Genomic DNA, 72,089 nt, shown 5'->3' on the forward strand with positions numbered 1-72,089 from the left:
GTAGGGGAGTCTAAAACTAGAGGGCATAGGTTCAAGGTGAGAGGGGAGAGATACAAAAGTGTCCAGAGGGCAATTTTTTCACACAGAAGGTGGTGAGTGTCTGGAACAAGCTGCCAGAGGTAGTAATAGAGGCGGGTACAATTTTATCTTTTAAAAAGCATTTAGATAGTTACATGGGTACGATGGGTATAGAGGGATATGGGCCAAATGCGGGCAATTGGGATTAGCTTAGCGGTTTAAAAAAAAATAAGGGCGGCATGAACAAGAACAAAGAACAAAGAACAATACAGCACAGGAACAGGCCCTTCGGCCCTCCAAGCCTGCGCCACTCATGAGCCCAACTAGACCATTCGTTTGTATCCCTCTATTCCCAGTCTGTTCATGTGGCTATCTAGATAAGTCTTAAACGATCCCAGCGTGTCCGCCTCAATCACCTTGCTTGGCAGTGCATTCCAGGCCCCCACCACCCTCTGTGTAAAATACGTCCCCCTGACATCTGTGTTGAACCTTGCCCCCCTCACCTTGAACCCGTGACCCCTTGTGTTCGTCACCTCCGACCTGGGAAAAAGCTTCCCACTGTTCACCCTATCTATGCCTTTCATAATTTTATACATCTCTATTAGGTCGCCCCTCATCCTCCGTCTTTCCAGGGAGAACAACCCCAGTTTACCCAATCTCTCCTCATAGCTAAGACCCTCCATACCAGACAACATCCTGGTAAACCTTTTCTATACTCTCTCCAAAGCCTCCACGTCCTTCTGGTAGTGTGGCGACCAGAACTGGACGCAGTATTCCAAATGTGGCCCAACCAACGTTTTATACAGCTGCAACATCATATGCCAACTTTTATATTCTATGCCCCGTCCAATGAAGGCAAGCATGCGATATGCCTTCTTCACCACCCTCTCTACCTGTGCTGCCACCTTTAAGGATCTGTGGACTTGTACACCCAGGTCACTCTGTGTGTCTATACTCCTGATGGTTCTGCCATTTATTGTATAGCTCCACCTTACATTAGATCTACCGAAATGCATCACTTCGCATTTATCTGGATTAAATTCCATCTGCCATTTCTCCGCCCAATTTTCCAGCCTATCTATATCCTGCTGTATTCTCTGACAATGTTCATCACGATCCGCAACTCCAGCAATCTTTGTGTCGTTCGCAAACTTACTGATCACACCAGCCACATCTTCCTCCAAATCATTTATATATATCACAAACAGCAGAGGTCCCAGTACAGAGCCCTGCGGAACACCACTCATCACAGACCTTCAACTGGAAAAAGACCCCTCCACTGCTACCCTCTGTCTTCTATGGCTAAGCCAGTTCTCCACCCATCTAGCTAGCTCACCTTTTATCCCGTGATATTTAACCTTTTGCACCAGCCTGCCATGAGGGACCTTGTCAAACGCTTTACTAAAATCCATATAGACGACATCCACGGCCCTTCCCTCGTCATCGTTTTTGTCACCTCCTCAAAAAACTCAACCAAATTTGTGAGGCATGTCCTCCCTTGTACAAAACCATGCTGTCTATTGCTAATGAGATTATTCAGTTCTAAATGTGCATATATCCTATCTCTAAGAATCTTCTCCAACAATTTCCCTACCACAGATGTCAAGCTCACCGGCCTATAATTACCCGGGTTATCCTTGCTACTCTTCTTAAATAACGGGACCACATTTGCTATCCTCCAATCCTCTGAGACCTCACCTGTGTCCAGCGAAGGGCCAAAGATTTCTGTTAGAGGCCCAGAAATTTCATCTCTTGCCTCCCTGAGGAGTCTAGGATAGATGCCATCTGGCCCTGGGGATTTGTCTGTCTTAATGTTTCCTAATAAACCTAACACTTCCTCCCTTGTAATTGAGATGTTTTCTAACGGGTCAACACATCTCTCTGAGACACTACCAGTCAACATGTCCCTCTCCTTTGTGAATACTGATGCAAAGTATTCGTTTAGGATCTCTCCTACTTCCTTTGGTTCTAAGCATAATTCCCCTCCTTTGTCCCTGAGAGGTCCGATTCTTTCCCTAACAACCCTCTTGTTCCTAACGTATGAATAAAATGTCTTAGGATTCGTCTTAATCCTGTCTGGCAAGGACATTTCGTGACCCCTTTGTGCCCTTCTAACTCCCTGTTTGAGTTATTTTCTACTTTCTCTGTATTCCTCCAGTGCTCCATCTGTTTTTAGCTGCCTGGGCCTCATGTATGCCTCTTTTTCCTTTTTTATTCTTTGTTTTCTTTCTTTTCGATTAGACAAGTTGGGCCAAAGGGCCTGTTTCCATGCTGTAAACCTCTATGACTCTATGACTCCATGACAAACAATAGTCTACATGGAATAATGATAGACAATGCGTTCAGGAAAATATTGCCAGGAATGGCAAAAGTAAAGACATTCATTTTGGGGAAAGCAAGCATTCAGCATTTCCTGCCTACCATCATTCCTAAATTTTACAATGTCCACAGTTGAATTGTCAACCTGTTGATCCTTCATATTGGTTATGTAGCTTGTTAATTATTTTAGGATTGTTGGAGGTATCCCTAAACTTGCTGATTTTTGACATCCCTTGAATTGCAATCTGCCTTGAAACAAGCCACTTTGCAAAATTCATCAATCAACTTGTTAACATGCCTGAGAAAAGGCATCTGTATGGAATGTGCTGCCAGAGAAAATGGTTGAGGCAGGTACAATAGCAACATTTAAAAAGCATTTGGATAAGTATATGGATGGGAAACAATGAGAGGGATATGGGCCAAACACGTGCAATTGGGATTAGCTGGGAGGGCACCATGGACTGGTTGGGCCAAAGGGCCTGTTTCCATGCTGTGTTACTCTCTGACTCTATGGGTGCAATTCTCCCGTCCCGCCCACCACGGGAATCGTAGTGGGCAGGACAAGGACCATGCAAAGGTCCATTGACTTTGGGCGAGATTTTCTGGTCTTGGGGCGAGTGCGTCTGGAAAATCCCGTCCTATGACTCTGAAAGCTGTTATAAACCTTAATTTATCATAAATTAAAATATATCTCCACACTACCTTATTGTAGCCCAATTGAATTTTATTTCCATGCACCTGTATTTTTTTCTTGTCTGATTGTTGTAATCATTGAATTTCCAGATTACAGACTAATGCTTATCTACCCTACATACGTTTCCTTACTATATGCTGACAGGAAAACCTTAAAATGTTTGAGCTTCATTGTACGCGATGTATTGACTTTGAACTGTAATTCCCGAGGGTGCAGTAAAATTAGTCAATCAAAGCAACATTGAAACCATATGATACCAGTTGCCTTCATTGTAATCCTGTATGTGCCTTTAATCACTTCAGTAAAACATCTGGTTTTAGGCTCCTGAATTCACACCTCAAATGCCTGTGTGAGCACATAATGAAATTAAGGTTGCCATGGTTACGTGTCTTTCCCCCAAAGGGAGCGTATTGTAACGTGAAATGGGAGATTAATCTAATAGTGCAAATAAGGATTATATCCCATTTAGAATCGACTTGACAAAACCCGTGCTTTGAAAGCATCTTGAGTTTTCACAAGATGCAGGTGAAACACTTTCGGGAATTCTTTGCATTTTGAGCAATGGCCATTATGTTTTGTCTACGGGCACATGTGAGTTATCTTCTTAAAAGGATCAATCTTGTTGGTTTTGGTTCGAGACAGATGCTTGTCTTAAATTACTACCATCAGGCTGAAGAAAATGATCGCGAGGCATGTCCAAGCAAGGCTTTCTCCTTTCACAATACCATCAACCAGCACCTGGGCAAAAGTTGCTTGCTCAATCCTGTTGCTAGGTTACTAAAGTGTGTTTCTCCTACATTCACAGAAAACGGTGTAAAGATAGATTAAAGCACTCCTGTGGTCTGGCAACTGTAGAAATAAAAGTCATAATTCCACAGTTGCCGTGACAACGGCCAGCCTACGAGCTCCAATTGCTCCACAAGGCAGCCTATCCAGTAATTGAAGATTCATGCAACTACTCTTCCATTTGTCTTCTCCGCGGTACAATTACGCTTGGTCTACAGTCCAAGCAGATTAACATCTTACAGGAGCCAATGACTGTTCACTGCAAACAATGGCCTTCAATGATACTTCATGACCCACCAGTGAACAAGCACTCTTTAGAGTCAAAGTGCCCCGTTGTGAATTCAATCCTCCTTCTCCATTTAAATGGCAGTCACTTTGAGAGCAGGTACCTGGAAGTGGATAGAGTATAACAAAGAATAATAACGAGTTCAGAAAACCAAGTTTAATAGGGGCCAAAGCAATCTTCAATTTGTTCCTCAGGACAGCTTCATGTAGCTTGTAGCCGTGACCAGGAGATGGAAAAGCAAGATGTGATTTGCCCACTCAGTTAAGTAATGATCCATTTAGACAAGGTGAGAATCTCGTCAAGAACAAGAATGCTGAAACTCTACATTCAGCAAATTAGTTGGACATCAGAACAGTTCTTGATCCTTGTTTGAGTAAGAAGCTTGAAACTCTGACAGATGAGCTGGACTGCAGTTGAGTTATATGGCAGTAGACTTTTGGCCCAATTCTCCTTTAACCAGCTTAGGCACTTCTCCAGTAGGAAGGGATTTCTGTTCACCCTGATATGCATTATTGGAGTCGTTTACAGCTGGGAGCGGGTTCCTTGGCTCTTACTGGAGTAACTCTGGCAGAATAGGGTGCAGATTGCTACAACAAGAAATAAAAGTGAAGAGCAAACTGCTTATTCAAATTAAAAATAAACTTTCTTAAATGGGGCTTATACGTAGCAATGCTCTGTTCAAATTTGAACAGGTCCCTCTTCAGTTATTGCTCTGCTGTTGCTGTAAGGGGCATGGACAGAGTGGATAGTCAGAAGCTTTTTTCCAGGGTGAAAGAATCAATTACCAGGGGGCACAGGTTTAATGTGTGAGGGGTAAGGTTTAAAGGAGATGTATGAGGCAGGTTTTTACACAGAGGGTGGTGGGTGCTGGGAACTTGCTGCCGGGGGAGGTTGTGGACGCAGATACGATAATGACTTTTAAGGGGTGTCTGGACAAATACATGAATAGGATGGGGATAGAGGGTACTAAAAGAGCTGGCGGGAGAAATAACAAATGCACTAGTGGTAATTTACCAAAATTCGCTGGACTCTGGGGTGGTTCCCGCAGATTGGAAAACAGCAAATGTGATGCCACTGTTTAAAAAAGGAAGTAGACAAAAGGCGGGTAATATATGCCAGTCAGCTTAACTTCTGTACGAGGGAAAATGCTTGAAACTATCTTCAAGGAAGAAATAGCGAGACATCTGGATATAAATTGTCCCATTGGTAAGACGCAGCATGGGTTCATGAAGGGAAGGTCATGTTTGACTAATTTGGTGGAATTCTTTGAGAACACGTGGTACGGTAGCACAGTGGTTAGCACTGCTGCTCCACAGCTCCAAGGACCTGGGTTCGATTCCCAGCTTGGGTCATTGTTTGTGTGGAGTTTGCACATTCTCCTCGTGTCTGCGTGGGTTTCCTCCAGGTGCTCCCGTTTCCTCCCACAGTCCAAAGATGTGCAGGTTAGGTTGACTGGCCATGCTAAAAATTATCCCTTAGTGTCCTGAGATGCGTAGGTTAGAGGGATTAGCGGGTAAATATGTAGGGATTTGGGGGTGGGATTGTGGTCATTGCAGACTCAATGGGCCAAATGGCCTCTTTCTGCACTGTAGGGTTTCTATGATTCTATGATTCTATGAACATTACATGTGCAGTGGACAATGGGGAACCTGTGGATGTGGTGTACCTGGATTTCCAGAAGGCATTTGACAAGGTGCTGCACCAAAGGCTGCTACAAAAAATAAAGGTGCACAGTGTTACAGGTATTAGCATGGATAGAGGATTGGTTAACAAACAGAAAGCAAAGAGTGGGGGTAAATGGGTGTTTTTCTGGTTGGCGATCAGTGACCAGTGGTGTGCCTCAGGGATCAGTATTGGGACTGCAATTGTTTACGATTTACATAAATGACTTGGAGTTGGGACCAAGTGTAATGTGTCAAAATTCGCAGATGACACTAAGATGGGTGGAAGAGCAAAGTGTGCAGAGGATGCTGAAAGTCTGCAAAGGGATATAGAAAGTCTAAGGGAGTGGAGGACGGTCTGGCAGATGGAGTACAATGTTGGTAAATGTGAGGTCATTCATTTTGATAGGAATAACAGCAAAATGGACGATTATTTAAATGGTAAAAAATTGCAGCATGCTGCTGTGCAGAGGGACCTGGGTGTCCTTGTGCAGGAATCTCAAGGAGTTGGTTTGCAGGTGCAGCAGGTAATTAAGAAGGCAAATGGAATTTTGTCCTTTATTGCAAGAGGGATGGAGTTTAAAAACAGCAAGGCTATGTTGCAGCTGTATAGGGTGTTGGTGAGGCCACACCTGGAGTACTGTGTACAGTTTTGGTCTCCTTACTTGAGAAAGGACTGGCACTGGAGGGGGTGCAGAGGAGATTCACTAGGTTGATTCCGGAGTTGAGAGGGTTGGCTTATGAGGAGAGACAGAGTCGACTGGGGCTATAGTCATTGGAATTCAGAAGAATGAGGGGAGATCTTATAGAAACATATAAGATTATGAAGGGAATAGATGAGATAGAAGCAGGGAAGTTGTTTCCACTGGCGGGTGAAACTAGAACTAGGGGGCATGGCCTAAAATAAGGGGAAGCAGATTTAGGACTGATTTGAGGAAGAACTTCTTCACACAAAGGGTTGTGAATCTGTGGCATTCCCTGCCCAGTGAAGCAGTTGAGGCTACCTCATTGAATGTTTTTAAGGCAAGGATAGATAAATTTTTGAACAGTAAAGGAATTAAGGGTTATGGTGAGCGGGCGGGTAAGTGGAGCTAAGTCCACAAAAAGATCAGCCATGATCTTATTGGATGGTGGAGCAGGCTCGAGGGGCCAGATGGCCTACTCCTGCTCCTAGTTCTTATGTTCTTATGATATGGTCCCCAGAAGGGTAGGGGTTTTTAGTTCAGACAGGCAGCATGGTCGGTGCAGGCTTGGAGGGCCGAAGGGCCGAATTACAGCAGGTTCCTCTGCTGTAATTTTCTTTGTTCTTGTTTTTTGTTCTCTGATGATTTCCCAGCATGCACTGGCTCCTGCGACTACCAATGAAGGAGTTCAACTGGTATCATAGAAACCCTACAGTGCAGAAGGAGGCCATTCGGCCCATCGAGTCTGCACCGACCACAATCCCACCCCCAACATATTTTACCCGCTAATCCCTCTCACCTACGCATCCCAGGACTCTAAGGGGCAATTTTTTTAACCTGGCCAATCAACCTAACCCGCACATCTTTGGACTGTGGGAGGAAACCGGAGCACCCGGAGGAAACCCACGCAGACACGAGAAGAATGTGCAAACTCCACACAGACAGTGACCCGAGCCGGGAATCGAACCCGGGACCTTGGAGCTGTGAAGCAACAGTGCTAACCACTGTGCTACCGTGCCGCCCGAAATACTGTTGTATTTCATACCGTGCCGGTATGAAATACAACAGTCGATGGAGAACAGCAGGAAGGTAAAGGTAGAGCAGAATGATGCTCACATGCGGCAGAAGACCTAAGCCCTGTCTACAAAAAAACATCCACAGCGTGACCTCTGAGGTGGCATATGGAATATCTCTGTGCAAATCAAATTTCTGCTCCGTCGTCCTTAAAGGGCAGGGCTAGGATAACCATGGTGGCGATAGGGTGGTATTGGGGAATGTGGCATCCTTCTGTTTGTCACAAACATGCCAAGGGCTGTAAGGTAATAGTGTGGGTTCTTCATTTGAGATAAGATTATATCCATATCATGGTACCTGGGAGGCTATGTCGACCTGTTTAAATGACAGGACTGCTGCTCTGTCCTGTCTACAAAGTGCATGGGATTATACATCTCATGGTGGCTAGTGATGGACTGCAGTTTAAGACCTGTACCCTTAAAGGTACATATACAGCACAACCGGAACAATCGGCAAGGTGGCAGATAATAAGTCAACGGTTGGCAATATTTTTGTGGAGGGTCAGAAAGAGCAATTATGCTCATTGTAGATCCCAGAAACATCCCAAAAACGATTCGGCAGCTGTTTTACAAACGGCCTCCAACAATCCCTTTATGGGAGCCAGGGCTGGCCACTTTCTGCCCTGTGTCAGTGGGGCAAGGCCGGTGCAATAGAACATAGAACATAGAAAGCCACAGCACAAACAGGCCCTTCGGCCCACAAGTTGCGCCGATCACATCCCCACCTCTAGGCCTATCTATAGCCCTCAATCCCATTAAATCCCATGTACTCATCCAGAAGTCTCTTAAAAGACCCCAACGAGTTTGCCTCCACCACCACCGACGTCAGCCGATTCCACTCACCCACCACCCTCTGAGTGAAAAACTTACCCCTGACATCCCCCCTGTACCTACCCCCCAGCACCTTAAACCTGTGTCCTCTCGTAGCAACCATTCACCCCCCCCCTCCCCTGACCCTCAGCAGGGCAGTTTCACCCCCCCCCCCCCCCCGACCCTCAGCAGGGCAGTTTCACCCCCCCCCGCCCCGACCCTCAGCAGGACAGTTTCACACCCCCCCACCCACTGCAATGTGGGTACTTCGCACTCTGCTGAAAAATGGCTTTGGAATCCTATCCGTGCTATAAGATCCCAGTTTGCAACTATGACTGAGCTTGTTCCCAGTGGCTGCCCATTCCAAGGTGACAGGCTGGACGGCAGCACGTCTTTTTAAAAACTATTTTTCTCTATTAACAGTGCAACTTCACCAGGAAGTGGAACAGAGGACAGACCGAAAAAAAACCCTCAGTGATTTGGAGCTTGCAGCTTAAACGGATTATCTGCTGATAACGGAAGACAAGTAGAAATACAAAAGCAGAAAATGCTGGAAAATCTCAGCAGGTCTGACAGCACCTGTGGAGAGAGAATAGAGCCAATGTTTTGAGTCTGAATGACACTTCATCCATAGAATTAATACCTATTTTCTGTTGTTTGTGTATATAAGAACACCCGAAAAAGAATTCATGTTAATTCTCATCTGTAACCTTGGAATAGGCAGCCACTGGTAACAAACTTGGTCATAGTTGCAAACTGGGATCATCTAGCACGGATAGGATTCCGAAGCCATTTTCAGTGAAATAAGAAATGCTCCATGTCTTCATTTGAATAGAATAACCACAGTGCAGAAGGAGGCCATTTGGCCCATCAAGCCTGCATTGACAACAATCCCATCCCATAATCCCACATATTTACCCTGCTGATCCCCCTGACACTATGGGCAATTTAGCATGGCCAATCCACCTAACCCACACATCTTTGGAGTGTGGGAGGAAACCGGAGCACCCGGATGAAACCCATGCAGATACGGGGAGAATGTGCAAACTCCTCACACTCACACAAGGCTGGAATTGAACTTAGGTCCCTGGCGCTGTGAGGCAGCAATGCTAACCATTGTGCCACCATGCCGCCCTAATTGGAACATTGGATTTGGCTGGTGGGATCGAAATGAGGCTAGATTGTTAAAATCTGCTGGATTCCATTCTCCTGCATGGGGGCAGGAAACTAATCCAGTGCGGGATTATCCCACTAGAAAGCTGTCAGCATTTAACATTCAGCTCATAGCCTCATCCGATCATTGAGTTATTCTAATTTAAGGGACCCATTTTATTCATTTCTGGAGATTCTATAATGAGCGTAGACCCAGGGGATCTGTGATGTAACAATAGGATGACTCGCACAAATATTTTCCTCTACATTTCGGTGAGAAAGTTAATGTGAGTGTAATGTCAAGACCACATGTCTGCTACCATTAGTAAAAAGGACAAAGCAACATCTTGCATCACTTGTGTCGTCCAGAAGTCCCAGAATACCTCATCGCCAATGAAGTGCTTTTAATGCGCAGTTACTGTCATGCAGACAAATGCAGGGCGGCACGGTGGCACAGTGGTTAGCACTGCTGCCTCAGAGCGTCAAGGACCTGGGTTCGATTCCGGCCTCGGGTCCCTATCTGTGTAGGGTTTACACATTCTCCCAGTGTCTGCATGGGTTTCCTCCGGGTGCTCCAGTTTCCTCCCACAGTCCAAGGATGTGCGGGTTAGGTTGATTGGCCATGCTAAATTGACAATAGTGTCAGGGGATTAACAGGGTAAATATGCGGGGTTACGGGAATAGGGCCTTGGTGGGATTGTGTTTGGTGCAGACTTGATGGGCTGAATGGCCTCCTTCTGTACTGTAGGGATCCTATGGAAATACAGCCAGGCCCAACAATCAGCTGTCCATAAACAACCAGATAATATAGTTTAATAGACTTGGATGTCCAATAAATCTTGGGGATAAGGACAAGTGGACTCTCCTGCTCTCTAGCTGATTATGTTATGCCCACCCGAGATTGTTCCACTAGGCCTTGGTTTTGCAGTTGATGCCTGCAACAGTGCATCATTCTCTCACTGCTGCACTGAAATGTCAGCCCAGGCATAGAAAGAAGTAGAAGCAGGAGTTGGCCATTCGGCCCTTCGAGTCTGCTCCACCATTCATTATGATCATGGCTGATCATCAAATTTAATATCCTTATTCCACCCCCCTTCCTGGTGTTTTCCTTGAATCCCTCCAGTACTGAAGGAGGTTATTCGGCCCATCGAGTCTGCACCAACCACTATCCCACCCAGGCTCTATTCCGTAACCCCACAGATTTACCCTGCTAATCCCCTGACACTAGGGTCAATTTAGCATGGCCAATCAACCCAACCCACACAGCTTTGGACTGTGGGAGGAAACTGGAGCAGCCGGAGGAAACCCACGCAGACGCGAGGAGAATGTGCAAAGTCCGCACAGACAGTGACCCGAGGCCGGAATTGAACCCGGGTCCCTGGCGCTGTGAGGCAGCAGTGCCAATCACTGTGCCGCCGTGCCACCCTTCATGGCCTCAACTGCTTTCTGTGGTAGTGAATTCCACCCATTCATCACTCTCTGGGTGAAGAAATTCTCCTCACCTCTGTTCTAAAAGGTTTACCTTTTATTCACAAACTATGACCCCTAGTTCTGGACTCCCCCACCACCAGGAACATCCTTTCTGAATCTATAAGTTTCTATGAGATCCTCTCTCACTCTTATAAACTCCAGTGAATACAATCCTAACCAGATTATGTGGTTAAGACTCTGGAACTTCTGGTGGCTTGACCCCATCACGATCTGACTCAGAGGTGGGAGTTCTGAATCAAGACTGACAGAAAATATAGTCCTTGGAAATTTGAAACTAAAAATAACACGAAACAGTTTGTGGCACAAAATTAAATGGTATTTTGGATTCTCTTCTTCATAATATGATTCCTTTGGGTTATGTAAAAGGAATTGCTCATAAGTCTAGGAACTAAATATTACAACTTTGGAATATTACCACCTTATGTTGAACTCAATGACCCATATTTCAAACCAGCAGTTTAGGCTGAATCTGCACTGGTTCAAATGTAATGGCCAGAATGTTACTGCCTTGCCCACCCCGGAACCAGGTGGGCAAGACTGCCAGAATGGCATTCTCCGCTGGCCTCGGGTGGGATCTTACAAGCCTCGGGTGGGTGAGATCGTAAAATACTGGGGAATAAGCTTCATCGATCTTTAGCTAGCAGGGAGAAGGGGTGTCATCGACTGATTTTATTTATTTATATTAATTTGTGAGACAGCATCATTGGTTGGCCAGCATTTATTGTCTATTCCTAGTTGCCCTTGTTCAGAGGGCAGTTGAGAGTCAACCACATTGCTGTGGCTCTGGAGTCACATGTAGGCCAGACCAGGTAAGGACGGCAGATTTCCTTCCCGAAAGGACATTCGTGAACTAGATGGGTTTTTCCGACAATGGTTTCATGGTCATCAGTAGATTCTTAACTACGGATATTTTTTATTGAATTCAAATTCCGCCATCTACCGTGGCGGGATTTGAACCCGGGTCCCCAGAACATTAACTGAATTTCTGGGTTTATAGTCTGGCGATAATACCATTAGGCCATCGCCTCCCCTGTGAAATCGTCATTTTACAGATTCATATTCTCCCATCTGGGTCTAAGTCTTGTGGCGGGGATGGGGAAAGGGAGTGTTTCCCACTGTGGAGGCCAAAGGGAAACCACGACACATCTTCCAGCCCTGACCTCTTTCATGGTTTATCTGGGGGTTTTAGCACCATGTTCCATGATGGGGGAGGCTTGATTGTACGTGTCCTGCTGTCATATCTGCGTGCCATATTGAAAAGGCACTCAACATCACTGACCCACCATTGAAGAAAGATGGACCTTTCGAGCAAGATGGATATCCAGGAAAAGCTCCGAGGTTGGAAGATGCTGCTCGATGACACTGAAGCTGGAAGATCCACCTGTAGCTCCTTCCACCCACTGCTGTGGTGTTCCAGGGTTGCTGGCAGCCGAACCCCGGAGGCAGCCCCAAGCATTCTTCAAGTAAGTGCTGCCTTCTGCATACCATGTTGTTCCAGCTGTGTCCTGCACAGGTGGACAGAATTCGCTGGCTGATCACCCCCGCCATCGCTGTCAGTGAGAATGGAGAATTTAGCTCTTAACCAAATCTCTGTTCGCTGCAGCGGGACCTGAGAATCTTGGCATGGGCGAGGTCGGAGAATTCCGGCCGATATGTTTTCCCACTGATGCCGCAGGGGATCGGCCATGGGGCGGGGGGGGGGGGGGGAGGGGCAGATTCTGGTTGGGTCCTCATCCGCATCCAGTTAGCGAGATGCGAATCAGTTTCACATCAGCTTTCAGCGGGTTTCCTGATCCACTCTGGCAAACACCGGCAGAAGATCCTGCGGGAAATTTGTGCCGGCGTAGAACTGATCTTGGGACTCCCGTTGAATTCTCCCCTTGGCGCCATCGAACCCGTTGAGGGGGACATGGGAAAATCCCTCAAATAGGGTTGAATTGGCAGGAATGTCTATGAACTTAATCATCTTGCCCTCTCAACCACACACTGAGCATGAGGTTACACTATAAGGACAGTAAGGAAAAGGGGGATTGAGGAAGTAATTAATTTAATATTACATTGAAATGAAACTTTCCAAATACATTAATGAGAGAGTTATTAACATTTTTAAATAAAACGATTGATTCAAAATGAGCAGGTGAAAGTTTTTGGAACCCCAAATGTATGCTTTAATTCACTGGTCTCCCAGTAAATAAAATGCTTGCATTTATTTACACGTCCAATTGTAAAAATGCAGAGTAACACTTTTTCACCTACCTTTAAGCTTACCTTATGGTTGGAAAAATTCCTTCCTTTCATCAATGGCAACTTGTTAAACTTGACTTGTTTTAATAAAATTCCTTGTTTCCTCTCACAGGGACTGTCCTTCAATGCTGGGTTTTCTTTGGCTAAAAGTGTAGTATCGTCTAGACTATGGATGCTGTATAGCTGATGCCAATTCTATTGTATATTTGGCTCACTGTCGGAGTGCTGTGGTAAGGCAAGAGATGCCATTTGGCTTTCCTATCCCCCAGGTTGGGTGTTCCACCTCCATATACAGTTAGCAGAGAAAGTTCAATTCAAATTCAGGTTTGGATTTGGGCTTCCGTCGCTTAGGCTCAAGTGATCCAAATCAGATTTGTTTTTTAAATCTTTCTTTTAAGAGCAAAAATATTTATTCTATGGATTTTATTATGCACCTTTTAAAAGATTATGGGGGAAGGGCCCTATTTTACCATTCTAATTCTAAGTGTTGGGCGGACTTGAATCTGGGAGTGTTTCAGATCCGACTTTTAGACCCATCCTCAGGCGCCCCCATACGCACTCTGCCTGAAAAAATAGCAGCGATTCTGAATCGTGCTGCAGAAGACTGTGGGCGGGGCATAATGCACCCGAAACGCTGCAGCTCCAATCAGAGCCTTCAACTGCGCACGTGCAGTAAAGAAAATTAAAAAATGCTCCTCTACCACATCGCTCCCGGGCTGAATAATGTCTCCCGCTGGCACCCACAGACCTTGCCCCACCCCCACAACATAACTGACCCTCTTACCCCCATTCCCCCCACTACCCAGACCGACCACAGCCCTTTTCCCCCCTTCCCCTCCACCAATTGCACGCAGAGTGGCAGCGGGCCCCCCTTCACTCCCACCGATCACACGCAGAGTGGCAGCAGACCCACTTCCCCCTCCCCACCGATCACCCGCAGAGTGACAGCGGTCCCCCCTGCCCCCTGCCCCCCACACCAGAGAGCCATCTGACCCGCCTCCCTCCCCTCACCAGAGAGCCATCTGACCTGCCTCCCTCCCCTCACCAGAGAGCCATCTGACCCACCTCCCTCCCCCCCACCACTGATCTGAGTCAGAGAGCTGCCAGAAGCTCAGAACTTACCTCCTCAGAAGCTGGAGTGTTCGAATCAGACTTTTGCGGACCATGTCTATTTCACGCCGAATCTGGATGGGTGAACGCAGTGGTAAAGGGGGAAGTGCCAGTAAGTTTGGGCGTGCAGCCCATTAAGTCAATTTAAATGCATGCAAATGCATTTAAATTGACGTCGTGCCTGTTTCGGGTGCGATCCCGACAGCGGCCATTTTCCGCCCTTGGAAAAGGGGGAATGGGCGCGGAGGTGGGCGTGGATCGCGCTATTCACCTCACGCCTGACTTTACCAGTTTTTGCGCCCAAAAACAGGCGCAAAATCGGTAAATCGATGGTAAGTTTTCTCACCCGTTTTGTCAGCGAAGAAGTAACATGAATTTATGACAATCTGTGCAATAGAGGAGCTGTCATGTGATTCCCGCCAGTTGGGGGGGTGGACCCTCTGCTCACCTGTGAAGTTGGCTGCTGAGCACTAGGGGCGCCATTACACAGGCATCCAGATCTCCCAGTGTACTGTGTTCACACGCTGCCCCCCACCCCTTCCATAGACATCACCCCCACGATTGCCCCCCGGCCGATCACCCCCCCTCGACCCACCCGATTGCCGCACCACCGATCAAATTCCCCCTTTACAGAGTTCTCTCCTTTGCTGCCCCTCCCGGGGAGCTCCTCCGCCTTCCCCACCCATCATGGCTCCTCTCCTCTCAGGCCCCACCCCTCAGGTCCCATCCTTCTTGTTCTGCCCCCTCATGCCCTGCCACCTTAGTACTGCCAGGGTGCCTGGTGGGCAGTGCCAGAGTACCAGGCTGGCAGTGCTAGGCTGGCACTGCCCCATGGGCACTACCCAACCCTGCCCCCAACCACCAGGGGCTTCAATTGCCTCTGGTTTCACCGGTGAGGCCATCACGTCTGGTCCGTCCTCACCATCCGTGATCTTCGCTGGTGAGGACCTCCACCAGTGAGAGGGTTAAGATAAATGAGTCCGGACGATAGCACCTGGGACTCATTAATGACATGTTAATCATGTCATTAATATTGAAATCAGCCTCGTGCCCTTTCTGGTGAGCCAGTAAGATTGCGCCCCTCGATAAGTGAATGAATAAATCTAAATCTGGTTTGACGGTTTGGGATCAATGCGGATCACACTCTTTGATTTTGTCGATTTTTATCCTCTCCAGGAACGCTCTATTTTCATAGAATGTTTGTTCCTTCCACAACATTCACAGAATATACTAAATATTTAAACTGAAAGCCATAGCTTCTCCTTTTCTCCCATGCATCATGCACTAAACAAGCACTCACGTAGTGATTGAAACGTTACCATAGATGCTGCAAGATTTTAATCGATTAGCACCTACATTGGTTTCCTGCCCTCTGGTTTGATGGGGGCACCAACCTATTCATTTAAAATGTTTAATTCTTCTGTTCAAATTGTGGAGAGAAAAATGAAAAGCAGCTCCCTCTTTCGAGCACCTTATGTCTCTCAGGAATAAGCCAAAGCTCTTTACATCAATTAATTACCGTTTTCTGAAGTGATTATTGCTGCACGAAGCAAACACGGCAATCATTGTGAACACACGATCTCGCAAGTAGCAGTTATGTGGATGGCCAATTAATCTACCTTTAGAGGCTTAAGCGACAAATGTTCATTTGGACACTGGGAAGATTCCTGGCTGTTCCTTGAATTGTGTCATGGTTTCACCGTGTTTTGTTTTGTAACACTCAGAAGCTTTCAGCTTAATGTCTCATCCTCAGGATGTATCTCTGACTGGGTAACATTTCCTCATTACTGCCCTGAGATGCAGTCCTGAATAATGACATTATCACACACACATGTAGGATGATTTCCAACCTGTTACCTGAAAACCAGCAACACGAAAATTCTTCAGCCAGAGGGTGGCGATTCTATGAAATTCATTGCCACAGAAGGCTGTGGAGGCCAGGCCATTGAGTATCATAGAATCATAGAATCCCTACAGTGCAGAAGAAGGCCATTCGGCCCATCGAGTCTGCACCGACTACAATCCCACCCAGGCCCTATTCCTGTAACCCCACATATTTACCTTTCTAACGAGGGTCAATTTAGCATGGCCAATCAACCTAACCCACACATCTTTGGACTGTGGGAGGAAACCGGAGCATCCGGAGAAAACTCATGCAGACACAGGGAGAACATGCAAACTCCACACAGACAGTGACCCAAGGCCGGAATTGAACCCCAATCCCTGGCACTGTGAGGCTACAGTGCTAACCACTGTGCCACCGTGCCACCATTTAAGACAGACATAGATAGGTTCTTAAGATAAAAGCAAAATACTGCGGATGCTGGAATCTGAAACAAAAACAAAAATGCTGGAAAATCTTAGCAGGTCTGACAGCATCTGTGGGGAGAGAATAGAGCCAACATTTTGAGTCAGGATGACCCTTTGTCAGAGCGATAGATAGGTTCTTGATTGGTAAGGGAATCAAAGGTTACAGGGAAAAGGCAGGAGAATGGGTGGCACGGTAGAATGGGTGGCACGGTAGCACAGTGGTCAGCACTGTTGCTTCACAGCTCCAGGGACCTGGGTTCGATTCCCGGCTTGGGTCACCGTCTGTGTGGAGTTTGCGCATTCTCCTCGTGTCTGCGTGGGTTTCCTCCGGGTGCTCTGGTTTCCTCCCACAGTCCAAAGATGTGCGGGTTAGGTTGATTGGCTATGCTAAAATTGCCCCTTAGTGTCCTGAGATGTGTAGGTTGGAGGGATTAGTGGGTAAATATGTAGAGATATGGGGATAGGGCCTGGGTGGGATTGTGGTCGGTGCAGACTCGATGGGCCAAATAGCCTCCTTCTGCACTGTAGGGTTTCCATGATGGTTCAACAGTGTTGAGAAACGTATCAGCCATGATTGATGGACCGAATGGCCTAACTCTGCTCCTAAATCTTATGGTCTTAGCACTGGAGTGGTCCAGCATGACATTCCCTGTGATTTCTGTCTCTTTCAGGTTGAGAAATTTAATAATAATTTTTATTCTGTTAGGCAAATTCGGAACAAGATTTCGTGTCATCTCGGCTTATTCACTCCTGCAATATTTCTAATCATGTGTATGTTTGGTTTATCAGCTGAATAAAGGGTTGGTCATTAGGATGAGGAGATGTCCTTTTATTCAGGTGGTTGTGAATCTTTGGAATTCTCTACCCCATTGGGATGTTCTCTATCCCACTGTGGATGTTCAGTGAGTGGCATTGAGACTGATGTTTCCGATTTTGTGGATGCTAAGGCAATAAAGGAATATGGAGATGGGGCTGAGGTATTGAATGGCAGAGCAAGCTCGAGGAGCTATGTGGGCCTCACTCGCTCCTGTAGGCCCTCGGCTATACAGGATTCCACCAAAAGCAACTGCCAAAACACACAATCCATGACAACAACTAGGGCGGAATCTTCCCTTCTCGCCATAAGTTCCTTGGTGAGATGGGAAAGTCGGAGTGATTCCCGCCACAGGAATGGGGTGGGTTTTTACGCACATCTGCGCACTCTCCTCCACCTTATCAGTTACGTATGCCTGTGTTCAGGTGTTGAGTCTCGTGGTGAGGCGGGCAGTAAGTTGGGTGCCCCATTGTTATGCCTGAGCGCCATTTTTAAAAGGTACCTGGATAGGCCTTCACTAATGCGAAGAAGAATCAGCAGGAGAAAGTCGCAAGCAACAGCTCCCGGCTACAGTGAGGTATCCCTCGAGCAAGTCCTGGAGGCAGTGCAAGAAGGGCAAGATGTCCTCTTCACCAGCAATGGCTGCAGGAGGCCATCTCAGATGACTAGTGCGACCCGGGAGGTAGGCAGGGCAATCAGCACTCATGAGGTGCAGGAGAGATCCGTCCCACAGTGCAGGAAAAGGGTCAACAATTTAATCTGCGCCATTATAGTAAGTGAACATTCTACTTTTTCAACCCACTTCACCACTTATTTGTGTTTTGGACCTGTACATTACCGGCAAGGCCAGCATTTCCCTTGCCCATCTCTGAATGCTCTTAACAGGGGTGATGGGCTGCTGTCTTATTGAACCACATTATTGTGGATCAGGACTTGATGTAGGCCAGACCAGGTAAGGATGACAGGTTTCCTTCCCTAAAAGGCCTTGACTGAACCAGATGGGGTTTAATGACAATTGGCAACAGTTTCACCAGCTTTCAATTATAAATTTTATTAATTAAATCTAACTTCCACCATCAGCTGTGGTAAAATTTGAATCTATGTCCCCAGAGCATTAGCCTAGGCCTCTGGCTTATGTTACCACTACCCCTACCCCAATGTCACCTCAAATAGTAACCACCTGAGATTCTGAGGAACAGAATTGCCCAGGAAATGTATGACAGTACGTCCCAGAGATTGGAGAATATTCAATGAAGTGAATATCCACAATGCAGTGGGTGCACATCTATAGCATAATCCATGTGATCTAGCACACAGGAATTATAGCATGGTCCACACATACACTGAGAAATACAACACAGTACACCAAGAAGATGGTACAGTGGTTAGCACTGCTGCCTCACAGCGCCAGGGACCCGGTTCAATTCCGGCCTTGGGTGACTGTGTGGAGTTTTCACATTCTTCCCATGTCTGCATGGGTTTCCTCCGGGTGCTCCGGTTCCCTCCCACAGTCCAAAGATGAGCAGGTTAGGTGGATTGACCATGCTAAATTATTCCTTAGTGTCAGGGGGACTACTAGTCTAAACACATGGGGTTACAGGGATAGGGCCTGGGTGGGATTGTTGTCGGTGTAGACTTTATGAACTCAATGGCCTCCTTCTGCACGGTTGGGATTCTATGATTCTACGATAAATTGCCCCTTGGTATTGCAGGATGTGTAGGTTGATGGATTAGCCAGGTGAATGTGTGGGGTTATGGGGATAGGGTGGAAGAGGGGTCCTGGGTACATAAGAACATAACATAAGAACATAGGAACTAGGAGCAGGAGTAGGCCATCTGGCCCCTTGAGCCTGCTCCGCCATTCAATAAGATCATGGCTGATCTTTTTGTGGATTCAGCTCCACTTACCCGCCCGCCCACCATAACCCTTAATTCCTTTACTGTTCAAAAATTTATCTATCCTTGCCTGAAAAACAGTCAATGAGGTAGCCTCAACTGCTTCACTGGGCAGGGAATTCCACAGATTCACAACCCTTTGTGTGAAGAAGTTCCTCCTCAAATCAGTCCTAAATCTGCTTCCCCTTATTTTGAGGCTATGCCCCCTAGTTTTAGTTTCACCCGCCAGTGGAAACAACTTCCCTGCTTCTATCTTATCTATTCCCTTCATAATCTTATATGTTTCTATAAGACCTCCCCTCATTCATCTGAATTCCAATGAGTATAGCCCCAATCAACTCTGTCTCTCCTCATAAGCCAACCCTCTCAACTCCAGAATCAATCGAGTGAATCTTCTCTGCACCCCCTCCAGTGCCAGTATATCCTTTCTCAAGTAAGGAGACCAAAACCGTGCACAGTACTCCAGTTGTGGCCTCACCAGCACCTTATACAGCCACAACATAACCTCACTGTTTTCAAACTCCATCCCTCTAGCAATAAAGGACAAAATTCCATTTGCCTTCTTAATTACCTGCTGCACCTGCAAACCAACTCCTTGAGATTCCTGCACAAGGACACCCAGGTCCCTCTGCACAGCAGCATGCTGCAATTTTTTACCATTTAAATAATTGTCCATTTTGCTATTATTCCTACCAAAATGGATGACCTCACATTTACCAACATTGTACTCCATCTGCCAGACCCTCGCCCACTCACTTAGACTATCTATATCCCTTTGCAGACTTTCAGCATCCTCTGCACACTTTGCTCTGCCACTCATCTTAGTGTCATCTGCGAATTTTGACATACTACACTTGGTCCCCAACTCAAATCATCTATGTAAATCGTAAACAATTGCAGTCCCAACACTGACCCCTGAGGCACACCACCAGTCACTGATCGCCAACCGGAAAAGTACCCATTTACCCCTCACTCTTTGCTTTCTGTTAGTTAACCAATCCTCTATCCATGCTAATACATTACTCGTAACACCGTGCACCTTTATCTTATGTAGCAGTCTTTGGTGCAGCACCTTTTCAAATGCCTTCTGGAAATCCAGATACACCAGATCCACAGGTTCACTGCACATGTAATGTTCTCAAAGAATTCCACCAAATTAGTCAAACATGACCTTCCCTTCATGAACCCATGCTGCGTCTTACCAATGGGACAATTTATATCCAGATTTCTTGCTATTTCTTCCTTGATGATAGATTCAAGCATTTTCCCTTCGACAGAAGTTAAGCTAACTGGCCTATAGTTATCCGCCTTTTGTCTGCCTCCTTTTTTAAACAGTGGCGTCACATTTGCAAACAGTGGCGTCACGATGCTCTGTCAGAGAGTTGGTGCAGTCTCCATGGGCCAAATGGCCTCCTTCAGCACAGTAGTGATCCTATGTTTCTAAGATGCAGACAAATAGTGCATTGAGCGCACAAGCCCAAAGCTAAGACACTGCTGACACAAACCTAAGTGCAAAGCATTATATTTAATCTACAGGGATTCGACAGCAAGCTCTCATATAGTTTATCTCAGCATCTTATTTCAGACAGATTTTAATATTTGATTTACCTGGATGGGAACCAAGCAACATTTGCCTCGTGAGAATGGGCTGTCACAGCAGAATCCCCGGGGACTCAGGATCCTAGCTGTGTGGTGGGGGACAAAGATGTTATCCATCATTAGAATGCTGATCCATAGCTATTAAAGCTGGGATGAGCATTTTAAAATGTCAGAAAAAGAGACGTGGCTTTTGCAGCAGAGGATGATTTATTCCCCATTAACAGGAAGGTAACAAGATATTCAGTCAACTATTAGCACAGAAAATCTATGGATAATTGATTCTTTGCACAAATGAAACCATCTAGATTTCTTTGAAGGCTAACTTCCGGTAGTCAGTCATCTGTGGAGTCTAAGATAACCATCACAAAGCCCCTAGTTACGGCGTTATGTGGGCGGATTATGAAATGCGATATTGCATCCATAATCAAACTGCTTGTTCAATCATTTTTAAAATTTCTCCTTGACAGAATCTTTGGGCTGTTTCTCGGTTCCTCGATCAGCTTACAGGCGCGGCCAAATAACGGTTTCCATGGAAAACTACAATTTATATTTACACTGTTCGCATTGAGATTCCTATCAACGTAGGATATCCTGTCTTGCCAAACAAACATTTGTCTACATGAAAGTATCCAACATGCAGCGTAGTTCCCAGGGAGAGGAATTATAGTGTCGGATTATTTCAGGGAAAGGAAGCATTATGTGATTCATACTTTTAATTCGTGGAATTAAAGTAATTCTGTTCAAGTTGTAATCTGTTAGTGTACTCCCAGCTTTACTTTCAAGTCGTCGTCTTCAATTCTTGGGTCATGGCTTAATGAAAATTATATTTAGCATCTTTTGTTCAAAATGAAGATATCAGCATTTAAGATATTTGGGTCATTTCTAATTTAGACAGAGCAAAAGCACTCGTTCTAATTGCCTTTCCCCAAGTGCCCTAACATTAAAATATATATGTCCAACTTGTAGCTATGTAAGTTTAGTTTATTTATTAGTGTCACAAGTAGGCTTACATTAACACTTCAATGAATTTACTGTGAAAATCCCCTAGTCACCACACTAGTGGCGCCTGTTCGGGTGCACTGAGGGAGAATTTAGCATGGCCAGTGCACCTAACCAGCATGTCTTTCAGACTGTGGGGGGAAACCGGAGCACCCGGAGGAAACCCACGCAGACACGAGGAGAGCATGCAGACTCCGCACAGGCAATGACCCAAGCCAGCAATCGAACCCAGGTCCCTGACGCTGTGAGACAGCAGTGCTAACCACTGTGCCACCACACCATAAGTTGGCAAAAGTACAAATCCCCTTTATTTTTCAGCTCAAGTCCCAATTTTTAAAAAAATGGTTTGTGTCATGTAAATGATAGCAACAAGATATTAAAAATAGCGCAGAACTGAAGAGCATTCTGCTGACATTGATTACTCGCTGGCAGTTGGCAGCACAGTGGCACAGTGGTTAGCAGTGCTGCCTCACAGCACCAGGAACTCGGGTTCGATTCCCTTGGGTCACCCTCTATGTGGAAGCTGCACATTCTCCCCATGTCTGGGTGGGTTTCCTCTGGGTAGGTTTCCTCCGGGTGCTCCAGTTTCCTCCCACAGTCTGAAAGATATGCTGGTTAGGTGCATTGGCTGGGCAAAGTTCTCCCTCAGTGTACCCGAACAGGCACCGGAGTGTGGCAGCGAGGGGATTTTCACAGTAACCCCACTGCAGTTTTAATGTAAGCTTACTTGTGACACTAATAAATAAACTTTAACATTAGTCTCTTAAAGAAAACTCAAGTTTTAGCTATACGGTTAAAAAAAATGTTTCTAACTGGGAAATTAAGAGCTGTGGAAATTCCTACTTATAAATAACTCACTTACAGATTTATTCTTCCTCCGCCCCCCCATCCCTCCCCCTCACGTCCCCATTCAAGACAATTCAGTGCCAAGTGATGATCTCCAGACCGTATAGCAGAGAAAGGTTAAATCTCAGTCAGAATATTTTCAATTTGTGTCAGAACATTTTACATATTCCCAAGAAGAACTGAATGAATTTTCACGGAACTAGGACTCAAGCAATGTCACTTCCTTTGGGATCGTGAAGAATGCACTGCTTGGAGTTAGTTTGTTCTGGGGGTTTTAAATGTCAAATGTCTGCAGACTTGTTCATGGCGTATCAGAGCTATTTACACTGATCACCCTCAGAAGACTTTTATTTCTCAAAGAATGGCAATTGTGTAGCCTTGCAGCTTTTATAGTGGCGGGGTTTTCATGCACAGCGCTGGCTAGTCTGAACAGGAATCCACGCAAGTTAAAAAAGATCTTTGTCTCGAAAATGCAGCTGGGGCGAAGGAAACATCTTTCTGTGGGTGGATTTGCTAACTGATCTGTCATGGTCTGATGTGGTTACAGTTAGTCTGTTGGATACAAGCTATAAGTCATTGCTGTTAAACAAAAGATAAGTGGTTGTACATTAAAGATACCGGCCCAATACTTGCTTTCTTGATCTACATCGGTTGAATTTTCAAACTGTCAGATATCAAACCTACACATAATTTGGTTCTTGACCTGATGGGTTAGAAGTCAGTTTGCATTCCTCCTTCTACTTGGTTATATCAGAAATTAAGCACTGCCTTCGTGCCTGTGAGTTTCTCAAACTCCATGCAAACTCTCCTGCATTCCCATTCCATGTATTTTCAATCCCCAGAGAGCTGTATAGTGATCACTGCACATTCCCATACAAATGATTGCATTCCTCAGTTGTGGAAACAATAAGCTGTCAGTTGGAGCATCTGGGATTCTGCATAGGAATTTTTCTCCTAATTCCTTTACGGGATGTGAGCTTCACTGGCTAGGTCAATATTTGTCGCTCATCCCAAGTTGCCCTTGAGAAGGTGGTGGTGAGCTGCTTTCTTGAACCGCTGCAGTGCCCACACACAGTGCTGTTTGGGAGGAAGTTCTGGGATTTTGTCCCAGCGACAGTGAACAAATGGAGGCCCCGTGCCCATCCAGGACAAAGCAGCCCACTCGATTACTACCCCTTCCACAAACATTCAATCCCTCCACCACTGACACACACCAAGTCAGGATGGTGAGTGACTTGGAGGAGAATCTCCAGGTGGTGGTGTTCCCAGGTATCAGCTACCCTTGTCCTTCCAGATGGGAGTAGTCGTGGTTTGGAAGGTGCTGCCTCAGGATCCTTGGTGAGTTCCTGCAGAGCATCTTCTAAAGAGAACACACTGCTGCCGGTGTGCGTCAGTGGTGGAGGGATTGAATGTTTGTGGAAGGGGTAGTAATCGAGTGGGCTGCTTTGTCCTGGATGATGCCAGGTTCTTGAGCGTTGTTGGAGCTGCACTTATCCAGGTCAGTGAAGAGTATTCCATCACACTCCTGACTTGTGCCTTGTAGATGGTGGGCAGGCTTTGGGGAACCGGGAGGTGAGTTACTCCCTGTTAAAGTAACCACAATGCAGAATAAAACCCTTTACATTGCCATAATATATCTAAACACAGTGGGGGTGATTCTCCTAGCCCGCTGCGCTCTGGGGGACTCAGGTGGAGGCCGTGTAGTGGGCTACCTGCTGGGTGCGTGGCCTCCGTGAGATTCCGGCCACCAGATCTCCGGCGCCAACAGCTCCACATCAGAAATTGGCGCGGAGCTGAATAAATTATGGAGAGGCTGATTTTAATATAATTTCAGCATCATTAGTGGACCCGGGACTGAGGTCTCACTGGAGTCTCCTCCTCCGCCAGGAATGTTTCACTCTAGCCTGGGTTACCATAGCTCCCCACTTTTGGGGAGCTGGCAGCCCGACCCTGCTGAAGTGAAGGGGGGGCCATGAAGGCTCCCCAAGAAGTCAGGGGTAAGGGGGGGGGGCTGCCCCCTGGGCATTGCCAGCTTGGTAGTGCCAAACTGGACTCCTGGCACTGCCCAAGGGACAAAGTGGCAATGCCCAAAGGGCACCTTGGCACTATCCACCAGGCATCGGGCACTGCCAAAGGGGCGGGACCTATGGGGGACAGGGCCTCTGTGGGGGTAGATCGGTGGGGATGGGGGGGTCCCACTGCCACTCTGCACTCAACCGTGAAAAGGGAGGGAGACCAGCGATTGGGGCTGACCATCGGCGTGGGGCATGGGGCGGGGGGGGCGGGGGGGGCGGGGGGGGGGGGGGGGGGGCGTGGGGGTTGTGAGGGGGGGGGGGCGGCCTGCCATGGGGAGGGGAGGTTAGGGCTGTGGTGGGTCAGAGCTGCCGGTTTGGGGGGGGGGGGTTGGGAACTGGGAGATCGAGACTGCAGGGGAGGGAGGGTGGAGATCACAGTGGGTCGGGGTAGGGGATGTCGAGGCTGGCCTGGGGGTGTGGGGAGGGGTTGGAGGGACAACAATGGGGGGTTGCTATGCTGGCCAGCAATCAAGTTGGCCAGCGATCGAGCACAGAGTGTGGGAGATTCATTTTGACAATCCCGCTGAAGAAACCAGCATGATTTACTCCAGTTGTTATGCAAATTTGGCACTTAGACTTTTTGGGGGAGAATCCCACCCAAATGCTGTGTGAAATATTTCCTCCATCAATGGGCGGCAATGAGTTAATTTTGGTTTGAGCAGGTTAGCATCCCAACTCCTTTAGTGTGGTGCAAAGCCTATTATTAAATGAACAAACCCAGGCAATGGCTGTTGACAATATTAGTGAACACATCACATTTATATGACCCTTCTCAATCCACCATTTTAACAGCGGCATTAATCCATTTGAAATAAACGGCTTAAAATAGCATTCAGAGGAATATTGCACCAGCGTTTCAATTGGTGATTGATTCCGAATAATTTCTGCTAAACATATCCTTCCAATTTTTTAGAAATACCAAGTGGTTTTCTTTAGAGATACTTCCTCTTTTCTCCGGGTTTTATTTTCCCTACTTACTTCCGTCCCATCATAAGTCACAGTTATTGTCCTTCAATTATTCTCCCCATGTCTACGTGGGTTTCCTCCGGGTGCTCCGGTTTCCTCCCACACTCCAAAGATGTGTGGGTTAGGTTGATTTGCCATGCTAAATTGACCCTCAGTGGCAGGGGGATTTGCAGGGTAAATATGTGGGGTTATGGGAATAGGACCTGGGTGGGATTGTGGTCGAATGGCCTCCTTCCGCAGTGTAGAGATTCTATGACAGTGAAACTGGGCTCATACCATAATAAGATAATAAGATAATACCATAATACCACATAGTCAAACAGATATCCACATGCTTGTGCTTACCTGTTAGGCTGCTGCACATTTTTATTCTGCAGTCGTGATACAGTATGAAAATGTACACCACTTGTACGGAAATTCTTAACAAGCAGCTTTCAGTGCATACAGAGTACAGATGAATTTGTGAGCATATTAATTGACAACTAATCTATTAATAATTATAATATTCCACCCATTTCTGTTTTCTCCAATGCAAGTGTCTGTTGGTAAAATAAAAAAATATTGCCATCAATTCTCAGAACATTCATGTGATGGCAGCTACAATGTGGTATCTTCTGAGAGGTGGTTGTGGAATTAAATGTGTGAACTTCCCTGCGGTGATTTAAGGACATGTTACGTCGATGGGCAAAAACATGATTTGACTCTGCTACAGAAGAATTTTATTTTCATAGAATCCCTACAGCGAAGAAGGCGGCCATTCGGCCCATCAGGTCTGCACCGATTCTCCAACAGAGTATCCTACCCAGGCCCTCGCCCCACCCCATCTCCGTAACCCTACACATTTCCCATCTAATGGGTAATTTACCATGGTCAATCCACCTAACCGGCACATCTGCGGATAGTTGGGAACCTGTCTCGGGGGCAGGGAATTCATATGGTGTTCGTGGAAGTGGAAATGACTAGGGTTGGGAAGCATTTTCCGATCAGGGCCATTGTGATCTCCTGGACTCGTTTCGATCGCCTCAGGGGGTCGGAGAGGAATTTCCCAGATTTTTTTTCCCCATATTGGCCCTGGGGTTTTTCACTCTGGGTTTTCGCCTCTCCCTGGAGATCACATGGTCTGGAATGGGGGGGTGGGGGTTAGTTAATAGGTTGTAATGAACAAAGCATCGTAGCTGTGAGGGACAGCTCGGTGGATAGGATATTGGTATGTAGATAGGCTGGAAAATTGGGCGGGGATCCTGGATTCAGGATTCAATCCTGGACCGGGGAGCGGCGCGGGCTTGGAGGGCCGAAGGGCCTGTTCCTGTGCTGTATTGTTCTTTGTTCTTTGTTCTATCTTTGGACTGCGTATAAGGATTAGCACAAGGCTTTCCACACATGTGCATTCCTGCATAGACCTCCTGGCCTTATGTTCTGGAATCTCAAACCCCTCCATCACATCCCTTGCATCATTGCCCCTTAATTTTCAGGCGCCAGTACAGATGCCTTCACCCGAGGGAACAAATAGATGGGATTAGCATGTTTGTGCCGCCAAAGGACAAGGGAATTGGAGGTATGGGTGGAAGTCTTTGCCTTCTCAGCTGAGCCTGAGGTGTAGGTTCTGAGTTTGGAGTAGTGGGATGTGGTCAGTAGCCAGAAACAAAGGATATTGGTGCAACATTAATCCTATGTGTAGGACGTGAGGACAATCTCAGAGGAATTGTCAAGTCTAGGGCTCTCATTCACAGCAACATCAGGAAAATTAACTTTCTCCTTACTACAGACAACAACAGAACGTGTGGTCGCTTGCTAAGAAGCCGAAGCAACTACAAACCAGTGATTAGCTGTTTCTCCGTCTCCATGGAAGCTCAGTCTCCAGCTCTCTGGCAACAAGGAGAGAATACAGAGGAACCTGTAATATGCCATCCACAACACGGCAGTTGTGATATGTGCTGCTGTCACTCAGTGTTCCCAAGATCCATCAGGAGGACTGAAAACTGCTGGTTGTCTTATTCTGCCAGGGACAGTAAGAAGCGAGTTGAGATGCCTGGAGGTGAAAGCTCTTATCTCCATATTCATCAGCCTCAGAAAAACCTCATGCTTGCTGAGCTACAACATATAATTCATTTCCTGAAGTACATTGCAAATGTAATTGCGGGAACTATCAGCACCACTGGGTCTTATCACCATATATTTAAATGAGGGCACTCATCATAAAGCAGCTAGGCTGCAGGAAGTTCCAATGTGAAGGATACGATGATACTGTACCTTTAAGAAATATATGTATATCATGTTTCTTGTCAGGGGTATGTTAAGAATTCAGATCTGCTTTGCAGGGTGCTGATTTGTCTAGCAAAACCTTTAAATTGATAGCTGGGAGCACAGGATAAGTCCTCATTTTAGATTTGGAGTGTGTTCGTTTTAAGCTGAGCTAATGCATTTGTGTTTACTTGGGTCTCCCCTGGGGGTTTCAGTGTAGAGTTTTGAATAAGATGATTGACAGAGACAGAGACATGTGCTTAATGGGAGGAGCTAAGCTTGCAGGGAAGAAATACTGTTTCAGTTTCATTTTTTAAAAATATAAGTAGTTGCTGCCTAGACTGCCAGAAGAATCAAGTGACTCTCTCTCTCTCTGAGGTATTCTGAAAGCTCTAGGAGTGTTAACCTGAGATAAGCAAGTATGCCTACGTTTTGCTGATGAATTTTAATGAGGGGGTTTGATTCTATAAGAGGAATATTGCTTGAATTGCACTTATAGTAAGATGTTAGCAGTTAAGAATTGTATCTTGTCTTGTTTCAATGCTGTTCAATTGTTAAACGTTAAGCTAATCATTTGTTATAGTTAAACTGTGATGTTAAATAAACTTTGTTTTGATAAAAACTTCCCAGTGTGTCAGTAGAATCGTGCTTGGAGTGAAACATCATATCCTCACATTAATGCTAAAATAGCAAATTGTTGGGGTCGAGTCTGACTTCATAATATACCTGGTGGTCTCTGACCTGATATCCTAACAGGGGACTTGCAAGTTAATGGCAGAATTACCTTGAGCCCAATTTTTCTGCCACAACAATTTTCTTACCCTGATTATGCATTGGAAATATATTGAAAAGAGTAAGGAAACTTATCCAGCAATTATAGCCAATTGCTCAGGCCAGCATTCATGTAAACACCAGAGTCACTCCCTGTGGCCTTTCAAACAGGAAGTTTGAAATAAATATTACTCAACTGCCCTCCAAGAGCAACTAGGGACGGGCAATAAATGCTGGCCAGCCAGCGGCGCCCAGGTCTCACGAATGAACAATGAAAAGAAAATTTTTTTTTTGTACTTTTCCAATTCAATCAAATCAAATCCAATTCAGAGTCTCAACAAGTTGAGACATTTCCGATCCGGGCTGACAAGACAGGGCGAGCAACAAAAATCACCCTGTCCTGGGCCTGATCTACATGAGCCAAGCTGATTGGAGGAGCAAAGCAACACCTCCTCCAAGACTTGAGCTCATTTGCATCTTAGCCAAAAGGCCGAGATACCGCTTTTAAAAATTGCTTCATATGAAACATATGAAGCTTCAATGTAACCTAATGACCTCAACCAAGTGCAGCATCCAATCCATACTACACTTGATCTTAGCCAAAAGGCCGAGAAGCGATGCTTTCGGTTTTGCTGTTAAATGCTTTGAAGAATGATAAGATCAGGTCAAAAGGGAAACTCAGAGTTACTCACCTACCTTTTTAGGTCACATCTTGCTTCAGTTGCAAATGCTAAATTCCTTTGATTGGTGATTGCATCTGTTTGATTCAAAGGTAATCTAGTGATGAAGGTGATTATGGCAATGTGGGATGTTCTAGTAACCTCTGTCTAATGTTAGAATTTCTTCCAAGCCCATATTCACCCAAATATTGACAAGCTTCAGAAAAAAAACACAAATCACAAATATTTACAACACAGATGGAGGCCATTTGATCCATCTTGCCTGTGTCAAATCTTAGAACGAGATGCCCAATTTGGTCCTTTTCAAGTACGCAACCGTGAGTGGGATTTTCTCCCCCCTCACACCACTCCCCCGCAGTGTATTCTCCAGAGGCACGGACAGCCCACCATTGGCCAGCGAAAAAGATCTGCCAGCCCCACCGATGACTATGGGCTTTGTAAGCGCCGCACCCTTAGCAACAGCTAAGTCACAGATTCCCTAAGTAAAGTAAAGAAAGTAAATTTTATTTATTAGTTACAAGTAAGGCTTAGATTAACACTGCAATGAAGTTACTGTGGAATTCCCCTAGTTGCCACAGTCCGGCGCTTGTTCGGGTCAATCACTTAATCAACACGTCTTTCAGAATGTGGGAGGAAACCAGAGCACCCGGAGGGAACCCACGCAGACGCGGGGAGGACGCACTCCAACTGAAATGTGTATAATCCTGTGGTCTCTGATGGTTGGCGAAGGCGTGGATATGCTTATCACTTTTGCATTAATCCAAAACTCTGCACAGACCACTATAGTTCATGCACTGCATCTTTGAAACCCTGTTTTAACCTTGAACTTATGAAAAAAAAATCTAAACATCACCAGCTGAATGTGTCTTGCTGACACCTACATTTAGCAGTAGGGAACAGGAAGGTGGCATAGTGGTTAGCACTGCTGTTTCACAGTGCCAGGGACCTGGGTTCGATTCCCAGCTTGGGTCACTATGTGGAGTTTGCACATCCTCCCCATCCTCCCACATGGCAGGTTGGTTAAGAAGGTTAAGGCTCATGGGATACAGGGAGAAGTGGCTAGATGGGTGGAGAACTGGCTTGGCCATAGGAGACAGAGGGTACTGGTCGAAGGGTCTTTTTCCGGCTGGAGGTCTGTGACCAGTGGTGTTCCGCAGGGCTCTGTACTGGGACCTCTGCTGTTTGTGATATATATAAATGATTTGGAAGAAGGTGTAACTGGTGTAATCAGCAAGTTTGCGGATGACACGAAGATGGCTGGAATTGCGGATAGCGAAGAGCATTGTCGGGCAATACAGCAGGATATAGATAGGCTGGAAAATTGGGCAGAGAGGTGGCAGATGGAGTTTAATCCGGATAAATGCGAAGTGATGCATTTTGGAAGAAATAATGTAGGGAGGAGTTATACAATAAATGGCAGAGTCATCAGGAGTATAGAAACACAGAGGGACCTAGGTGTGCAAGTCCACAAATCCTTGAAGGTGGCAACACAGGTGGAGAAGGTGGTGAAGAAGGCATATGGTATGCTTGCCTTTATAGGACGGGGTATAGAGTATAAAAGCTGGAGTCTGATGATGCAGCTGTATAGAACGCTGGTTAGGCCACATTTGGAGTACTGCGTCCAGTTCTGGTCGCCGCACTACCAGAAGGACGTGGAGGCATTGGAGAGAGTTCAGAGAAGGTTTACCAGGATGTTGCCTGGTATGGAGGGTCTTAGCTATGAGGAGAGATTGGGTAGACTGGGGTTGTTCTCCTTGGAAAGACGAAGAATGAGGGGAGATCTAATAGAGGTATACAAGATTATGAAGGGTCTAGATAGGGTGAACAGTGGGAAGCTTTTTCCCAGGTCGGAGGTGACGATCACGAGGGGTCACGGGCTCAAGCTGAGAGGGGCGAAGTATAACTCAGACATCAGAGGGACGATTTTTACACTGAGGGTGGTGGGGGCCTGGAATGCGCTGCCAGGTAGGGTGGTGGAGGCAGGCACGCTGACATCGTTTAAGACTTACCTGGATAGTCACATGAGCAGCCTGGGAATGGAGGGATACAAACGATTGGTCTAGTTGGACCAAGGAGCGGCACAGGCTTGGAGGGCCGAAGGGCCTGTTTCCTGTGCTGTACTGTTCTTTGTTCTTTGTTCTTTGTCTGCGTGGGTTTCCTCCGGGTGCTCTGGTTTCCTCCCACAGTCTGAAAGACATGTTGGTTAGGTGCATTGACCCGAACAGGCGCCGGACTGTGGCGACTAGGGGAATTCCACAGCAACTTCATTGCAGTGTTAATGTAAGCCTTACTTGTGACTAATAAATAAAATTTACTTTTTTTACTTTACTTAGGGAATCTGTGACTTTGCTCTTGCTATTCCAATGTGCTCTCAACAACAAATTGGATTAGTTTTATGATACTCTGGCCCTTCGTGTCAGGTACTGTGAAGTAAGTCCCATTAAAGTGTCACTGAAGAAAACCATAACGCGTCTTTTGAATATAAGGCTGGCAAACTGTCGCAGCTTTACTAAAGGAATTCACCACAAAAAAATATTTACCTTGGGGATCAACATACCTTAACGTAAGATACTGATTACACAATTATGAGATTTATCTGAACACAGAGGAAATGCCCTGCTCGAACTGGGATGGGCATGAATAGTGTTATCGTGTTGATATTTAGTCAAAGATGGATAACGAGAGAGCTTCAGGGAATAAACACAGTGGTGGGTAAGCAGTGAATTCTTTGCTGAATACTTGTAAAGTCATGTTATAGTAAACATTGCAGCTGTGCTGCTGCGCTTTATAATTCATCTCTGTGCGTTGGAGGGAACTCACCATTCTTGCCTTTCCCGGAAAACATGTGTGTTCTCAGCCAAACAGCCTCAGAAACACATCCAATGCAAGTTTGGTTTAGGATCTCTAGATCCCTCCCTGGTCTCAGCCGAAAATGGGCACTAAGCTTGTTGCCCATCCCCAGTTGCCCTTACTGAATGGCTTGTTAGGCCATTTCAGATGCAGTTGAGAGGCAATCACATTGCTGTGGTTCTAGAGTCACATGTAGCACGATGTGGAGATGCCGGCATTGGACTGGGGTAAGCACAGTAAGAAGTCTCACAACACCAGGTTAAAGTCCAACAGGTTTATTTGGTAGCACAAGCTTCAGGAGTGACACTCCGAAAGCTTGTGCTACCAAATAAACCTGTTGGACTTTAACCTGGTGTTGTAAGACTTCTTACTGTCACATGTAGGCCAGACCAGGTAAGGATAGCAGATTTCCTTCCCTAAAGGACATTCGTGAACCAGATGGGTTTTTCCGACAATCAACAACAGTTTCATGGTCATCAGTAGATTCTTAATTCCAGATTTCTTTTTACTCAGTTCAAATTCCACCATCTGCTGTGGTGGGATTTGAACCCGGATCCCCGGAACATTCACTGAGTTTCTGGATTAATCGTCTAGCGATAATACCACGAGGCCATTGTCTCCCTATTTCCAAATTGGTTGAATATAAATGTGAAGCTCCGACTAATTATTCCAGTTCTACATTGGCTTTACCAGGGGCCACCAAAAACCCTGTATGCTTCAACCTTTAACCTATTAATGCAACAGCTTAAGGAAGAACTAGGAGAGGCAGATCACAACTCCTAAACACTCTGGTCTCGACCTACCTGAGGGTCATCGCTTGTGTTACCACAACCTGAAATTCATTGCTTGGGGATTTGTGGTCGGCATCCTCAGCTCTCTGGACTTAATGAAATGAGGCTTCATTGAGGTCTGATATCAATGGGGCTTTGAACTCACTGTTATGATACAGTGACTGATCCCTGCTTTAAGTTTATGCTGACCTAGACATACAACTTGTACCATGTTCTTCAAAACAGTCCATTTGCCCTTTGCTGATGTCTCACTGATCAAGCCCAGGTGATTTGTTGAAGCTGTTCTCTCAATTCCATTAAACCTAGCCCTTTTCAAATAGTTAATTTAGTTGTTGGTCCTTGCTGTTCCTGAATCCCATATCTAACTTGAGTCTTGACAACCCAATTGCTGAATTAAACTAGGGCTACCCTAGGCTGTGTATGCTCTCTTCAGAATACTGGCCCTCTCAGCCATACTCACTTACTGACCTTGAACATGCAAGTTTTTGCTCTTTCCTAGCCTCTCTGGATCAGAACTTGGCAGTTTAATTCTCTCCCTGCCTGTGCAGTAGCCTGTAGGGTTGTTAATTAAATTGGCTACTCGCTGCCAAAGGTAGATTCCCATCAGACAGCCCATGCTATAAACCCAGAAGCATAGTTTTTCCTGCCACTCCCAATAGAAGTGTCCAGGTTGAGGTAATGAAAAGACAATTGTTCCAGATTTTTATGGATAGCACTTTCAATGGCTGGCTTTTAATTCATCGGTGAGTTACTAATGTACCAACGCCCTATGTCAATCAAATCTCTTTGTCAAGGTGACAGAGCATAAACTGGATCTTTGAGAATTAACATTTGGAAATCCTGAACCGGGTCATTGGATACACATATAAACCACAACTCCAGCCTTGGTCAAATGGTTAATAAAGGTGGTACAGTGGATAGCACGATTGCCTCACCAGGGACCTGGTTCAATTCCAGCCTCGGGTGACTGTCTGCTTGGAGTTTGCACATTCTCCCCGTGTCTGCGTGGGTTTCCTCCAGGTGCTTCGGTTTCTTCCCACAGTCCAAAGATGTGAGGGTTAGGTGGATCATAGAATCCCTACAATGTAGAAGGAGGCCATTCGGCACCGATAACAATCCTACCTAGGCCCTATCCCTGTAACCCCACATATTAACCCCACTAATCCCTCTAGCCTATGCATCCTGGAACATTAAGGGGCAATTTAGCAAGGCTAATGCGCCTAACCCACACATCTTTGGACTGTGGGAGGAAACCGGGGCACCCACACAGTCACAGGGAAAACGTGCAAACTCCACAGACAGTCACCCAAGGCTGGAATCAAACCCAGGTCCTTGGAGATGTGAGACAGCAGTGCTACCACTGTGCTACCATGCTACCCACAACTGGCCTTGGTAAATTGCCCCTGACTGTCAGGGGGATTAGCAGGGTAAACACGAGGGGTTATGGGAATGGGGCCTGAATGGGATTGTTGTTGGTGCAGAGTCAATGGGCTGATTGGTTTCCTTCTGCACTATAGGGATTTTGTGATTCTATGATAATCGAACTTGACCACTGGTCACTAATCGTCCAGTGTGCTACAACCGCTATGCATTGTATGCTAACTTTGTAGACAGTGTCAGTGTCAGTGTCTAATGTTGTAGATAGTGCGGAGGGAAGTGGCAGGTTACAGAGGGACATAGATAAGCTGCAGAGCTGGGTTGAGAGGTGGCAAATGGAGTTTAATGCGGAAAAGTGTGAGGTGATTCACTTTGGAAGGAGTAACAGGATTACAGAGTACTGGGCTAATGGTAAGATACTTGGTAGTGTTGTACCTGTTAATTCTCAGATACTTTCAACCAGTTTACTTACTCCAAGGTTTTACCCCGGTGCCCTTATTTGCAAGGTGGACAAAGGACAAACACAAGTAAAGGTTCAACAAGTTTATTAATAATAACACTATTAACCCTTAAATTACCCACATAAAACAAGAGGATACCCCAGATTCAAGTATACTACCCGTAAAGGTGGTTTGGTTAAACTGCAGGCCCGATTCTCTGAGTCCCTCTGGTCTGTCGTCACGAAGGTGAGTCTCGATGGCCGCTTCTTCCTTCCTTCCTTCTCTGGTCAGTCTTCTGAATGGTCACGGCCGCCTCCCTGTCGAGTCTTCGCTGCAGTGTGCCTCTGAATGTGTCCCTTTATCCCCAGCCTGCTTGCCTTTCCAGAAACTTCTCTGGCTTCCGGCCAATGAGGTCCCAGGGGAGGGGGTTCCAATACCCAGTGGGTTTCTTGATGTCTGCCTGACAGGACACCAGGGTCCGCCCCCCAGGTGTCCATCTCCATGTTGTTGAACTTGTTATCAGGTAAGGTTTCTACAGGATCTCTTGGTGACAGAAAGTCTGGCCTGATCTGGGCTTCTAACAATAGACCGATGCATTTCAATGAGGTGCCATGATCTCCTGCTAAGTCTCAAGTAGAGTGTAACGACCTTTGATGGGTGGTTGATGGGTCTGGCCCAGACACATTTGTATATTGTACAATTGGCCTGCCTGAGGTGTGACTGTGTTTGATTTCAAAATGCTCAATTCTTTAATTTAGGATATCCAATTTTATCAGCCTTAAAACTAGGCCCTGTTTATATCACCACAGTAGTGTGGATGAACAGAGGGATCTGGGTGTCCATGTGCATAGATCCCTGAAAGTTGGCACCCAGGTTGATAGGGTTGTAAAGAAGGCGTACGGTGTGTTAGTTTTTATTGGTAGAGGGATTGAGTTTCAGGGCCAGGAGGTCATGCTGCAACTGTACAAAACTCTGGTGCGGCCGCATTTGGAGTATTGCGTACAGTTCTGGTCGCCGTATTATAGGAAAGATGTGGAAGTGTTGGAAAGGGTGCAGAGGAGATTTACCAGGATGTTGCCTGGTATGGTGGGAAAATCGTATGAGGAAAGGCTGAGGGGCTTGAGGTTGTTTTCGTTAGAGAGAAGAAGGTTAAGAGGTGACTTAATAGAGGCATACAAGATGATCAGAGGATTAGATAGGGTGGATAGTGAGAGCCTTTTTCCTCGGATGGTGTTGGCTAGCACGAGGGGACATAGCTTTAAATTGAGGGGTGAGAGATATAGGACAGATGTTAGAGGTAGGTTCTTTACTCAGAGAGTAGTAAGGGCGTGGAATGCCCTGCCTGCAGCAGTGGTGGACTCGTCAACGTTGAGAGCGTTCAAGTGGTTATTGGATAAACATATGGATGATATTGGAATAGTGTAGATTAGAGGGGCTTTAGATTGGTATCACTGGTCGGCGCAACATCGAGGGCCGAAGGGCCTGTACTGCACTGTAATGTTCTATGTTCTATGTTCTAACTGGGTCACCTACCATTGTGTGGAGATGCCGGCGTTGGACTGGGGTAAACACAGTAAGATTTGGTGTGCATGTCTTACTGTGTCACCTACCATTGCCAGAGTGGCCAGCTAATGGGTGTGTTGGAAAGCAACTCTGTTCAATAATTTTTACCCTAAATCTTTTATCATGAATAGCTCGGCAATCTGTCCAGTGCCACCTCACTTACGCATCTTATCCTTTCCAGCTCATTATTTAGATTTTGTTCAATGTATTTTCCCCTTGTTTAAAAACGTTCCTTATCCATGCTCCCAAACTTCCATCCCCTCTTCCTCTCACGTCAATCATGATTGCTCAAAATTATCTGTCTAGCAAAAAAAACATTTCTCTTTTGAAGAGGTGTCGACATTTTCCCAAGTGATGGACAATGGTTGAAAACTCTCCACTGATTAACAGAGCTTGGGAGGAATTTTCCAGTCCCACCAGTGGCTGGAATCATGGGGGGCTGTGGCACAAATTTTGGGGTGATGGCAAAAGTCCATTTCCTGCCAACGGGAAGTTAGTTTGGAATTTTGTTTGGAAGTTAGTTTGGAATTTTGTTCTCCTGACTTTGAAGGCAGTTTAAAGGAGGCTTGATTTTCCTGCTGGTCTACGTTGGAAACCACATTTGCATTGATTTGCATCTCCTGAATGCTCATGAAAAGGCCAACTCACTGGCTTGACATTCTGCTCCAAATTAAGCACCTATTCAGCAGGTTGCTAAAAATGGTCTGTTTCCCGACCAGACATTATTGGTGTGCACGTGGCAAGCTTCACTTCATCAACGACTTGGTGGAGCGTAGACATTTCTTTCACATACTTTTAACCAGCGTTACTTCAGATTTCAGGTGCCACCATCACAAACTGTTCCAAAGCCAGTGGGAAAGGAGAAGACAGAAGGCAGAGGAAGGACTGAGGAGTACGGTGGAGCACAGGACGAAGTGGGAAGATGGAGGCAGGACTTGGGGAGGCGCAATGAACAGAGTGATTTGGGAAATACTGTCCTGGGACAGCAGCTGTAAGGAGGCAGGAGCTATGCTGTCAGGGATGCACCAAATAGAGTGTCCTGGGGGTTAATCCACACTGTCAGGGGCATATTGAACAGAATGTCCTGGGGGTTAATCCACACTGTCAGGGGCATATTGAACAGAATGTCCTGGGGGTTAATCCACACTGTCAGGGGCATATTGAACAGAATGTCCTGGGGGTTAATCCACACTGTCAGGGGCATATTGAACAGACTGCCCTGGGGCTTTGCAGGCCATGTTGGAGGATGGTGCATGGTACTTGGTTCTGGTTCTGGGCGAGGAACAGGCCCCTCTGGTCAGTGATGTCGTCCACTGTATTGTGTGCAGTTGTGATCAGTCATTTAAGGAATTTTATCCCGGGGGCAAGACTCATATTCCCTGTGAGGCACCTTCGTGGTCATAGAAGCTGAAAAGTCTTGGTAAGTTATTGGATGGTGTCGTGGCAGGGTCAGGGGGGCTGACCCAGGCCCTGAAAGTCACAGTGCATGTGGCCCCAAGAGAAGGTGCGGTCATTTTGATTTGATTTGATTTATTATTGTCACATGTATTAACATATAGTGAAAATTATTGTTTCTTGCGCGCTATACAAAGCATACCGTTCATAGAGAAGGAAAGGAGAGAGTGCAGAATGTAGTGTTACAGTCATAGCTAGGATGTAGAGAAAGATCAATTTAATGCGAGGTAGGTCCATTCAAAAGTCTGATGGCAGCAGGGAAGAAGCTGTTCTTGAGTCGGTTGGTACATGACCTCAGACTTTTGTATCGTTTTCCCGATGGAAGAAGATGGAAGAGAGAATGTCCGGGTTGCATGGGGTCCTTAATAATGCTGGCTACTTTTCCAAGGCAGCGGGAAGTGTAGACAGAGTCAATGGATGGGAGGCTGGTTTGTGTGATGGATTGGGCTACATTCACGACCTTTTGTAGTTTCTTGCAGTCTTGGGCAGAGCAGGAGCCATACCAAGCTGTGATACAACCAGAAAGAATGCTTTCTGTGGTGCATCTGTAAAAGTTGGTGAGAGTCGTAGCTGACATGCCAAATTTCCTTAGTCTCCTGAGAAAGTAGAGGCGTTGGTGGGCTTTCTTAACTATAGTGTCAGCATGGAGGGACCAGAACAGGTTGTTGGTGATCTGGACACCTTTTCTACGTTGTCCCCATTGATGTAGATAGGGGCATGTTCTCCTCTACGCTTCATGAAGTTGATGACAATCTCCTTCATTTTGTTAACATTGAGGGAGAGATTATTGTTGCTGCACCAGTTCACCGGGCTCTCTATCTCATTCCTGTACTCTGTCTCGTCATTGTTTGAGATCCGACCTACTATGGTGGTGTCATCAGCAAATTTGAAAATTGAGTTGGAGGGGAATTTGGCCACACAGACATAGATGTACAAGGAGTACAGTAGGGGGCTGAGAACACAGTCTTGTGAGGCACCGGTGTTGAGGATGATCATGGAGGAGGTGTTGTTGACAAAGGTCAAGGGGGCATTGACATTAATGGGTTCAAGAGGAGTGGACAACAGCATCAACTTACACAATGACAGGGTCCAGGGTAGCATTGGGAGGCTGGATAGTGACAGGCAGAATGGGAATTAGGAGGCAGAGACTATGGAGGAGGAAGGTAGGACTTGGGTGGGTGATACAGGGAGGTTGGAATTTGGTCACATATCTAATGATCACCATATTGGCCCCCAGTGATCAAAGGCAAGTTTGTAAAATATATTCTGGGAGGGGTCTCAAAGCATTCGGGAGGAGTCGTGCAACTCATTAGGGCCAATTGAAGGGGCAGCCTATAACTGAAACCATTGAGAGCATGGCTCAGCTGAGTGCTGGACTCAAGCATCTCAAGAACAATGAGTGAGCTTGGTTTCTTTTCTAATGGTATGTAATCTCCATTGAACAGATGCAGGCTCCAAGAATCAATGGCCATGTCTCTTATGCAGAGGCAACATGAGCCTACCATCCTCCACCTTCCCAGTGGTCATTTCATTCCAGGTACTCTGCTTGCAGTCAGGATAGAAGTGCAAGGACTGGGTATATACAGTTGTTGTAAAGGCCACTGGTGGACAGTGAAAAACAGTGCCACAGATACCTTTGCTTTTCAGGGATATGGTGCCCCATATTCACTGTGAGAAACTCATGCCGCAAAGACTTGGGCATCCCAGTGGTGGTTGCTCCAAAAGTTGCCATATACGTTTTTGCCAAAACTTCTTCCAAGGCCCCGCTGGGGATGTTTGAGGAATTTCACAGTCGGCAACACACAAATGCGTAAAGGAAGTGATTGATGCTCTTTTGAATAAAGCTCACCATTATGTGCGGTTCTGTGTTGATAAAACAAGACAGGCTGCCAGAGCTGTGGAGTTTGCTGTGATCCCAGACTTCCTGCAAGTGCAGGGCAATATTGGTCTGTTCATGATGTGTGTCAGATGTTTGGACTGCCCAGGCAGGGCTCACCAATGCTCACACCAGAAGGAGTCCCGTATCATCATTGTTTGTTGCACCCTGCACAACTTGTCGCTACAAAGTGGGTATGTGTTGCCAGAGGGAGACATGGAAGAGCTACACATTTCCTCAGATGAGGTGGACGTTGAAGATCGATTTAATGTGTGTCTAGGTGCCACTTAAAAATGGTGGCACGATCTGCAACCCCGTGAGGTAATGGCAGGGGAAGACAAATCCCTGCCTGTCCCAGCGAGGGATTAACAAGCTCCTTAATGATGCCTAATTGAAGAGCTGGAAAGTATAAGATTGGGCACGAGAATCCACCCCGCCGCCCAGCGGGAATCACGCCGATTTTCCCTTCCACCACCGCACAAACGGAAAATTCCGCCCTTTATCCACTCAGTGGTTGCCAACTTTCCAAGTCTTCCATTATTCCAGACTTCCCTGAACACACAATTGTGGAAGCTGTGTGAGAGAGAATTCAAATATCTTAATTAGACAGTTAATTAACTGCATGAAAGAAATTAGGCAATTAGAGTGGTATGAAATACAAACTGCTGGTGAAAACAGAAAAATTACAATCGGTTTCTGTGCTTTCATCTTGGTAATCATGTTAAGTAAAAAGGTGCTCATGAATGCATAACTTGTCCGGGGTGCACACTTGAAAATGCTTCTATTCATCAATATTCTTTATGCTGTAACATACACAGGCAAGAGCATCAGGGAATCGCTTTAACTTTCAGTTGAACAGACGAGATCTGATTGACTGTTCATCCTAGATTTCACTTAGTTTGGCTTCCCTTTCAAGTTATTGAATGTGAAAGTAACTGGTCGAGATGCGGGTGGTACAGCGGTTAGCACCGCCGCCTCACAGCGCCAGGGACCAGGGTTCGATTCCCGGCTTGGGTCACTGTCTGTGCGGAGTCTGCACCTTCTCCCCAGGCGGGATTTTACGGCCTCATTCGGGTGAGACCGGAAATTCCCACCCAAGGTCAACAGAGATTTCCGTTTTCGGACCCTCGCCCATGCCGATCCCACGACGGGCAATGTGGTGGAGTTCCGGCCATCGTGCCTGCGTGCGTTTCCTCCGGGTGCTCCGGTTTCCTCCCACAGTCCAAAAGACGTGCTGGTTAGGTGCATTGGTCATGCTAAATTTTCCCTCAGTGTACCCGAACAGGCACCGGAGTGTGGTGACTGGGAAATTTTCACAGTAATGACATTGCAGTGCTAATGTAAGCCGACTCAAATGAATAAAACTTGGATAACTGATCCAAAATCACCTGTTTTTTAACCGCCAAAAGTTAAAACAACTCCCATTGGTGTTTAAAAGGAAGACGATTTAAATTATCTTGACAAAACCAAGATATTATTGGAACTGTAGTAAATGCTCATGTGCTGAATACAAGGTGACTAAAATCATCAAATGTTCCAGGAATAGCGAACAGCAGTGACTATCTTTTGTTGTCATGTTTCATTGTGCTTTAGCTGTTCGCTCACAGTCTGCATCGTGATATATAAAGTTCAGATGGGAACAGTTGTTACTGAGGCTCCAGTGCTTGTGTGAAACGACTCCATATGGGGCTCCTAGATCATCCTCATCTGAGCCAAGAAGCACGCTGTATACTCATCAGAATGCTGCAGCTTCTTACCATCCTCTTTGTAGGGACAGAAATTGCTCTGAAAGACTTATACGAAACATTGCACCTACCGTTCAGGAGATTGGGCCACAAAATGAAAGCAAGAAAGAGCTGCATTTATATAACACCTTTCACAAGATCGCAACGTGCTTGGCAGCCACTGAAGCCCATTTGCATTGTAGTCACTGCTGCAATGTAGCAACCAATTTGCACACAGCAAGCTTCCACCAACAGCATTATGATAATGACCACATAATCTGTTGTAGTGATGTTGGTTAAGGGATAAATATTGGCAAAAGATGCCGGGGGTAACTCATTCACTCTTCTTTGAATTGTGCTGTGGGATTTTTATTGTTCACCTGGGAAGGCCGACAGTGTCTCAGTTTAACATCTCATCTCCACACCTCCGACAATGCCACGGACACCTCCCTCTGTGCTGCAAAGGGATGTCAAGCTAAAGCCTTTTGATCAAGTGTCTTGGCTGGGTCTTGAAGCTATAACGTTTGGTTCCAGAGATGACAGAGCTAGCATTGAACCACAGCTGACAAAAATGATGGCCAGTAAGATCACAGAATGGTAGTATCCCTTCAGTGCAGAAGCAGGCCATTCGGCCCATCAAGTCTACACCGATTCTCCAGCAGAGCATCTGACCCAGGCCCTATCCCTGTAATCCACATACTTACCCTGATAATCCCCCTAACCTGTACATCCTGGAAAACTAAGGGGAAATTTAGCAAGGCCAATCCACCTAACCAGGTGGCATCGTGGCACACAGCTGATCACACCAGGGACCCGGGTTCGATTCCTGGTATGTGTCACCATCTGTGCGGAGTCTGCACGTTCTCTCCGTGTCTGCGTGGGTTTCCTCCAGGTGCCCCAGCTTCCTCCCGCAGTCCGAAAGACATGCTGGTTAGGTGCTTTGGCAATGCTAAATTCTCCCTCAATACACCTGAACAGGCATCGCAGTGTGGCGGCTAGGGGCTTTTCACAGTAATTTCATTGCAGTGTTAATGAAAGCCTACTTATGACATGGATAAGTAAACTTAAACTGCACATCTTTGGACTGTGGGTGGAAACTGGAACGCCCGGAGGAAACCCACGCAGACACAGGGAGAATGTGCAAACTCCACACAGGCAGTGACCCGATGCTAGAATTGAACCCAGGTCCCTGGAACCGTGAGGCAGCAGTGCTAACCATTGTGCCACCGTGCCATAAAGTAGTCATCAATTAAATAAACCAACAATAAGTTGCAAATAGGATAAATTAAAACCCGAAAGGGAGAATGTTAACTGATGCTTTTATTAACGGAGATAGTGAGAACAGAAACCATAGAAACAGTCACCAGGTCAGCCTGGGCCCGAATATTATCTATGGATCAGTAAATTTGAGGTGATGGAAATAATCTTTAGTTGCGGCTTCCCTGAGGCTTGTGAGCTCGCTCTACTAAATTTTATTTCTGATTTCTCCCAGTTCCTATTTTTTTTCACGGCGCCAGGGATTCGGGTTCAATTCCGGCCTTGAGTCACTGTCTGTGTGGAGTTTGATGTGGAGATGCCGGCGTTGGACTGGGGTAAACGTAGTAAGGAGTCTAACAACACCAGGTTAAAGTCCAACAGGTTTATTTGGTAGCAAACGTGTGGAGTTTGCACATTTTCCCCGTGTCTGCGTGGGTTTCCTCTGGGTGCTCCGGTTTCCTCCCACAGTCCAAAGATGTGTAGGTTAGGTTGATTGGCCACAGTAAATTGACCCTTAGTGTTAGAGGGATTAGCAGGGTAAATATGTGGGGTTGTTGTCAGTGCAGACTCGATGGGCTGAATGGCCTCCTTCTGCACCATAGGGATTGTGTGATTTTCTTCCTTTTTGGTGTTGAATTCTGCAGCACCCCCCACACCCCCAAATCCCAATCCAGATTCTCTCTTCTTCCAAATGATTTCTTGTTGCCTATGCAGATTAGCGTAAGATTGTGATGTAATCGGGAGCAATGGGAGAGTGACACACACTGTGAAGGTTGTGACACAGAAAGGAAGAAAGTGACAGAAAGAGAGCACGAGCTCTCAGCGAGAGCGAGTGCGGTGACATGGGAACCGTTGCCAGGTTAATCTGGATCTGAGTATTGTCTGCGGATATGTAATTTTGAGGTAAATGGAACGTAATCTTCAATTATTGTTGCTCTTAGGCCACTTTCAGCTGGTCTGCTCATGATATTTTGCGAGGAAACAGCATGGATAAATGAGATAGCGGTGTAAGGTTTGGAAAAAAATCCAATGGAATACAAAAGTGAAAATTTTTAATGTTACAATATTTTGCTTTCATTGAAAAATGGGAGAAAAGAAATGCTCATTCCACATTACTCTCCTCCACCAATTTCATGTTTAAAGTTTTTTTATCGGTGTCGCAAGTAGGCTGACATTAACACTGCAATGAAGTTACTGTGTAAATGCCCTATTCGTCACACTCTGACACCTGTCCAGGTATACTGAGGGAGAATTTAGCAAGGCCAATGCACCTAACCAGCATATCTTTTGGACTGTAGGAGGAACACCAGGGCAAACCCACGCAGACACGGGGAGAACGTGCAGACTCCGCACAGGCCGGGAATTGGACCCGGGTCCCTGGTGGTGTGAGGCAGCAGTGCTAACCACTGTGCCACCGTGCTGCCCTTAAAGAGGTTTGCCAGGCTGACCGTGTTGATGAGGCACAATTAATCGACCATTTGCCCTCTCCGGGAAGCTACTTTCTTGGTTGCAAAATTCAGGGAAAAAAAAGGATGGGCAGCTGGTTTGCTGGATTTCTGCCACCTTCATGTTCCCAAAAGCACGATGGTTACCATTGAGTCAACACCAGTCAACATGTTAATGAAATTGGGAGGGTAACTGGGGAGGGGGGCTGGGCCGGTGGGGGGGTGGGGCATTGTAAATCTCCCACTTCACTTTAGGCTGAATTTTCCGGCCTTTCCCACCAGTGTGACCTTCCAGTCTCGCCAATAGCGACCCGTCCTCCCCGCCACAAGTTCTCCGGTGACACGGCAGGCAAACAATGCAAAACGCCAGAAAAAGCCACCACGGCCAATGGCGCGACATCGGAAACATGCCTCAAGGGGGGTGGGGCAGAAAACTCCGCTCTTTGTTTTATGACACCCCATTTTGTGCCCAGTTGGAGGGACATCTGGAGAAACGGTGGCACAGTGGTTAGCACTGCTGCCTCACAGCTCCAGTGACCCAGGTTCCATTTGGGCCTTGGTCACAGTCTGTGTGGAGTTTGCACTTTCTCCCCGTGTCTGCGTGGGTTTCCTCCGGGTGCGCCAGTTTCCTTCCACAGCCCAAAGATGTGCGGGTTAGGTTGATTGGCCATGCTAAATTGCTCCTTAGTGTCAGGGGGATTAGCAGGGTAAATGTGTGGGATTATGGGAAAAGGGCCTGGGTGGGATTGTGGTTGGTGCAGACTTGATGGGCCAAATGGCCTCCTTCTATACTGTAAGGATTCTATGAAATTTTTAAATTACCATTGCAACCATGGTCGATCAGTGGAACAGAATGAAAGCAAAGGTCATTTATATCAAACAACACTCTAACCATACACAGATCTTAGGCTCCCAGGGCCTACAAGAGAGGGGGTGGTAACTTAACCTAATTTTAGAAAATGAAGCTGAGCCGGTGATAAAAGTGATATTTTGGTGATAGTGATCATTATTCAGTGAGGTTTAAGGTAGTAATAGAAAAGAACAACGATGGACCCAAAATAAAGGTTCTGAATTGGGGGAAGGCCAATTTTAATACGAAAGGACAAATTTGGTCAAAGTGGATGGGGAGCATTTACTTCCCGGAAGGTCCAAATCAGAGCAGTGGGAATTATTCAAAAAGGAAATAGTGAGAGTGCAAAGCCAATATGTTCCCGTAGATAAAGGTGGGACCAACAAGTCCACAGAACCCTGGATGTTAAGGGATATACAGGATTGGATAAGTGAAGAAAAAGAGGTTCATGGCAGATACAGGGGGCTCAGGACAATGAAAAGAAACACTGGTAGGCAACGCAAAGTCCCAAGATGTTTTATATGTACATTAAGCGCAAAAGGAAAAAGTAGGGCCCATTAGGGCAAAGTGGCAATGTGTGTTTGGAGCCAAAAGACTTCGGTGAGGCGTTAAGTGAATATTGTGCATCTGTGTTCACTATGAAGAAGAACGATTTAGGTATAGAAAGCAGAGGGGGGGTGGGGGGGGGGGGGGGGGCGGCGGGTGGATTGTGATACAATTGAAGATTATCTTTGAGAAGGAGGAGCTGTTAACAGTTTTAGCAGGCTTAAAAGTGGACGAATCCCAGATCCAGATGAGATGAATCCTACACTGCTGTGTGATGCAAGGAAGAGAATTGCAAGGGTTCTGGCACTAATTTTCAAACCTTCTCTGACCACTGGAGAGGTCAGGATGTGGAGGTGCCGGCGTTGGACTGGAATAAACACAGTAAGAAGTTTAACAACACCAGGTTAAAGTCCAACAGGTTTATTTGGTAGCAAATGCTACTAGCTTTCGGAGCCCCTTTGTCAGGTGGAGTAGAAACATAGAAACACAGAAACCCTACAGTACAGAAAGAGGCCATTCGGCCCATCGAGTCTGCACCGACCACAATGCCACCCAGGCCCTACCCCCATATCCCTACATATTTTACCCACTAATCCCTCTAATCTATGCATCCCAGGACACTAAGGGGCAATTTTGGCATGGCCAATCAACCTAACCAGCACATCTTTGGACTGTGGGAGGAAACCGGAGCACCCGGAGGAAACCCACGCAGACACGAGGAGAATGTGCAAACTCCACACAGACAGTGACCCAAGCCGGGAATCGAACCCAGGTCCCTGGAGCTGTGAAGCAGCAGTGCTAACCACTGTGCTACCGTGCCGCCCATAAGTGGAGTGCAAGAAAGCAGACAATTGAGTTTGTGTCTCTGTATGCCCTACCCTGTTTGTGAGCAGTTCTCCACTCCACCTGACGAAGGGGCAGCGCTCCGAAAGCGAGTGGCATTTGCTACCAAATAAACGTATTGGACTTTAACCTGGTGTTGTTAAACTTCTTACTGGAGAGGTGCCAGAGGACTGGAGGAAAGCTAATGTGGTACCATTATTCACGAAGGGAAGTAAGGTAAAAACAGGTAATTACAGGTCAGTGAGTCCAACATCAGTGCTAGGGAAATTACTGGAAAAAACTTGAAGGGTTGGAACCTATCTCCTCATGGAGAGACAAGTATTAATCAAGGATAATCAGCATGGCTTTGTCAGGGAGAGATCATGTCAAAGAAATTTGACTGAATCTTTTGAGGAGGTGGCTAGGTGTTTTGATGAGGGCACACACACCCACAAATGGATACATAATGCTATATTATTGGTCTCGCTCTTTTCTCCAGGAAACTCCAAAGACTCCCATTCCCTTTCAGGCCCTTGCTGCTAGTAGCCAGAGTGCCCTAAGTCTGATACCTTGTACCAGTGCCTCGTTTCTCTAACGCTTGCAACAGGTCAAGTAGCAATCTGGGAAGTAGGCTCTTGGGCTTGGATATTTTGCATTGTACTTCAGATATCCTACTCCTGTCCAGTTCCACGTCAGAGGGAAGCCAAGAAAATCAGCCCTTAAAGTTCTGTTGTCCTTCACACATATTATCTTCTCTCCCGCCTTCATTTTTGTCAGTGGGCTGACCCACTTTTCTTTATTAGTTCTGATGAAGGATATCTATCTGAAGCACTAACCTATTTTCCTCACTCGGCTGCTGATATATTCCCAGCAATTTTTTAAAAATCATTTGTGGCAGAAAAAAAAACATTCTTTCAGAGTATCCAATTTAAACCTTAAAATAGGACAAGATAGTGTCCTCGTTATCAAACCCTTTGAGTATCTCAGCAGATTTCTGTGCTACTTAACCAGTATCACTCCACCTCATTAGGGCGGCACGGTGGCACTGTGGATAGCACTGCTGCATCACAGCGCCAGGGACCTGGGTACGATTCCCAGCTTGTGTCACTGTCTGTGTGGAGTCTGCATGCTCGCCCCGTGTCTGTGTGGGTTTCCTCCGGGTGCTTCGGTTTCCTCCCACAGTCCAAAGATGTGCAGGTTAGGTGCTAAGTTCTCCCTCAATGTACCCGTACACGCGCTGGAGTGTGGCGACTAGAGGATTTTCACATTGCAATGTAAGCCTACTTGTGACAGTTATAAATAAACTTAAATTGGACAAATACAGGGAAAGCAAATCCTGTTTCTGTATTTATGTTTCCACTTTAACCCGAAATTCAGCACAGTTTATTTGAAGTATATCCGCATTGTAGTAACGCGTTTACGAGGCTAAACGTTTGCACATGATGTGGAAGCTCGGTTAAATGTTCGGTAAATGAAACCTTTTAGAATAAGGTCAGATCAGCTCATGTAAACCTTTGAGGCACAGCCTGCCCTCCTGAAGGATTAAATAAGACAGAAAAGCCTTTATTTTATATAACGCTGTTCACTACTGCAGGAATTCTCAAAGTACATTACAGCCACAGAGGGGCATTTTAAAGGTATTCACTGGTGTCATGTCGGAAATGTGTCAGCCAATTTGTGCACAGTAAGCCCCTACAATCGATGTGATAATAGCCAGAGAATCTGCTTGTATGATGCTGATTGAGGTATAAATACAGGCCAGGATACCGGGGATAACTCCCCCGCACCTCTTTGGAATAATGGCTTATATGGGATAGAATCACAGAATCCCTACAGTGCAGAAAGAGACCCATTTGGTGCATTGAGCCTGCACTGACAAGAAGCTCACCCAGGCCCTATCCCCACACCCCCATATATTTACCCTGCTTCTCCCCCTTACTCTAAGGGGGAGTTTAGCATGGCCTATCAACATAACCTGCACATCTTTGGAGGAAACCAGAGCACCTGGAGGAAACACACGCAGCCTTGGGTGAACGAGCAAACTCCAGACAATCACCTGAGGCCGGAATTGAACCCGGGCTCCTGGCTAACCATTGTGCCCACATGCCGCATGGGATGTGAATAACAAAATCTTTTACATCCATTCAAGAGAATAATTAGGGCCATGGTTTGGAGAAGAATAATTGGAGACGAGAATTGGAATAAATGCTGGCCTAGCCAGTGAGGCCCACACCCCCTAAATGAATTTTGAAGAATTCCCTCTCAGAGAAAGGATTATTGTCCAGCTGGAGAAGAATGTACCTTGCACCACTCCAGGTTTTACCACTCTTCTCTCTCGTGTAGCCATCGATTCCTATTAGGGTGTATTTTCACACATGGCATCCAATTGCACACCCAAGTGATGAACTTACAGAGTGAGTGATGGCTAGTTGTGCAAAATGTGTTTGTGAGTGGAAAGTGTTGCAGATGGTCTTGGTTTGGTCATCACCTAATATTCACTAACAAATAATGTTCAGCAAAAGTTTTGAGTTAGGGCCTGGGTGAGGAAGAGGAATTACTACCACAGTTTTCATCTCACGCAGCACTAACGGGGAATCAAAACCAGTGTTCCGATGAAGAAGTTAGGCAGGATTTTCCGACCTTTACATGGTCCTGTGCCACCTGCTGCGATTCCCGTGATGGGTGAGAAGAAAAGGTTCTGCACGTCATATTGGACAGGGAGCGTGTAATAAGTCTTCGGAGACAGAAGTCCCTTCACCAATATCCCTTTATTTACAACTCCAACAGCAGTACACAGAGTGCTATCAGTCAGCAGTCTACCTTCGGGAGTCCCAGAGGAACTGACACTCCCGGTTAAATAATAGGAAAAGACTCCCTGATAGGCCTATCAATTGATTCCTTAATCAGGGAGTTCATATTCCAATAGGCAACCTCAATGGTCTGATTGAAGTCATTACAAAGTGTTAACACTGTTTCTCTCTCCATAGATGCTGCCAGACCTGCTACGTTTTTCTAGCATTTTCTACTTTTATTTCAGATTTATAGCACCTGCAGTATTTTGCATTTGTCAAAAGTAGGAACTTCTGATCCATGGGGCACAATTCTTTAGACAACTGCGCTATTAAGCAAATTCAGAGGCCTGTAGTTGACTGCCTATAGTTCTGTGCTACCTTCAAAATACGTGACTGATTACCCAGTGGAGGCCCATGCAATAAAATACGGTAGACAAGTCTCTGCCAATTTGGCCTCAATGCTTTGAAGGTTAAAGTCACCTCTATTTCAACTATCATAGTGGCTTCCAGCAGGAGGCCATAATGGTCAGCCAAGTAAAGGTCAGAAATTGTGCATGTTTTACTTTCATATGAGTGAAGCCAAATGTTGGCACAAGATATCCGTCATATCCCTTGTGAAAGTTAATCAATAATGCTTTCCTTAATGCATTTAGTGACATAAATCTAGTTGGAAATTCCATTAAGATGCGTAGTAAAAAGGCAATTCCATCAAGTCAATAATACAATCAATGTTAATGAAAACATTAAACACATCTGGCCATATAATTGGAGCATACATTAAGAATGAGAGAATATTGTTAAATATGGAAAATCTAATATGACATAAGACCTGAGACACGGATATACAATTAGCTTTCGATGAGGTCAAGTGGTTGAGATCAGCAATGAAAATTCAAGGTCCACTCACATTCCACATTTACAGCTTTGTCACAGAACCATTTATTATTCCGTTCCGACATAGGTAAGAGAAGGGACGGGGATTTAAAACAGGAATTTCGGGAGCAGGGCTGGGAGCTGAGAGCCAAGACAAAACATGTGGTCATCTCTGGTACGTTACCGGTGCCACGTGATAGCGAGTTGAGGAACAGGGAGAGAATGCAGTTAAACATGTGGTTGCAGGGATGGTGTAGGAGGGAGGGTTTCAGATACATGAATAATTGGAACACATTCTGGGGAAGGTGGGACCTGTACAAACAGGACGGGGTGCACCTGAACCAGAGGGGCGCCAATATCCTGGGAGGGAAATTTGATACGGCTCTTCAGGGGGGTTTAAACTAATTTGTCAGGGGAGTGGGAAAAGGAGTTGTAGTCCAAAAGTCAGTGTTGAGGGTGGTGAGGTAGTGGGGAAGGTATCAAGGTCAAGGGTGGGTACCGGTAGACAGGAAGGTGGGTTGAAGTGTGTCTACTTCAATGCAAGGAGCATCCGGAACAAGGTAGATGAACTTGGGGCGTGGATTGGTACTTGGGACTACGATGTTGTGGCCATTACGGAGACGTGGGTAGAACAAGGACAGGAATGGTTGTTGGACGTTCCGGGCTATAGATGTTTCAGTAAGTGTAGGGAAGCTGGTAAAAGAGGTGGAGGAGTAGCATTGTTAACCAAGGATAGTTTAACGGCTGCGGAAAGGCACTTCGAGGGGGATCTGCACACTGAGGTAATATGGGCTGAGGTTAGAAATAGGAAAGAAGCGGTCACGTTGTTAGGAGTTTACTATAGGCCCCCAAATAGTAATAGAGATGTGGAGGAAGAAATTGCTAAGCAGATTATGGATATGTGTGGGGGTCACAGGGTAGTTGTCATGGGGGACTTTAACTTTCCAAATATTGATTGGAACCTTTGTAGGTCAAATAGTTCGGATGGGGCAGTTTTTGTGCAGTGTGTACAGGAGGGTTTCCTGACACAATATGTGGATAGGCCGACAAGAGGTGAGGCCACATTGGATTTGGTACTGGGAAATGAACCGGGCCAAGTGTTAGATTTGGTTGTGGGAGAGCACTTTGGAGATAGTGACCACAATTCGGTGTCTTTTGTTATTGCAATGGAGAGGGATAGGGCCGTACGGCAGGGCAAGGTTTACAATTGGGGGAGAGGTCATTATGATGCGATTAGGCAAGAATTACGGGGCATAAGATGGGAACAGAAACTGTCAGGGAAAGGCACGAATGAAAAGTGGAACTTTTTGAAGGAACAAATACAGGGTGTCCTTGATAGGTATGTTCCTGTCAGGCAGAGAGGAAATGGCCGAGTGAGGGAACCATGGTTCACAAAAGAGGTGGAATGTCTTGTGAAAAGGAAAAGGGAAGCTTATGTAGGGATGAGGAAACAAGGTTCAGATGGCTCGATTGAGGGTTACAAGTTAGCAAGGAATGAGCTGAAAAAGGGGCTTAGGAGAGCTAGGAGGGGACACGAGAAGTCCTTGGCGGATCGGGTCAAGGAAAACCCCAAGGCTTTTTACTCTTATGTGAGGAATAAAAGAATGACCAGGGTGAGGTTAGGGCCGGTCAAGGACAGTAGTGGGAACTTGTGTATGGAGTCAGTAGAGATAGGCGAGGTGATGAATGAATACTTTTCTTCAGTGTTCACCAAGGAGAGGGGCCATGTTTTTGAGGAAGAGAGGGTGTTACAGGCTAATAGGCTGGAGGAAAAAGATGTTCGGAGGGAGGATGTACTGGCGGTCTTTAATAAACTGAAGGTCGATAAGTCCCCTGGGCCTGATGAAATATATCCTAGGATCCTTTGGGAGGCAAGGGATGAGATTGCAGAGCCTTTGGCTTTGATCTTTGGGTCCTCACTGTCCACGGGGATGGTGCCAGAGGACTGGAGAGTGGCGAATGTTGTTCCTCTGTTTAAGAAAGGGAATAGAAATGACCCTGGTAATTATAGACCTGTTAGTCTTACTTCGGTGGTTGGTAAATTGATGGAAAAGGTCCTTAGGGATGGGATTTACGACCATTTAGAAAGATGCGGATTAATCCGGGATAGTCAGCACGGATTCGTGAAAGGCAAGTCGTGCCTCACAAATTTGATTGAATCTTTTGAGGAGGTAACTAAGTATGTTGATGAAGGTAGGGCAGTTGATGTCATATACATGGATTTTAGTAAGGCGTTTGATAAGGTCCTCCATTGTCGGCTTATGATGAAAGTAAGGAGGTGTGGGATAGAGGGAAAGTTGGCCGATTGGATAGGTAATTGGCTATCTGATCGAAGACAGAGGGTGGTGGTGGATGGAAAATTTTCGGACTGGAGGAAGGTTGCTAGCGGAGTGCCGCAGGGATCAGTGCTTGGTCCTCTGCTCTTTGTGATTTTTATTAATGACTTAGAGGAGGGGGCTGAAGGGTGGATCAGTAAATTTGCTGATGACACCAAGATTGGTGGAGTAGTGGATGAGGTGGAGGGCTGTTGTAGGCTGCAAAGAGACATAGATAGGATGCAAAGCTGGGCTGAAAAATGGCAAATGGAGTTTAACCCTGATAAATGTGAGGTGATTCATTTTGGTAGGACTAATTTAAATGTGGACTACAGGGTCAAAGTTAGGGCTCTGAAGACTGTGGAGGAACAGAGAGATCTTGGGGTCCATATCCACAGATCTCTAAAGGTTGCCACTCAAGTGGATAGAGCTGTGAAGAAGGCCTATAGTGTGTTAGCTTTTAGTAACAGGGGGTTGGAGTTTAAGAGCCGTGGGGTTATGCTGCAACTGTACAGGACCTTGGTGAGACCACATTTGGAATATTGTGTGCAGTTCTGGTCACCTCACTATAAGAAGGATGTGGAAGCGCTGGAAAGAGTGCAGAGGAGATTTACCAGGATGCTGCCTGGTTTGGAGGGTAGGTCTTATGAGGAAAGGTTGAGGGAGCTAGGGCTGTTCTCTCTGGAGCGGAGGAGGCTGAGAGGAGACTTAATAGAGGTTTATAAATGATGAAGGGGATAGATAGAGTGAACGTTCAAAGACTATTTCCTCGGGTGGATGGAGCTATTACAAGGGGGCATAACTATAGGGTCCGTGGTGGGAGATATAGGAAGGATATCAGAGGTAGGTTCTTTACGCAGAGAGTGGTTGGGGTGTGGAATGGACTGCCTGCAGTGATAGTGGAGTCAGACACTTTAGGAACATTTAAGCAGTTATTGGATAGGCACATGGAGCACACCAGGATGATAGGGAGTGGGATAGCTTGATCTTGGTTTCAGATAAAGCTCGGCACAACATCGTGGGCCGAAGGGCCTGTTCTGTGCTGTACTGTTCTATGTTCTATGTTCCTTCAAACACAATACAGCACACAATTCAGCAATCAAAATATCTTATGCATACATACTGCAGAGAAGTATATCGGTGTTGTATCATGGCTGTAGGCTTGGGAGCTAAGTAGCTCCTGCGAGGGGTCAGAGGGGAACCAGTATCTCCTGGAGCTCAAAGGGTAAGCTAATGGTATCTTGAGCCAGCTGAGGGTCCTTTCATTCTGACTGGCAACTGCCAGCTCCCTCACCCTCAGCTCACTTCCTTCAATTTCATTGACAGCCCCTTACTTCATCATAACATCGCAATGGGGCAACATGGTGGTTAGCACTGCTGCCTCACAGCGCCAGGGACACGGGTTTGATTCCCAGCTTGGGTCACTGTCTGTGTGAAGTCTGGACGTTCTCCCGGTGTCTGCGTGGGTTTCCTCTGGGTGTTCCATTTTCTTCCCAAAAGTCCAAAAGACACGCTGGTTAGGTGCATTGGCCATGCTAGATTCTCCTCCAGTGTACCTGAACAGGTGCCGGAGTGTGGCGACTCGGGGATTTTCACAGCAACTTTATTGCAGTGTTAATGTAAGCCTACTTGTGAAACTAATAAATAAACTTTAAATTTTACGGTGCAGAAAGATGCCATTCAGCCCATCAAGCCTGCACTGAAAACAATCTCACCCAGGTACTATCCCCTTAATTCTACATACTTACCCTGTCGGTTCCCCTGACACTAAGGGGCAATGTAGCATGGCCAATCAACCTAATCTGCACATCTTTGGAGTGTGGGAGGAAACTGGAGCACCTGAAGGAAATCCACGCAGACATGGGGAGAATGTGCAAACTCCACACGTGAGGCTGGAATTGAACCTGGGTTCCTGGCGCTGTGAGGTAGCAGTGTTGACCACCATGCCACCGTGCCACCCAATCCAAATGTTTTGTGGCTGGGATTATAGGTAAATTGAATATGTGAGTTAATGAGAAAAATAATTGAAGTCCATCAATCATTTATTTAGAATAGGATCCTAACTAATTCTTTAGGGAGAATAAAAATGGTGAAATTTGAAGCGATTAGTTCCTCACACCTTGGACAGGATTTTCTGCCTGTACTCACCCCAAAGCTGGAAAATCCCACCTGAGGTCAACGGACCTTTTCATGGTCCGGCCCTTGCCCGCAACGGTTGCCGTGGTGAGCGGGACAGGAAAACTCCACCCCGCCCCCATGAATTGTTAGTTTTAAAGTAACTTGTTGCTTGAGAAAATCCCCTGGATTGAGAGATTGGAATGCTTAATGTGTAGTTCAAAGAGGTTTCCCTTCCTGCCTAATCCCATAAAAAGCCTTATAATCAATCTCTATTCTTCTGCACCCCTTTCCAAATAGCTGATTAGGATCAGATGGTCAGATGACTGTGATGAGCGCCGCGAAAGCCATGTACACTAAGCTACACACCCTGCAGGGCAGTCTGCAACCAATAAAAAAATGTCTTCAAATGCAGAACAACAGAGGCGAAGGGCATTCTTCAGCAATGTGCTGTTTCCCTTTAAACAGCGTCATTTCCATGAAGACCAGGCTTCAGCTGGAGACACTGAATCCAGGCATTTGCTCCAAAGCAAACAAGGAAAACAAATAGCACTTTGAACATACTTTGATCTGACGTACACGGTCACTATTGTACTCAAGAACTCGCAACATCCAGGGTGGGGAGAGAAGTCATGCACCCTGCTGCTTTTTCTGTCTCTGGTCCCCTTATCCCACTCCCCTCCCCCCCTCCCCATACTTTTAACCCTCCCTCTCACATCCTTTGGTGACCACTGTTGTAATATGCTTTATAAGGGATGGCAACATGACTTCACTAGAGGGGAAGTGTGTCATACAATCCAGCCTTAGTTTCACTTTTGATTTTGAGTAGAGCACACACACACACACCTCAGTTGCTGATATCTTCAAGCTTTCTACATGGTGGCACAGTGGTTAGCAGTGCTACCTCACAGCGCCAGGGAACCGGGTTCAATTCCAGCCTCGGGTCACTGTCTGTGCAGAGTCTGCACATTCTCCCCGTGTCTGCGTGGGTTTCCTCCGGGTGCTCCAGTTTCCTCCCACAGTCCAAAAGACACGCTGGTTTGGTGCATTGGCCATGCTAAATTCTCCCTCAGTGTACCCGAACAGGCGCCGGAGTGTGGCGATTTGGGGATTTTCACGGTAACTTAATTGTAGTGCTAATGCAAGCCTACTTGTGACACTAATAAATAATCTTTAAACGTTAATGTGACTCTTCTAAATAAATAAACTAACAATGTGTTTTACACAGCCACCACAAATGCGCAATGTGAGTCTATATCTGTGTAACAATACCACAGTAAGAAGTCTACCAACAGCCTGTTCTGAAAGCTAGTGGCTTTTGCTACCAAATAAACCTGTTGGACTTTAACCTGGTGTTGTTAGACTTCTTACTGTGTTTACCCCAGTCCAACCCCGGCATCTCCACATCATAACAATACCACACCCAGAATTGGGAACCAGAGTCACTGTTTTCTGTAGGTTTAGCAAAACCTCTTGGCTTTGGCACTCTGTCCCTCTATTTATAAAGCTTAGGTTTCAGTGTGATACACTTTACAACCACGGCTTTATCAAACAATTACACACAACTTGGTCAGTCATGGTATACAACCAGCTTCACTTCTTTGAACCTGGCTCGATGCAATATCCAGACGTCAATATCCATAAGACTTGAACATCAAGCGCTACAGACAACAATCCCATGTACAATGGAGAATATCTTGAACTAAAAGTGACGCATTCAATTGGCACATGAATCCTTCCAAGTTTCACTTCCAAGTTTACAAATGGCTAAACCTTCCAGTAAATTAGCACCAACCAACTCACCTACAGTAATGCACTATTTTTATCTATGCAAGTGGGTTTTGTTAACATAAAAATTACACTTTGCATTGAGTGATAAATATTTTCTTATTTTAAATTGAAATTCACCACACTTACAAATGTTCAGCACGGGGCATATCATCGGAGAGCAAAATACTGCAGATGCTAGAAATCTGAAATGTAAACAGAATTCCCAACTGATCCAGCCTCTTGATCTAACCCTTGGTATCACACAAGTAAATCTCTTCTGTAGCCTAAAGTAGGTTCTATTTTCATGCTGCCCATGAACCCATGTCCATTTGAACAGGATTCACGGTAAGTTTAGAATCCAGCACTTCCACAACGACAGACACATCATAGAGAAGTTCAAACACATCCAATAGCAATTAAAACATGGCCCTTGAGATGCTGCAGTAAATTTGACAGTGGCCTTCCTTGAACCGCAGCACATATTCATCGGATCATGGCCTCATCTATCCCTTGGCTGTGTTCATGCTCTATTCACTTTCCCATGGACGATGGCTTATAGGTCTAGTTTACCACTGAATTGCGGGGAAAAGGCAGGAGAATGGGGTTGAGAAATGTATCAGCCATGATCCAATGGTGGAGCAGACTCGATGGGCCGAGTGGCCTAATTCTGCTCCTATATCTTCTGGCCTTACGGCCTTGTAAATTGGCAATTTCACTCAGAAATAAATGGTCAAAGAAAAATGTCCACCTTGTCCTTTTCTGAAATTGGAATTTTGACACAGTGTGGAACAGAAGACAAGGAATTGTGCCCTACATTTAACCATGCTTCATTTGACTTGAGGGCACTGCTTTAATGTAAGGTGCCCATCAGGAAATTGATGGGATTGTATACACAGTTGGCAGCCAGCCTGACCATTTTCATTTGGTGCTATCCCATACGCTAACAGAATTTTTTAAAAAAAACCTCAATTTCATAATTTGCTCTCCGGTATTTGTGTTTATAACTTCTGGATGGCTCATCCACTACCATAGACATTAGTCTATTATATCACTTGTGGCGGCACAGTGGTTAGCACTGCTGCCTCACAGCGCCAAGTGCCCAGGTTCGATTCCCAGCTTGGGTCACTGTCTGTGCGGAGTCTGCACATTCTCCCCGTGTCTGCGGGGGTTTCCTTCGGGAGCTCCGGTTTCCTCCCACAGTCTGAAAGACGGGCCGGTTAGGTGCATTGGCCATGCTAAATTCTCCTCCGTGTCCCCGAACAGGTGCCGGAGTGTGGCTACTCGGGGATTTTCACAGTAACTTCATTGCGGTGTTAATGTAAGCCTATTTGTGACGCAAATAAATAAACTTTAAAGCATTAAACTTAAGGCAAACATCTCTAGTTCTCTATGGCTGATTTTTTTTCAGCTCTGTGCAGACTCTTTCTCATTTGTGAGCTACATAGGACACCCCCCCCCCCCCTCACCCCCCCCCCCCCCCCCCCCCCCCCCCGCCCCCCCACACCGCCCCATGGCTTGACTGCTGCTTGCCAATTGTTCCAGGAATTTGTCTTTTGGACTGCCGGTCAAATCTGCCTGGATCCTCCAAGGACTGGACTGCGCACAACTGACTTTCTCGTAGTTCAGATGAATGAAATCATTTTCACATATCACTAATGATGCTGGAATGGCTTTAATCAACCTCCACTATCTCGAGCTTAAACAAGAAGCGTCATTCCAGATCAGCACTTTATATGAATCTACTCTGCATTCTTGGAAACTGTGAATTATGGATTTCACATCTTGGAAGGCAAACTTAACTCAATAGCGTCATCTTCATGCAATTCCTTCCAAACTACCCACTGAAATAGTCAAAAATTCCAAAAAGTGTACAAATTGGAAATGTGTTCCATCTTCCAATGATGAGTATCCTTTGATGAGCGTAACATTTACATAACATTCAGCCTGTGACCTTATGTAATACAATACTGTAGAGAAGTAGAGAAGTGTTGTTACAATTGTATAGAATGTTGGTGAGACCACATCTGGAGTGTTGTGTCCAATTTTGGTCTCCTTTTGATTTGATTTGATTTATTTTTGTCACATGTGTTAACATACAGTGAAAAGTATTGTTTCTTGCGCGCAATACAGACAAAACATACCGTTCACAGAGAAGGAAATGAGAGAGTACAGAATGTAGTATTACAGTCACAGCTAGGGTGTAAAGAAAGATCAACTTAATGCAAGGTAAGTCCATCCAAAGTCTGACAGCAGCAGGGAAGAAGCCGTTCTTGAGTCGGTTGGTACGTGACCTCAGACTTCTGTAATTTTTTCCCGACGGAAGAAGGTGGAAGAGAGAATGTCTGGGGTGCGTGGGGCCTTAATTATGCTGGCTGCTTTGCCGAGGCAGTGGGAAGTGTAGACAGAGGGAAGCTGTTTTGCGTGATGGATTAGGCTACATTCGCGACCTTTTCTGGTTCCTTGTGGTCTTGGGCAGAGCAGGATACAACCAGAAAGAATGCTTTCTATGGTGCATCTGTAAAAGTTGGTGAGAGTCGTAGCTGACATGCCAAATTTCCTTAGTCTTCTGAGAAAGTAGAGGCGTTGGTGGGCTTTCTTAACTATGGTGTCCTTATTTGAGGAAGGATATGGAGCTATTGGAGGCAATTCAGAGAAGGTTCACTGGATTGATTCCAGGGATGAAAGGGTTGACGTATGAGGAGACATTAAACATTTTGGGCTTATACTCGCTGGAGTTTAGAAGGATGAGAGGGGATCTGATCGGGAGATATAAAATACTAAAAGGGATTGATAATAAAAACATAGATCAAATGTTTCCCCTTGTGGGGCACACTAGAACAGGAGGTCACATGTACAGTTTGAGAGGTGGTAGATTTAAAACCAAGATGAGGAGGAACTATCTCTCACAGAGGATGGTGAATTTGTAGAACTCGCTGCCCCATAGCGCAGTGGATCCTGAATCATTGAATGGTTTCGAGAAGGAGATGGATACATTTCTGATTTTTAAAAACGGGTTAAAGGAATATGGGGAAAGGTGTGGAGGTGAGTTTGAGACCAGGAAGAAATCAGCCGTGATCTGATTGAATGGTGGAGCAGGCTTGAAGGGCTGAATTGCCTATTTCTGCTCCTAATTCCTATGTTCCTTTGTTTATAGTGGTGGAATTTTAATGCAGATGGTCAGGATAAAATGGGGATTCGAGCCTACGCCTGCCAGAATCCAGAATAAGAGTTTTAACAACACCAGGTTAAAGTCCAACAGGTTTATTTGGTAGCAAATACCATTAGCTTTCGGAGCGCTGCTCCTTTTGGAATCCAGAATGCCAGAGCTACTTTCCCAGAGGAGGTCTCCCACTTCTCTGCCTCAGAGCTCGGCATTGCCGAGCTCCTGATACCACCGGCCCGATCCGGAGGGCCGATAGCTTCAAAGCCTCTGCAGCTTCCCCGGCAGAGATGGCCACTGCTGAGGTAGGCCAGGAATCGAGAGGCTCCCTCAGAGAGGCAAACAGAAGATAAATATTCAGAGGAGCCAATTAAGGCGGGGCCCTCCAATAGAGGGGAAACCCCTCCAGATAGAGCACTGGAGACAAGCTGGGAAGGGTGGGGAGGCCTTCGTTGGCCATGCCCCCCACCATCACCCCCAGCTTCACTTTCAGGAATGGAGCCTTTGGCTCTGGTGCCCTCCACGATATGCTGCTGGGAGGTTGCCGCCATGAAGCTGGCAGTCTCTATAGGAGCAAAGGGACACGGCTGCTGGCAAAGTAAAACCATAGAACGTTTACAGCACAGAAAGAGGCCACTTGGTCCATCATGTGAAAAATGAGCCACCTAGCCTAATCCCACTTTCCAGCATTTGATCAACACCCCAGCAGGTTACAGCACTTGAGGTGCAGATCCAGAGACTTTGAAATGATTTGAGGGTTTCTGCCGCTACTACTCCTCTGGGTGCCAGAAAAAAATATTTCTGGGTGAAACAGGGTGAAAAAGTGCTGACAAGCATGAAAAATCGGCCCTATGTTTTGCCCTTAATGACCAGAATGGGTTTCTTGACCAGGTGAGTGGCCAGCTGATCCCATTCACGGGACATATCCCTGGCTGCAGGACTGGATCTGGGAACAAGCCCAAAGCAGTTTTTTTAAATTCATGCATGGGACATGTGCATCCCTGGCTGGCCAGCGTTTATTGCCCATCCCTAGTTGCCCAAGGGCAGTTGAGAGTCAACCACATTGCTGTGGCTCTGGAGTCACATGTAGGCCAGACCGGGTAAGGATGATAAATTTTCTTCTCTGAAGGACATTAGTGAACCAGATGGGTTTTTCCGACAATCAACAAAGGTTTCCTGATCAACAGTAGATTCTTAATTCCAAATTTCTTTACTGAATTCAAATATCCACCATCTGCCATGGCGGGATTCGAACCCGGGTCCCCAGAACATTAGCTGAGTTTCTGGATTAATAGTCTCACGATTATACCGTGAGGCCAGTCCGTGCCACTCTGCAGGCTGGCCCCCCGCTACCCCCCCCTCCTCACCATATTCCGTCCATGACGTACGACCACCATCTCCCTCGAGTATTCTCCATGATGTCAATAGCCTTTTTCGACATCCGTGGGTCAATCCAGTTCCTATTTAAAAGAATAATTTGCATCCAATTCTTCGCATTTTTATTTGAACAGACATTTGGCATAGATATGCGATGTAGAATGTGAAAAATGGCTGACCATAATTTATACCTGTCACTCAGGAATTATCGCTTAATGAATTAAGCTGCATCTCGTAAATTCTTTTCCCCTCTGTTTTCTATTTTCACCTCGGAAAGTCAAAAAAAAAACACTCACCATGGAACTTTTAGCAATCTAAAAAAAAAATCTTTAAATGCTTTGGTTATAGATTTTCTTACTGGAATGAGTATACTCTGCAAGCAAGCTGCAAAGTAACTCAAATCTGGCATGCACAGTTTGTAAAGGTAATTCCCCAGACACACTGGAATCAGGATATATGATGCCGGAAGTTTAAGGGGCCATTTCCTTTGTGTTTGCTGGAAATAAGGAAAGAAATGTTCAAATGTGGTTCAAAAGCCAATTGGAATGCAGCCCATTTTGTGGTCGGGGCCTGCAAGAGTATTGGCATGTTTAGCAGTGGCGCAGAGCTTGTTCAGGGGCGGGATTACTTTATTTTTAAAGTCAGTTGAAGCTTGAAGGGTCATATTAATAGTGACAGTGGAACTGAGCGGAAATCCTATGTGGGTGCAACTGAGGAATTGAATCCCAGTGTTATTTCAGTGTGCTGTTATATAATGCGTGTTACTTTTACCACTGTCAGATGAACAAAGACGGCAGAGGTGCTTTGGGGGCACATCTGTAGCCCGAATGCAGGCTATTAACCCAGGTCTTTTATCTGCTGCAGCTGCCGGGTGGAAGGTCAGTTGCAAGAAAGTCAGATGGTGCCAGCATTGAGGGGCAGTTACTTCACGTGGCATCAATGAAAGGCAGCGGGGCCTCTGGTGTAATTTGATGATACGTTTGTTAAAGAGAAGTTTTTCAGTTAAAAAGGAATCTATTTCGGTTTTCCTTCTGCTCCCGACTAAATTGAAAACATATGACACATTTGTGGCTCATGGTTATGTGTGGGTTTGTGCTTTCATCCCAGTGATGAGTAAGATCTACGTAACTCACAGCAACTGCTAAGTACATTGCATGTGGTTGATTTCGTTTTGGTCTAAGATTTCCAACACAACTATTGAGTGGGGGCTGCAATCAAATTTATTCATCCGTCCGGGTGGCACGGTGGCACAGTGGGTTAACACTGCTGCCTCACAGCGCCAGGGACCCGGGTTCAATTCCAGCCTCGGGTCACTGTCTGTGTGGAGTTTGCACATTCTCCCCATGTCTACGTGGGTTTCCTCTGGGTTTCCTCCCACAGTCCAAAGATGTGCGGGTTAGGTTGTAGGGATTCTATGATTGTATGGTCCTTTAGGGAAGGAAATCTGCCTTCCTTACCCAGTCTGGTCTACACATGATTCCAGATCCAGTGGTTGACTCTGAACTGCCCCAGCAATCCATTCAGTTCAAGGGCAACTAGGGATGGGCAATAAATGCTGACCCAGTCAGCAACGCCCACATCCCATGAATGAATTTTTAAAAATCATATAATCATAGAATCCCTACAGTGCAGAAGGCGGCCATTCAGCCCATCAAGTCTGCACCGACCACAATCCCACCCAGACCCTAATCCCATAACCCCACGTATTTACCCTACTAATCTCCCTGACACTAGGGTCAATTTAGCATGGCTAATCAACCTAACCCGCACATCTTTTACTGTTACCCTTGCAGCATGCTAAACGTCCATATTCCTGGAATTTTGCCATAGGGATACTAGTTGATTGAATAGAACCATAGGATCCCTACAGTGCAGAAGGAGGCCATTGGGCCATCGAGTCTGCACCAATGCTTCAAAAGAGCGTCTTACCAAGGCCCCATCCCCCTACATCCCCAAAATTCCATGCATTTACCATGGTTAATCTACCTAACCTACACATCATTGAACACGATGGGGCAATATTAGCAAGGCCAATCCGCCTAACCCACACATCTTTGGACTATGGGAAGAAACCGGAGCATCCGGAGGAAACTCACGCAGACACGGGGGAGAACATGCAAACTCCACACAGAAGGCGGGACTTTCCGGCTGTGTTCATCCCAAGGCCAGAAATTCTTGCCCGAGGTCAACAGACCTTTGCAAGGTCCAGGTTTCAGCTGCTATGATTGCCGTGGAAGCCGGGATGGGAAATTCCTTGCCAGACAGTCACCCAAAGCCAGAATTGAACCCGGTTCCCTGGCACTGAGAGGCAGCAGCGCTAACCACCGTGTGCTGAAATCAATAATTTAATGAAAAGCATAACCAATCCCACATTTATGTGGATGCAAGGCATGATTTGCATTCCCATTACCCTGGGTAAGTGACTCTTAGTCACTTTTATGTGGCTTTGGCACTGCAATTGGAAACCAGCTGTTTGTTAGCAGTGGGTGAGTGAGGTTCCATCATCAAACTCTATGGAATATTCTTCCTCTGAGAGTGTCTTGCATTGCAATGTGGAAATTGGTGAGTGCCACTGGCTTCATGTGGGTTTGCTTGGAAGTCATCATGTTCCACTTCCAGGCAAACTGTAGTCTTTCAACGGATATGCTACCATGAATACATTCCACCATTGTGCTGCTCGCAAAGCAATGTCTGTGTGCAAAGGGACACCTAATGCTAAAATGGTTCTAACATTTACACTCGCCCAGGTTCAGCTGCGAAGAGTGCAACAATTTTGATTTTCATAACATCAGACTTTTTGTTGGTTAACGGACCTTTTGCATGTTTGTCCATCGATCTCTAAAGGCAGAAAGGCAGGTAAATAGGGTGGTGAAAAAGGCATATGGCACACTCGCCTTTATCAATCGGGGTATAGATTACAAAAGCAGAGAGGTCATGATGGAGTTGTATAGAACTTTGGTGAGGCCACAGCTGGAGTACTGTCTGCAGTTCTGGTCGCCACATTATAGGAAGGACGTGAACTCACTGGAGGGGGTGCAGAGGAGATTCAGGGTGCTGCCTGGGATGGAACGTTTAAGTTATGAAGAGAGGTTGGATAGGCTTGGGTTGTTTTCGTTGGAGCAGAGAAGACTGAGGGGCGACCTGATTGAGGTGTTCAAGATTATGAGGGCCAGGGACAGGGTGGATAGGGAGCAGCTGCTCCCCTTCATTGAAGGGTCAGTTACGAGGGAACACAAATTATAAGAGAGCGGTGGGATTTAAGGAAAAACTTTTTTACTCAGAGGGTGGTGACGGTCTGGAATGCGCTTCCTGGGAGGGTAGTAGAGGTGGGTTGCCTCACATCCTTTAAAAAGTACCTGGATGAGTACTTGGCACGCCACAACATTCAAGGCTAGGGCCAAGTGCTGGCAAGTGGGATTAGGTGGGCAGGTCAGGGCCTTTCGTGTGTCGATGGGCCGAAGGGCATCTTCTGCACTGTGATATTCTGCGATTCTGTGATTTTGTAAACTTAAAAGATTGTGGAGTAAGAATAGATACAATTAGTGCAAAGTAGAAACAGGACAGGTCAACCCTAAACAGAACAATGCCCTACACCAGTGATGGGCAACGAAGGCTAGTGTGTGGGCCCCATGGGTGGCCCTCCTTCATCTCAGTGGGCCACAAGATTGAAATCAGGCTTGTTTACGAATCATGACCCCATGAATAAGATTAAATGCATGTAATACATGCTGAATATTTCATAAAGTTATAGAAAATACTTAATCATTTTTATATTAATATTTGATCTGATTTGATTTGATTTATTGTTGTCGTATGTATTAACATACAATGAAAAGTATTGTTTCTTGCGCGCTGTCCAGACAAAGCATACCGTTCATAGAGAAGGAAAGGACAGGGTGCAGAATGTAGTGTTACAGTCATAGCTAGGGAAAGATCAACTTATTATAAGGTAGCTCTATTCAAAAGTCTGATGGCAGCAGGGAAGAAGCTGTTCTTGTGTCAGTTGGTACGTGACTTTTGTATCTTTTTCCCAACGGGGGAAGGTGAAAGAGAGTATGTCTGGGGTGGGTGGGCTCCTTGATTATGCTGGCTGTTTTTCCGAGGCAGCGGGAAGTGTAGACAGAGTCTACCAGAGGCTGGTTTGCGTAATGGATTGTGCTTTGTTCACGACCCTGTGCAGTTTCTTTCGGACTTGGACAGAGTAGGAGCCATACCACGCTTTGATAAAACCGGAAAGGATGCTTTCTATGGTGCCTCTGTAATAGAGCTATCATCAACTTCAAATGGTAAAAACAAAAGGAATATTTACACTTGGGATGTAGAGGGAGTGCACAGCTCTCACAGTCAATGCTGTGAGCAATCTACACGCATCTCACTTCACTTGCCCTTGCTTTACATGCGTGTCACATCAGTCATACCATTAGGAAAAAAACTACATCGATGGAAATCAGCAGAGTGAGGTAACCCTGCACATGGGCAATGGTCAACAAAATATCTCACGGGCCACACTCAGAACTACAATGGGCCACATGTGGCCCCTGGGCCAGAGGTTGCGCATCACTGCCCTACATTGATTCATTGCTGCCTCATAAAAACAGGTGCTGATGTTTGATTTAGCTAAATGGAGAACTTGATGGTGAGAAAACGCCAAGGTAGATGCATGTCAGCATTAGGATTCTCACAATTTCTGTTCCTGTACTTTTCCATGGCGTCTAATGCTTGGGAGGCAATAATGTTACAGACTCTCATTAAATAAAAATGTCACTGACTCAAAGGCAGCAATTATCATTGATGTTGAAACATGCTCCACCTTGAACATGAATGCAAAAACAACCAAGGATGTTGGTCAGAGATGATAATTAGAGCTTTTAAATTTGTACTCATACAGTGTGACTCAATGCAGGCTTGTAATTCTACAGTTGTATGATGCATGTCTGAACTGAGCCAAAATTCAAACTAAGACATTACGCCTTTCACTGGAGGCCAAAGAGAGCTGTTCGGGATTATAAGTGAAAGGCTTAGGGATCAAGAGAAGTCCTTCCAGTTGTCTGCCAATTGAGGTCCAGGCTCCAGTCTTCAGGCATCACTTGCTGACTGCCGAACAGTCTGCTTAGCTGATCGTGAGTGGCACGATTGGCCATCAATGTGAACAAACATCACTTGCCATCAGATCTTGTGCAGAGATTACTTTCCATCATTACATTTTATCACTTAAATGCTGCCTACAGGGTAGCAACTGCGGAGATAAAACACTTGAACTCTCAGCTTACAGAACATCTTTGTTTCCAATATTTCCGTCATTAGCATCGATCCTTGGCTGTTTCCTATTTCTCATATTCATGTTAACTTTAAGTGACATCATCCAGGAAGGCTAAGGCTGGAAGTCATTGCAACATTGAAACTAGAAGCAGGAATAGGCCATTTGGCCCTTCGAGCCTGCTCCGCCATTCATTTTGATCATGGCTGATCTTCAAATTCAATATCTAGATCCCCCCTTTCCCCCTATATCACTTGATCCCTTCAGCCCCAAGAGCTACATCTAATTCCTTCTTGAAATCGCACAATGTTCTGGCCTCAACTACTTTCTGTGGTAATGAATTCCACATATTCACCACCCTCTGGGTGAAGAAATTTCTCCTCATCCCAGTCCTTAAATGTTTACCCCTTATCCTCAAACTATGATCTCTGGTTCTGGACTCCGCCATCGTCAGGAACATTCTTTCTGAAATTCTCGGATGTCATACTCCCAACTCCCCAGCCAGCGAGAACGGAGAATTTGGCGCTCAGCCAAATCTCCATTCCTAGCAGCGGAACTGGAGAATTCCTACAGCGGGCGAGGTCGGAGAATTTCGGCCTAAGCCAGGCTCCACATGCATTATGCAGATGACATCCAGCACTATCTCGCCATCAATCCTCTTGACCCCCTCATCACTGCTACACGTCCTCCCCCTGCATCCCAATCCCATGAACAGTTAATTTGACACCCTCCTTGCCTGATATGCAGCACTGACTGAGCAGAAATGTGCTCCACCTAAATATTGGGAAGACTGAAACCATTCCCCACCACAAACTCCATTCCCTAGCCACTGACTCCATGGCAACTGCCTGAAGTTCAACCAGACTGTTTGCAACAATTGTATGGCATTGGACCTTGAGATGAACTTTTTTATGCATTTCAGCTTCATTTCCAAGACCACCTACTTCCACCTATTTAATATCATCGAACTCTGCTCTTCCCTCAGCTAAACTCTCATCCATGAGTCAACTATCTCTAACCTTGACTATTGCATAAAACCGTAAGCAATGGGAGCAGAATTAGGCCATCTGGCCCTATGAGTCTGCTCCACCATTCAATCATGGCTGATAAGTTTCTCAATCTTACTCTCCTGCTTTTTCCCCATAACCTTTGATTGCCTTACCAATCAAGAACCTATTTATCTCTGTCTTAAATACACTCAATGACTTGGCCTCCACAGCCTTCTGTGGCAATGAATTCCAGAGATTCACCACCCTCTGGCTGAAGAAATTCCTCCTCACCTCAGTTCTAAAGGGTTGTTCTTCCAGCTGGCCATCCTACAAGGCACAAGTCACGAGTGTGATGGAATACTCACCACTTACCTGGGTGGTGCAGCTCCAACAACACTCAAGAAGCTTGACACCATCCAGGACAAAGCAGCCTGCTTGATTGGCACCGCATCAACAAACATTCAATCCCTCCACTACCAACACTCAGTAGCAGCAGTGTGTACTATCTACAAGGTGCACTGCAGCAAATCACTAAAGATCCTTAGACAGCACCATCCAAACCCTTCCATCTCAAAGGACAAGGGCAGCAGATACATGGGAAGAACACCATCTGCAAGTTCCCCTCCAAGCCACTCACCGTCCTGACTTGGAAATATATCACCGTTCCTTCACAGCCACTGGGTCAAAATCCTGGAATTCCCTCCCTAACAGAATTGTGGGGCAACCCACAGCAGGTGGACTGCAGCGATTCAAGAAGGCAGCTCACCACCACCTTCTCAAGGGCAACTAGGGATGGACAATAAATACTGGCCAGCCAGCGATGCCCATGTCCCACGAACGAATAAAATTTTTTAAATGTGAAGCGCCTTGAAATATTTGATGTTGTTATAGGAGCGATATCAATGTTGTGGTCATGTGGATGCATTATGTGTGATCTGCTGTGAAATGTGTGCTGTCTATTTTGATTTTTGCCCACTGAGTCAAGGTGTTTCAATGCATCGCTGTTGAAATTAATTTTCGGTTTTCATTTTGCAGAAGGAAGTTGCTTTGTCAGTTCACACGGCCACCTGTGACTTCTAAGATCTGGAGCATGCTTTTGCTACACCAGTGACATTACCATCACACCAGTATATTGTGAAATTCCATTTGTCATTCCTGTCAATGGCAGGCAAAGTTAATTGAAAACCTTTAAATATCAGAATTCCCACTGGTATTTAACACTTCTGAAGATTGCAAATAATTGGAGGTTTCATTGCCTCGTTGACAATTTTCTTTCATTCAGATGATCAGCGTGTACAGAGGAACTGAGAGGCACTGTGTTGCCCCTCACTTGTTTTGCCAAGCAAAAGAGGCCAATTTTTACCTCGAGGCAACCAATCCAGCGGTCAAGTGATTGAGAAAGCAGGGACCATTTCAAACCTGGACCTCGTTACAGTTCTGCTGGTGAGCTCCTTGCCTCGAAGCAGCTTCTAGCTGCAGTTCAATCCAGGGCAACAGTCAAAGGTTCAAACAGTGCGCCAGCCTGCGGGTAGGCTGGGAGTGGGGAGGCGAACGCGAGGGTGGGGGTTAGTGGCAACCCAGGTTGGCAGTGACCTACGGTACATTTTGCGGAGCATTGCTTCTCCTGGTTCCACCAAATTATAACTCTGGCTGCAATTTGCGGCCACCATCAGCAGCTTTTTTAAGGAGTTTTGATTAGGCCGCTTAATGCGGGGAAGTGAATACTCTGCGCATTTTTTAATTTTTAAGTATATATTTGCTTCCCATTTGAAAGTTATAATGAATCATACCAGGAAACCTATACTGTAACTCCAGTAGGAAAAATAAATTGGAAATGGTGTCAAATCGGTTGATAATTAGATTTTTAACCAGTTTCGCTTGGCAGGTACAGACCAAATTCCCTCCTTGAAACTTGCTGCATTTTAATTGAAATAAAATCTGCGAAATGTTATTCAGTCACAGACACACACACACACACGCAGGCACGCACGCACGCACACACACACACACACACACACACATGCACACACTGCATTATCAGTGTTACTTTCCCCAGATATCTATTAAAATCGATCTGATGAACCACTAAGAACTGTATGAGAGCAGCATCAGTCTGTTAGAAGCCTGAACGTGTCTAAGCAGCTTTTTGCAGACAGGGTGTCATGTGTGAAGAGAAAGTCCAGCACAGGCTGCCCAATGAATTCATGTGAAATTAGAAAATCCAGACTGAATGAAATTCTAATTCTCAACACTAACGAGGAAACTGGATGTGTCCAGCTTGGATATGCCCTGTCCCACCAGCAGGACAGACCCAGCAGAGGTTGTGGTGCAGTGGTGTACAGTCGGGAGGGAGTTGCCCTGGGAGTCCTTAACATCGATCCCGGATCTCATGAAGTCTCATGGCTTCAGGTTAACCATGGGCAAGGAAACCTCTTACTGGTTACCACATACCATCCTCCTTTGGCTGATGAGTATTCCTCCATGTTGAACAACACTTGGAGGATGCACTGAGGGTGGCAAGGGCGCAAAATGGATGGGGGATTTCAATGTCCACCACCAAGAGTGGCTCAGCAGCAGCACTACAGATCGAGCCGGTCGGGTCCTAAAGGATATAACTGCTAGACTGGGTCTGCAGCAGGTGGTGAAGGAACCAACAAGAGGAAATAACATACTTGACCTCAACTTTACCAATCTGCCGGCTGCAGATGCATCTGTCCATGACAGTGTCGGTAAGAGTGACTACCACACAATCCTTGTGGAGACGAAGTCCCGCCTACACATTAAGAATAACCTACATTGTGTTGTGTGGCACTATCACTGTGCTAAATAGGACAGACTTTGAACCGATCTAGCAACTCAAGACTGGGCATCTATGAGGAGCTGTGGGCCATCAACAGCAGCAGAATTGTACTCCAGCATAATCTGCAACCTCATGGCCTGGCAAATCCCCACTCAACCATTACCATCAAACCAGGGGATCAAGCCTGGTTCAATGGAGAGTGCAGGAGGGCATGCCAGAAGCAGCACCAGGCATACCTAAAAATGAGGTGAAGCTACCAAACAGGACCACTTGCATGCCAAACGGCAAAAACAGCAAGTGATAGACAGAGCTAAGCGATCCCACAACCAACGGATCAGATCTAAGCTCTGCAGTCCTTCCACATCCAGTCATGAATGGTGGTGGACAATTAAACAATTCACTGGAGGAGGAGCTCCACAGATGTCCCCATCCTAAATGATGGAGGAGCCCAGCACATTAGTATAAAAGATAAGGCTGAAGTATTCGCAACAATCTGAGTGGATGATCCATCTCGGCCTCCTCCAGTGGTCCCCAGCATTTTAGATGCAAGTCTCCAATCAATTCGATTCACTCCACGTGATATCAAGAAACGGTTGAAGGCACTGGATACTGCAAAGGCAATGGGGCCTGCTAACATTCCGGCAATAGTACTGAAGACTTGTGTTCCAGAACTTGCTGCTCCCCTAGCCAAGCTCTTCCAGTACAGTTACAACACTGGCATCTACCCAACAATGTGGAAAATTGCCCAGGTATGTCCTGTACACAAAAAGCAGGACAAATCCAACCCGGCCAATTACCGCCCAATCAGTCTCCTCTCGATCATCAGTAAAGTGATGGAAGGGGTTATCAACAGCGCTATCAAGCAGCATCTGCTCAGCAACAACCTGCTCAGTGACGCTCAGTTTGGGTTTCACCAGAGCCACTCAGCTCCTGACCCCATTACAGCCCTGGTTCAAACATGGACAAAAGAGCTGAATTCCAGAAGTGAGGTGAGAGTGACAGCCCTTGACATCAAGGTCGCATTCGACCGAGTGTGGCATCAAAGAGCCCTAGCAAAACTGGAATCAATGGGTATTAGGGGGCAAACTCTCCGCTGGTTGGAGTCATACCTGGTACATAGGAAGATGGTTGTGGTTGTGGAGGGTCAGTCATCCCACTCGAGGCCATCTCCTCAGGGTAGTATCCTAGTTCCAACAATCTTCAACTGCTTCATCAATGACCTGTCCTCCATCATAAGGTCAGAAGTGGGGATTTGGCCGATGATTACACAATGTTCAGCACCATTCGCGACTCCTCAGATACTGAAGCAGTCCATGTTCAAATGCAACAAGATCTGGACAATATCCAGGTTTGGGCTGACAAGTGGCAAGTAACATTCGCGCCACACAAATGCCAGGCAATGACCATCACCAATAAGAGACACTCTAACCATCGCCCCATGACATTCAATGGTGTAACCATCACTGAATCCCCCACTATCAACAACCTTGGGGTTACCATTGACCAGAAACTCAACTGGACTCACCACATAAACACAGTGGCTGCAAGAGCAGGTCAGAGGCTAGGAATACTGCGGTGAGTAACTCACCTCCTGACTCCCCAAAGCCTGTCCACCATCTACAAGGCACAAGTCAGGAGTGTGATGGAATACTCTCCACATGTCTGGATGAGTGCAGCTCCAATAACACTCAAGAAGCTTGACACCATCCAGGACAAAGCAGCCCGCTTGATTGGCACCACAAACATTCAATCCCTCCACCACCAACACTCAGTAGCAGCAGTGTGTACTATCTACAAGATGCACTGCAACAATTCACCAAAAGTCCTTACACAGCGCCTTCCAAACCGATGACCACTTCCATCTAGAAGGACAAGGGCAGCAGATAAATGGGAACACCACCACCTGCAAGTTCCCCTCCACGTTCTCCCACCCACCATACTGACTTGGAAATATATCACCGTTCCTTTGCAATGGCTGGGTCAAAATCCTGGAATTCCCTCCCAAACGGCATTGTGGTCAACCCGTAGCACATGGACTGCAGCGATTCAAGAAGGCGGCTCACCACCACCTTCTAAAGGGCAACTAGGGATGGGCAATAAATGCTGGCCAGCCAGCGACAT

General features: G+C 46.1%; 1 pseudogene; it reads right to left on the minus strand.

The window, feature by feature from the left end:
- Positions 1-29,260: 29,260 nt before the first annotated feature.
- Positions 29,261-29,463, minus strand: LOC144492016 (U2 spliceosomal RNA; annotated as a pseudogene).
- Between the last annotated feature and the right edge of the window lie 42,626 nt (positions 29,464-72,089).

The sequence above is a fragment of the Mustelus asterias genome, chromosome 3 (genome assembly GCF_964213995.1).
Source record: "Mustelus asterias chromosome 3, sMusAst1.hap1.1, whole genome shotgun sequence".
Lineage (NCBI taxonomy): Eukaryota > Metazoa > Chordata > Chondrichthyes > Carcharhiniformes > Triakidae > Mustelus > Mustelus asterias.